Here is a 65,891-nt window from a genome sequence, read left to right as displayed (position 1 = left end):
GCTCCCTTTGTCAGCTCCAGTTCCCCATGCAGGGACATGAGGGAAGCCTCCCCCAAGGATGGAAAAACATGAAAACACCTGGGCATCCCATGAGCAACGTCCTTGCAGACAGCCAATTCTCTCACACCAGAAGCGACTTGCAGTTTCTCAAGTCACTCCTGACACAAAAATAAAAATAAATAAATCTTTCCAGACTCTAGACTGCCCTTTTTCTTGCCAAAAATGAGGAACCCTTCATCTTCTCTTTAAAACCATTTTTTTCTCTCAAAATTGGAAGTTGTGGGGTTTTTCTTTCTCCAGCACTCAAGGTCAATACCCACCAAACCCTTTCAGTATTTTCCGTTGGTCATGAGAATTCTGTGTGCCAAGTTTGGTTCAAATCTATCGTTGGTGGAGTTCACAATACTCTTTGATTGTGGGTGAACTATAAATCCCAGTAACCAAAACTCCCAAATGTCAAGGCCTATTTTCCCCAAACTCCACCAGTGTTCACATTTGGACATATTGAGTATTTGTGCCAAGTTTGGTCCAGATCCATCATTGTTTGCATCCATAGTGCTCTCTGGATGTAGATGAACTACAACTTCAAAACTCAAGGTCAATGCCCACCAGACCCTTCCAGTATTTTCTGTTGGTCGTGGGAGTTCTGTGTGCCATGTTTGGTTCAATTCTATCGGTTGGTGGAGTTCAGAATGCTCTTTGATTGTAGCTGAACTATAAATCCCAGCTACTACAACTCCCAATTGACAAAATCAATCCCCCACCGTAACCCCACCAGTATTCAAATTTGGGTATTTGTGCCAAATTTGGTCCAGTGAATGAAAATACATCCTGCTTATGAGATATTTACATTACGATTCATAACAGTAGCACAATAACATTTATGAAGTAGCAACAAAAATATTTTTATGGTTGGAGGTCACCACATGAGGAACTCTATTAAGGTGTCATGGCATTAGGAAGGTTGAGAACCACTGCTCTGAAATGAACACAACAGCCCCTGATTTTCATTGAGTCTCCCATCCAAGTACTAACCAGAGCAACAGAGTTTATCTTCCAAAATCAGATGGGATCTTGGGTCTTGATACAGCTTAAGAAGTGAAATTGACACAGATATGCACATAGCTAAAAGCATGCAGAAAAATGTTGGCAAACTTTAATTAATATAAGGGATTAAAACATTAAAATATACCCATTAAATAAAACTGGAGGCAAATAAGATATTGCACACTATTAAGATTCCTTTCCATAAATCTATTGGACTCTCTCTCGCCACGATCTGGCATAAATTCTATGCAACCTGAATTCTGCACATGAAGCATTTCCTACCATAGCAGGAATGTTTTGGACTTCAACTCCCACAATTCCTAACAGCCTCAGGTGCCTTCCTTTTCACCCTCAGTTGCTTAAGCGGCTGAGAGGGGAAAGGAAAGGGCCTGAGGCTATTAGGAATTGTGGGAGTTGAAGTCCAAAACACCTGGAGGGCAAAAGTTGGCCCATGCCTGTACTGTAGAGATGCTCATGAGACCAAACTGGAGGGCTAAAGTTGGCCCATGCTCATGAGGCAAAGCATACCCCTCAATCAGTTGATGACATGAAGGTTGCCCCATGTTATGGGCACCTCCATCAAGCAAGAATACAAATCAAGGTGAATAGTTTATTGGGCAACTTTACTCAGACACAGTTGGATTGCAACACCTATCAGGTTTGGCCAGCACAGCCAATTGAGGAGAATAATCTGATAATCTGTAATCTGATAATATCTGAAACAGATTCATTGTCATAAATGATGTTTTATGCACAAATGTATCATCTAAATAGCACCATCTTAGTCTCTAGAGATACTTTCATACTACCGTCCCATACTTATGTAACCTTTACCTTTACCTATGCTATCCAAAGCTTGTGCAGATAGACAGACAGATAGGAGTTCCCGGTGGCACAGCAGGTTAAACCTCGGAGCTGCTGAACTTGTCAACGAAAAGGTTGGCGGTTCAAATCCAGGGAGCGGGGTGAGCTCCTGCTGTGAGGCCCAGCTTCTGCCAATCTAGCACTTTGAAAACATGCAAGTGTGAGTAGATCAATACGTACCTCTCTGGCAGGAAGGTAATGGTGCTCCATGCAGCCCTGCTGGCCACATGACCTTGGAGGTGTCTACGGACAACGCCGGCTCTTCGGCTTAGAAATGAGCACTACCCCCTAGAGTTGGACATGAGTAGACTTAATGTCAGGGGAAAACTTTCCCAGTGGCGCAGCAGGTTAAACCTCTGAGCTGCTGAACTTGCTGATCAAAAGGTCGGTGGTTCAAATCTAGAGAGTGGGGTGAGCTCCTGCTGTGAAGCCCAGCTTCTGCCAATCTAGCACTTTGAAAACATGCAAGTGTGAGTAGATCAATACGTACCTCTCTGGCAGGAAGGTAATGGTGCTCCATGCAGCCCTGCTGGCCACATGATCTTGGAGGTGTCTACGGACAACGCCGGCTCTTCGGCTTAGAAATGAGCACTACCCCCTAGAGTTGGACATGAGTAGACTTAATGTCAGGGGAAAACTTTCCCAGTGGCGCAGCAGGTTAAACCTCTGAGCTGCTGAACTTGCCAATCAAAAGGTTGGCTGTTCAAATCCAGGGAGCGGGGTGAGCTCCCACTGTGAGACCCAGCTTCTGCCAACCTAGCAGTTTGAAAACATGCAAGCATGAGTAGATCAATACGTACCTTTCTGGCAGGAAGGTAACGGTGCTCCATGCAGCCATGCTGGCCACATGACCTTGGAGGTGTCTACGGACATCACCGGTTCTTCAGCTTAGAAATGAGCACCACCCCTAGAGTCGGACACGACTAGACTTAATGCCAGAAGAAACCTTTACCTATTCACAAATGTTTTACATCTGTGCCATCTTGAAGACAACTGGCCTCTTCTCAGAGTCAATGAAGTCAAAAGGAAGACGAGATCCATTTTTAACACTGGTTTGGCTGTTAGAGAGTTAATGCATGTGTTAACTTTATGATGGACACAATAACTGTTAATCTTTTACCATCTTAGGAGGAAGCAACTAGCAACCTGTTGCAGAGCAAATATACTTAGGGCTGCCAGCTGCCTCTCCAGTGGATATTGTGTTGAATTAATTAGATATTTTGAATTAAACAGCGTGAATCGGGTGTGGGAACGGTCTATGCATCCCGACCTGTCAAGCATCGGCCCCTTGGCTATGTCAATTTTCACAAGAGATGTTGCTGCCTGAGGTGAAGAACAAAATGCCCATCCCAATCCATAAAAAAACACTAGACTGTTAACTAGACTGGTATTTGAATAGTCAACAAAGGGAATTGCCTCGCTATGCCTAGCTGTGCTTATAATATACTTAATGCACCTGTATCTGCTGTAGTTTCAATGAAAGAGACCAACTCACATTGTCAGTGGTTCTTGGAAGCAGCTGCTCCAAGTTTAAAGTTTGAAGAAACAAAAGAGCTCCGAAGACTCATAAGTTTGCCATTTCCCAGTTCATGACTGGTCAAAATATTTTTAATAATAATAATAATAATAATAATAATACATAGTAGGTGGGGCAAAGTACTTCGATACACCTGCTGCCATCAAATATGCCTTGCCACACCTTTAGTTTTGGTGTATTGAACATTGACCTTCAGTTGTCTCTATCAGATATGAATTATCAAGGCATCTTAAAGATCAAATAATGCAAACTGCAATAAGATCAACAATATCACGTGTCAGTTAAAAGATTGATTAGTATCACATTTATTAACCAGCAGGAGCCTGGCAAATCCAAAAAGAAGTATTGACACTTAATTACAGTTAACTAGATTTACTCAGTCATAGTTGTTCTGTATTTGCAACCACTACTTAGTCATTAGGCTTGTGCAATCCGGGTAAACTTGACCCGTTTCATTAAATGCTAATCAGTGTTGTTTTTGATGTGTTGTTGGGCTTGGCTGCTCCGAGTCCCTTGGGGAGATGGTTTGTTGTTGTTGTTCATTCGTTCAGTCGTCTCCGACTCTTCGTGACCTCATGGACCAGCCCACGCCAGAGCTCCCTGTCGGCCGTCACCACCCCCAGCTCCTTCAAGGTCAGTCCAGTCACTTCAAGGATGCCATCCATCCATCTTGCCCTTGGTCGGCCCCTCTTCCTTTTACCTTCCACTTTCCCCAGCATAATTGTCTTCTCTAGGCTTTCCTGTCTCCTCATGATGTGGCCAAAGTACTTCAACTTTGTCTCTAGTATCCTTCCCTCCAATGAGCAGTCGGGCTTTATTTCCTGGAGGATGGACTGGTTGGATCTTCTCGCAGTCCAAGGCACTCTCAGAACTTTCCTCCAACACCACAGTTCAAAAGCATCGATCTTCCTTCGCTCGGCCTTCCCTAAGGTCCAACTCTCACATCCGTAGGTTACTACATGGCTTTGACTATGCGGATCTTTGTTGCCAGTGTAATGTCTCTACTCTTTACTATTTATCGAGATTGGACATTGCTCTCCTCCCAAGAAGTAATCGCCTTCTGATCTCCTGGCCACAGTCTGCATCTGCAGTCATCTTTGCACCTAGAAATACAAAGTCTGTCACGGCCTCCACATTTTCTCCCTCTATTTTCCAGTTGTCAATCATTCTTGTTGCCATGATATTGGTTTTTTTGACGTTTAGCTGCAACCCGGCTTTTGCGCTTTCTTCTTTCACCTTGATTAGAAGGCTCCTCAGCTCCTCCTCACTTTTGGCCATCAGAGTGGTGTCATCTGCATATCTGAGGTTGTTAATGTTTCTTCCAGCAATTTTCACCCCAGCTTTGCATTCATCCAGCCCCGCACATCGCATGATGTGTTCTGCATACAAGTTAAAAAGGTTGGGTGAGAGTATGCAGCCTTGCCTTACGCCTTTCCCAATCTTGAACCAGTCTGTTGTTCCGTGGTCAGTTCTGACTGTGGCTACTTGGTCCTTGTACAGATTCCTCAGGAGAGAGGGAAGGTGGCTTGGTATGCCCATCCCACCAAGAACTTGCCACAATTTATTATGATCCACACAGTCAAAGGCTTTAGAATAGTCAATGAAGCAGAAGTAGATGTTTTTCTGAAACTCCCTGCCTTTCTCCATTATCCAGCGGATATTGGCAATCTGGTCTCTCGTTCCTCTGCCTTTTCTAAACCCAGCTTGAACATCTGGCAACTCTCGCTCCATGTATTGCTGGAGTCTTCCTTGCAGGATCTGAGCATTACCTTACTGGCATGAGAAATAAGGGCCACTGTACGGAAGTTTGAGCAGTCTTTCGCATTTCCCTTTTTTGGTATGGGGATATAAGTTGATTTTTTTCCAGTCTGATGGCCATTCTTGTGTTTTCCATATTTGCTGGCATATGGCATGCATCACCTTGACAGGGGAGATGGTGGCGGGGTATAAATAAAGTTTTGTTGTTGTTGTTGTTGTTGTTGTTATCAAGGTGGCCAATTGTAACATTCACACCTACCTCAAACAGACAAGGTTTCTTTCTCCTGCCCTAGGCATTGCACAGATATGTAAACTCAATTTTCCTAGTCTCCAACAGACCTCACAACCTTTGAGGATGCCTGCCATAGATGCAGGCAAAACGTAAGGAGAGAATGCTTCTGGAACATGGCCATACAGCCCAGAAAACTCACAACAATCCCAACTCACTTTCCCTGTTCCATAAGAAAACCTATGAAGTCTATAAGGTGGCTTTGAAGGCATGCAACATAAAGGAGTGCTAGCTGTAAGAAAAATACCAAATGTTCATGTTTGTTATGGCAACGGAAGATCACAAAACAGCATGCCACCCCGAGGCTTATTCTTCCTCTTTGAACCACATGGTGGCATCAAAGGCCATTCTTTCCCAGCGCCACATTCCTGCAACTTTGGAGAGAGGCGAAAAAATGCCCATCATTTTTTGGCACAATAGTTGCACTCAAGTTGCCGACTACCCCAACCCTCCCCGTCCCTTCCCAAATAATTTATGTTAATGTATTCTGCTCCCTGCCTCTTGGCAGCCACTCATCCTGACAGCCAAGGTCTCTCCCTGGGAGGAATCCTCTTCAGATGCTCTTTGGGATCCCAGAAGCAGGGAGGGGGTGGAAATTAACAATTTCCACAAACCAACAAGAGGGATTTTCCATCTGAAACTGGCATCTCTCTGTGTGTGTCTTTGTGTCTTTCCCCCTACGCTGCCTTGGCCAGGACTGCACTGTGCGGTGCAGGCTTTCTGCCTCTTCTCATAGCCTTTGGAAGGAGATAGTGACGTCTTTTCTTCAAGGACAGAAGAAACTCAGTGATTCCCAACCTACTTTCTTGGAAACCCACTGGATAAAGTTAATTCTCTGCTTCCAAGACCAGGATTTTGGCAAATAAGCACATTCTGAGACTATCACCAGACGATCCTGCGCTTTCTGTTGAAAGGAATCTCTCTGCTAAGCTTTTGACTTCTTTAAGTGTGTGGACCAACCCACCCAAGGCAAGCCTCTTTGACATAGAAGATCTGCAAAGGCACCACCCAAAGGATCTGCTGTTTAAGTTTATTTTGGGTCCTGAACGGGTTGGAGAGACCCACAAACTCTTTGGATATTCTTTCAACACTCCAATTTGGGTCACTTTTTTTGGACCCTATCAAGGTTTTTAGTTTTGGTCTTTCCAGATCTACTTCTTGGTCAACTTTTAAGTCCAGGCTCATTTCCTCTCTTGTTCTGTTTTCACCACTGATATCTGATTTGAATCTTCATTCCCAGGGAGTTGTCATTGTGCCGTTTTTCTCAGCACAGCCAAGATGTTCAGCTGGATGAAGAAGAACGAGAAGAAGACGCCCGAGGTGATCCGCACGGTCACCGAAGGCCTCAAAGACCTCTACAAGAGGAAGCTGCTCCCAGTGGAGGAATTCTACCGCTTCCATGATTTCCATTCACCAGCCCTGGAAGATGCCGACTTTGACAACAAACCTATGGTGCTGGTGGTGGGCCAGTACTCCACCGGGAAGACCACCTTCATCAAATACCTGCTGGAGCAGGACATCCCTGGGAGTCGCATTGGGCCCGAACCCACCACGGACTCTTTCATCGCTGTGATGCACGGGGAAACGGAGGGGATCATACCAGGCAATGCTCTCATTGTCGACCCCAAGAAGCCTTTCAGAAAACTCAACCCCTTTGGAAACACCTTTCTTAACAGGTAAGCACCCACATTTGGGATATTATTTATTTATTTCCTTCCTTACTTAATGTATTTGTAATTCCCGTCCTTCTCACCTTGCATGGAACTCAGGGTGACTTACAAAAAAGGCACAATTTAATACCACTTTTACATACATAAGATAGAATTATGAGATCTTGTGGCTCATCCAGTCCTACCCCATTCTGCCAAGAAGCAGGAAAATCTCATTCAAAGCACCCCTGACAGATGGCCATCCAGCCTCTGTTTAAAAGCCTCCAAAGAAGGAGCCTCCACCACACTCCAGGGCAGAGAGTTCCACTGCTGAACAGCTCTCACAGTCAGGAAGTTCTTCCTAATGTTCAGAAGGAATCTCCTTTCCTGTAGTTTGAGGACACTGTTCCATGTCCTCAGGCCTGTAGTGATGGGGGGGGGGGGGGGGGTTAGGGATTCAACCCTCTGTCGAAATGTTTCAGATTTTTTTAAAAAAACTGGTTTACTTATGAATTTTAACTGGTTAACCCAATCCCCATGCTAAGTCTATGAGATGCAAAAGATTAAGAGTCCCTCCAGAACTGCAAGGACTATCTCAAGCAAATATTGACAATTTATTCACACTGTCATTACTTGCAGCAATAGCTGATGTAGCGAAGCAACCAAGTTTGGGGGGGGGGTGTTGAATGCTCTCATTAAGGAGGCCAGACTTGGTGGAGGTGGTTGATAGGGACGGAGCTGCAGGCTATTGAAGGCTGCTCTGCCCCCTGCTGTGCTCTTTGCTTCAGTGTGAGCTAGGAGGCAGATTTCAACCCTCCCCTCCCATGAAATTTTCAACCCTCCCCCCCAAATTTCAACCACTCCCGAATTTTTTTTCTGGCTACGGCCCTGCATGTCCTAGACTCCAGGGCAGCAGAAAACAAGCCTGCTCCCTCCTTCTTATTACTCCCCCTCACATCTTGATCCAAGGCCCTCATTATATCTCCTCTCAGCCTTCTCTTCTGCAGGCTAAACACGCCCAGCTCTTTAAGTCGCTCCTCATAGGGCTTGTTCTCCAGAATCTTGATCATTTTAGTTGCCCTCCTCTGTACACATTCCAGCTTGTCAACATCTCTTTTCAATTGTGGTTCCCAGAATTGGACACAGTGTGATTCCAGATGTGGTCTGACCAAGGCAGAATAGAGGGGGAGCATGACTTCCCTGGATCTAGGCACTAGACTCCTATTGAGGCAGGCCAAAATCCTATTGGCTTTTTTAGCTGTCGCATGACATTGTTGGCTCATGTTCACCTTCCTCCCCACGAGGACTCCAAGATCTTTTCCACACATCCTGCTCTCGAGCCAGGCATCGTCCCCCATTCTGTATCTTTGCATTTCATTTTTTCTGCCTAAGTGGAGTATCTTACATTTGTCCCTGTTGAACTTCATTTTGTTAGTTTTGGGCCATCTCTCTAATCTGTTAGAGATTAATATCAATAATTAAAATACATAATCTTAAAAACCAGTTACATTAAAAACCACGTCGTCCAAAGGCATATTCCAGGAACTGTTCCATAAATTGCACTATCCCATAGCCACTTATTGTATTGCAGATCACTTATTTCATTGCAGATCACTGTCCAAAGGCTTGGTCCCACAACCATGTCTTCACTTTCTTTCTGAAGGACAGGAGGGAGGGAACTGGTTTAATTTCACTGGGGAGGGAGTTCCATAGCTGAGGGGCCACCGCTGAGGAGGTCCTGTCTCTCATCCCCACCAACTACATTTGCAAAGGAAGTGGGACCAAGAGCAGGGCCTCCCCAAACGATCTTAATCTCTGAGGTGGATCATAGAAGGAGATGCGTTTGGACAGGTATGCTGGGCGGGACCGTTTAGGTCAGTGTTTCTCAACCTTCCTAATGCCGTGACCCCTTAATACAATTCCTCCTGTTGTGGTGACCCTCAACCATAAAATTATTTTCGTTGCTACTTCAGAACTTCAGAATTTTTGCTACTGCTATGAATCATAATGTATCTGATATGAAGTATTTATTTTCATTCACTGGACCGTCCTCGTCTCCAGGGCAGCAGAAAACAAGCTTTCTCCCTGCTCCCTCACGTATTTATACATGGCCTTCATCATGTCTCCTCTCAGCCTTCTCTCCTGCAGGCTAAACATGCCCAGCTCCTCAAGCCGCTCCTCATAGGGTTTGTTCTCCAGACCTTTGATCCTTTGAGTCACCCTCTTCTGGGCGCATTCCAGCTTGAAGTCAACATCTCCCTTCAATTGTGGTGCCCAGAATTGAACACAATATTCCAGGTGTGGTCAAATAGGGAGGCAGCATGCCTTCCCTGGATCTAGGCACTAGACTCCTATTGATGCAGGCCAACATCCCATTGGCTTTTTAAGCTGCTGCATGACATTGCTGGCTTATGTTCACCTTCCTGTCCACAAAGACTCCAAGATCTTTTTCACACGTACTGCTATCGAGCCAGGCATTGTCCCCCATTCTGTCTCTTTGTATTTCATTTTTTCTGCCTAAGTGGAGTATCTTGCATTTGTCCCTGTTGAACTTCATGTCTGGATAGGGATTTCAAGCCTGTTGTAATCCCTTTCCAGTGTTGATCCAGTGTTGACACCAAATTGGTGTCGAGAGCAGTACGTGTGAAAAAGATCTTGAGTCCTCTCTGCACTTGCATAGCTCAAGCCTGAACAAAAATGTAACCGTATCCAAAAGCCCCAGGCTTGACTATCTCCCTGAGCAATGCCCGACTAATCAGCTTTATGCATCATATTTTACAGTTGACACAGACACATTAACTGATTCCTTGCATGCTCCAACAGTGACCACATGCTTGTGGATTTTAATGGCTTCTCCATGTAGTCTGACATGGTGGTTGTTAGAAATTATGGGAGTTGAAGTCCAAAACAGCAGGTTGGCTCAAGGTGGCTCATGGCAACATTCACACTTGCCTGAAGCGGACAAGAGTTCTTTCTCCCATCCTGGACATTGTTTCACAGATACATGAACCTCACTTGCCTAGTTTCCAACAGACTTCACAACCTCTGAGGGTGTGTGAAACATCAGGAGAGAATAGTTCTGGAACATGGCCATACAGCCCAGAAAACTCACAACAACACAGTGATTCTGGCCATGAAAACCTTTAACAATACTTTGAAAGGAATGTATATAGCAGAAAAGCTATTCATGAGCATGGTTGTGACACCAAGTGTACTTTTTCCTTATGCACACTGTCCAACTGTCTTGATTTGGTAGTGACAATCCCGGTTGGTCTTGGGCCTCCTTCTTTTTGAGTTGCATTGGAAAAGTTCTGGGGGACGCCTGGCTCGAGAGCAGTACATGTGAAAAAGATATTGGAGTCCTCATGGATAGCAATGTGATGTGGCGGCAAAAAAAGCCAATGGGATTTTGGCCTGCATCAATAGGAGCATAGTGTCTAGATTTAGGAAAGTCATGCTCCCCATGCTCTATTCCGCCTTGGTTAGACCACACCTGGAGTATTGTGTCCAGTTCTGGGGACCACAATTGAAGAGAGATATTGACAAGCTGGAATGTGTCCCGAGGAGGGTGACTCAAATGATCAAGGGTCTGGAGAACAAGCCCTATGAGGAGTGGCTTAAAGAGCTGGTAATGTTTAGCCTGAAGAAGAGAAGGCTGAGAGGAGGCATGATAGCCATGTATAAATATGTGAGAGGAAGTCACAGGGAGGAGGGAGCAAGCTTGTTTTCTGCTTCCCTGGAGACTAGGACGCGGAACAATGGCTTCAAAATTCAAGAAACGAGATTCCATCTGAACATGAGTGTAGAGAAATGTTTATTATAGAGTGTTTATTATACTGTATTTAAACTGTATTTATGTACTACATTTATTGCCATGGCCTAGCTGTGAGGGATAGGTTGCCATGGTGACAAGACAAAGCCTCAGAGGAGGTGGGCGGAGCTTAAGGAGGAAAAGGTTTGAAAGTGGCAGTTAAGCTCCAGTCCGGTGGAAGAGACCCGGGGAAGAGGATAGCCAGTTAGGGCTCTGTTGTGAAGCTGTGAGAATTCAGTAGTTCCTAGAATTTGTGAATATTTCTTCAGCAAGAAAGCTGAAAGTGTTACCTTGTTAGATTGCTTAGGTTAAAGGAATCTAACAGAGGGGGTTTTCAGGATTGCCAGTAAGGAAAGACTGGTGATCAGTGGTTTGTTCCGAGTATAGGGCAAACCGTGTGGATATTCACAATAGGGAACTCTGAAGTAGTATAAGCACTTCACTAAAGAAGAAGTTTGTAGAATTGTATCATCAGAAACATGTATCTCAAACCAGCCATTTTGTAGCATCAAGCCTTGTGTCAAGTTCAAATTCTCAAAACTGCAACAATTACGTTCTGTTAACAATAAAACTTGTTCTCTTTATATTTCAAACCTGCCTCCTCGATTACTTTCATGCTTGGTGAATTCCACACTACCAAAGTCACCTCACAACACAACTAAAGATAAACAGAGACCTAAACCAGCGTCTCTAAACATATTGGTGGCAGCTTAATTGATATTTAAAGGAAGGTTCCTCACAGAATATTGGTAGCATTAAAGAAGATTAATACTTCCTCACATAATTTTTGGTGGCATTCTAGTGAGATTAGCGCTGCTTCTTTACATTTCTGTTGACAAGCGGTGGGATTAACGCTTCTTCACATAATTTGGTGGCAGACGACGGGATTCGAGTAACAACTGATCGAGTGCCTTAAGTTTGATTTTAAAATAAGTTGTGAGGTAAAAGTTGCTGAAAAATGGCTACCAGGCGGCAGAGAAAGCTGGCTGAAGAAAGAGAGGGAGACATAGGGGAAAGTTCGGGCTCTGAGGCAGAGACAGAGCCAGTGCCTATGTCAGAAATGGCTTATAAATACAAACTGGAGATGGAGGAAAAACGATTAGAGATGAGACGATTAGAACTAGAGATGGAGGAAAAACAAAGAGAGAGAGAACAGGAGTTAGAATTAAAGAGAATGGAGTTTGAGCTAGAAAAACAAAGATTGACTTTGTCTCAAACATCCAGTGTTGTCCAGGAAGGGAGATCTGGAGTGGATACCCCAGATTTGACAAAGAAATTCCCAAAATTTACCAAAGGAGATGACCCAGAGAAATTCCTTATATCTTTTGAGAGATGTTGTCGAGATTTTGGGTTGGCTAAAGACAAATGGATGATATACCTAAGGCCTCAGATAAAGGAGAAGCTTTTACAGATTTATGGACAGATGCCGGAGGAGTCTTGTAGAGACTATGATCTGTTTAAGAAGCAGGTTCAACAGGAATATAGATTGACTCCTGAATATTATAGATTTAAGTTCAGGACATTGAAGAAAGATAAAACACAAAGTTTTGCTCAGGTGGCCTCTAGATTGTCTCAACTGTTCGATAGTTGGATAAAGACGTCTGAGGTAGAAGATTATCATCAGCTGAGGGAACTTTTGAAATTGGAACAATTTTTCCAATTAGTTCCTTATGAAATTCGTTGGGTGATTCAAGATCGCAAGCCATCCACGATTGTAGAGGCAGCGGGTATGGCAGATCAAATAACAACCTTGAAAGAAGGATTTAAAAGGGAAGATCTGCCAGGGGACAAAAGAACGAACAGGCAGCCATTTTATTCACAACAAAAGCGCCCACAGCAAGAAAAGGGTGCTGACTTAGAAGACACCACCTATAGGAGGCAGAGTGTAATAAGACCAACTGCTCCTGAGGTAAAACGTCGGTGCTATCAATGTGGAAAATTGGATCATATAAAATATCAATGTCCTCTGTTAAGGAATGAGAAAACAACCCTCTTTGTAAATAAAATGAAAGAAACACCAAAGGCAGAACCGGTTACTGTTGCAAAGGAGAGTTCAAGCTCAGAGCCTGGAGAGAAACAATGTTTGTTCATCCTGTCAGGCAGCCCATCTAAGGACTATTTAGAAACCATTTCTATTGATCACAAAGACAGGAAAGGACTCAGAGATACAGGTTCCGAAATATGCATAGTGCATCCCGAAATAATACCTCAGAGATTTCAGCAGCCAACCTCTGAAGTAAGATTAAAAGGCTTAGGTCCTGCGATTCCGACAGCGGTCGTGACTTTGCCAATACAATATGAAGGATGGAAGGGTGTGTGGGATTTTGCAGTCAGTCCTGACATACCATACCAATGTTTAATTGGAAATGATTTGGCTGAGGAGATTAAATACTGTAAGATGGCGTGTGGGGAGAAAAAATGTATCAACAAAAGCCCTGAACAGAAAGCCCTGTGTTTTGCCATCCGACAAGATGGGGATGAGAGCCCAGAAGCCAGTGCTACAGTTGCTAAGGTTGTTGAGAAGACAGGAGGAGTTGAGGAAATTCAACAGGAACAAAGAGCAGAAGAACAACCCTATAGATTTATTGCTGGAGATGGTGTTCCAAATATAAAGTCAGAAGTGTACAGCCAAGAGAGACCATGCAAACGAGGAACAAGCCCTGCAGCAGAGCCGATTCCAGTGGCTGATTATTTGAGAACCAGTGAAGAGAGTATAGAAACAATAGGTCTGGAAAGACAAGTGATAAACTCTGAGGAGAAAGAGGAATCCTTGACCTTAAAAGATGTATTTCCTTCAGCTCCACATAAAGAAATTACCTCAGCCGAACTTTTCGACAAAAACAATAAAATAAAAGTAAAAGAGAAAGCTAAAGGAAAACAAACTCTGGATGTGACAGTAGGAGCTGATGCGAGTTCAGAATATCCAGGGGTCTTCTGTGAAACAAAGATCCATACATCTGAAGAGAAAGTGAACAGAAAAAGAAGATTTGGCCATGTGTCGGAAGAAAGATCTCCTTTATCCTTGAACGGAGAGGAAGGAGAGAGTGGAGGCCGAGCTGATGGACTGTCAGGAGAGCTGATGTACGCAGACTGTAATGGTGGTGATAAAAAGAAAAAGCTGCAATTTCTAGCTTTAGAAGTTTGTCCAGATAGCAGTGATGAGCTTGCCATGAAGAAGGACAATATTCGTGTTCGTTCTTCTAATGACAGTGAATTCTCTTCAGTGCCAAGAAAAGATGCTAGAGGAATTCCAGATTATTCACTACAACCTGATGCTTCATGGAAGCAAGCCATTGTTCAAGCCCTGAAAATCGATGGAAACAGAACTGTTCCTGATAATTGGAAGGTCAGATTAAAAGAAGATACCCCAGCAACAAAAAAGAGAGGAGAAAAGACTTGCAGACATCGTGTGAGGAAGAAAACCATATCTCCAGGTAATCGAAAAGACATCAAGAGACAAAAGAAGAAACCTAAAAAGAAGAAACGAAGAAGTGGAAAAAAGAAGCTAAAAGATCATCATAAAGAGACATTGCTGTAGACAGTTGGTCCAATACAACTGAGGTTGTGTTTGAACCATGGGACATTGGACACTAAGACATCTATGTCAATGATCAAATGTGGGAGTTTAACTATGGTGTGGGCTATTAACAAATTGAGACCATATGTATGGAGAAAAGTTGTGGTATGATATATAGATAAATGTCTTATAAATTAACCAGACTAGGTATAAGGTCAATTATATATGTTAATGAGATAGAAACACATTTGGACAAGGATATCTGATGTTGATATGGAGAATAGATAGAAGATGATCACAGATAGATCTGAATTATATAAAGGTAATGTATATATAATATAGTATAATATAGTATAGTATAATATTAAAAAAATGGTATCCTGTTTTATTATAGACTTATAAAATATAGGATGTTATTACAGTGGTGAACTGTATATGTTTCATACCATAGATATAAGATATAATCCCATTATAATAAAGTGTGGTAGGTATATACGTTTTGCAATAGGCAATAAATATTTACAACTATATATATAAATATAGACATGTTTAGATATATTGTTTATGTATAAATATAAAAATGTGAGACTTGGATACCACATCCATAGATGATATTAGAATTTCGTAGGTTAAAGGTTTGTATATATGTGTAATTGAAATGTATTTAACCCTAATATGTTTTCCTTTCAGAATTGGTGTATATGTATTTATTGTTAAATGATATGTGGGATTATTTTTGCTATTCTAGGATTAAGAAATATGCAAAAATATTTTTCTGGGGGGGAAGGTGTAGAGAAATGTTTATTATAGAGTGTTTATTATACTGTATTTAAACTGTATTTATGTACTACATTTATTGCCATGGCCTAGCTGTGAGGGATAGGTTGCCATGGTGACAAGACAAAGCCTCAGAGGAGGTGGGCGGAGCTTAAGGAGGAAAAGGTTTGAAAGTGGCAGTTAAGCTCCAGTCCGGTGGAAGAGACCCGGGGAAGAGGATAGCCAGTTAGGGCTCTGTTGTGAAGCTGTGAGAATTCAGTAGTTCCTAGAATTTGTGAATATTTCTTCAGCAAGAAAGCTGAAAGTGTTACCTTGTTAGATTGCTTAGGTTAAAGGAATCTAACAGAGGGGGTTTTCAGGATTGCCAGTAAGGAAAGACTGGTGATCAGTGGTTTGTTCCGAGTATAGGGCAAACCGTGTGGATATTCACAATAGGGAACTCTGAAGTAGTATAAGCACTTCACTAAAGAAGAAGTTTGTAGAATTGTATCATCAGAAACATGTATCTCAAACCAGCCATTTTGTAGCATCAAGCCTTGTGTCAAGTTCAAATTCTCAAAACTGCAACAATTACGTTCTGTTAACAATAAAACTTGTTCTCTTTATATTTCAAACCTGCCTCCTCGATTACTTTCATGCTTGGTGAATTCCACACTACCAAAGTCACCTCACAACACAACTAAAGATAAACAGAGACCTAAACCAGCGTCTCTAAACATATTGGTGGCAGCTTAATTGATATTTAAAGGAAGGTTCCTCACAGAATATTGGTAGCATTAAAGAAGATTAATACTTCCTCACATAATTTTTGGTGGCATTCTAGTGAGATTAGCGCTGCTTCTTTACATTTCTGTTGACAAGCGGTGGGATTAACGCATCTTTACAATGAGGAAGAACTTTCTGACTGTGAGAGCCGTTCAGCAGTGGAACTCTCTGCCCCGGAGTGTGGTGGAAGCTCCGTCTTTGGAAGCTTTTAAACAGAGGCTGGATGGCCATCTGTCAGGGGTGCTTTGAATGCAATATTCCTGCTTCTTGGCAGGGGGTTGGACTGGATGGCCCATGAAGTCTCCTCCAACTCTATGATTCTATGAAATGGAGTATCTTGCATTCGTCCCTGTTGAACTTCATGGCTGGATAGGGATTTCAAGCCTGTGTCTTTCCAGTGTTGATTTGACACTCAAGCCACACTTTTTCTGGTGTCTTTGACAGCTCATTTGGAGGTATTTTAGCCAGAAGCAGAAGACGCCAACTGCCTCGATCTGTAGCAAGCTGAGCTTATCTTGCAAGTGGGAGAAAAGCTGCACCAGCTAAAAATTCCCCCGAGTCCCATTTCGATGCACCATAAAAGGAATAGGAAGCCTTGGCTTCATTTCCATCTGGAATTTTCTCCCTGTGTCTGTCTTTCTCCATCTCTTAAAACAACCACCACGAATAGATTCAGAAGAAAATGGTGGCTGTTCTAAGAATCATGCATGCTACCATTTCAAGGCCAATCAAACATAGTCGAAGTACCAAGAACTTAATGCCAGCAGAGATTTGACCCCTGAGGATGTAGATTGAAATTGCATTTTGTCTTTGCTTTGGAGCCTCAAGTGCACAGTGGGTTAAAGCGCTGAGCTGCTGAACTTGCTGACCGAAAGGTTGGCGGCTCGAATCCGGGGAGCGGAGTGAGCTCCCGCTGTTAGCCCCAGCTTCTGCCAACCTAGCAGTTTGAAAACATGCAAATGTGAGTAGATCAATAGGTACGGCTCTGGCGGGAAGGTAACGGCATTCCATGCAGTCATGCCAGGCACATGGCCTTGGAGGTGTCTATAGACAATGCTGGCTCTTCGGCTTAGAAATGAAAATGAGCACCACACCCCAGAGTCGGACACGACTGGACTTAATGTCAGGGGGAAACCTTTACCTTTTTACTTTTACCCTAAAATCGGGACAGTAAATAAAGACGAACACTCAGAAAAGTAGGGGAATTCCAGACAAGAAACAATCAGGGCCAGCTTACACCTCCCAACAAAGGATTCCCCCAGACAGGAAGCAGCCAGGCTTTGAAACTACAAGGCCATTCAATGCTAAACAAGATGGCCAATTGTAATATTCACACTTGCCTCCAACAGGCAAGAGTTCTTTCTCCCACCCTGGACATTATTCCACAGATATATCAACCCCACTAGTTTCCAACAGACCTCACAACCTCTGAGGATGCCTGCCAATAAACAATCAGGGCCAGCTTACACCTCCCAACAAAGGATTCCCCCAGACAGGAAGCAGCCAGGCTTTGAATCTAGAAGGCCATTCAATGCTAAACAAGGTGGTCAGTTGCAACATTCACACTTGCCTCCCAACAGACAAGAGTTCTTTCTCTCACCCTGGACATTATTCCACAGATATATCAACCCCACTAATTTCCAACAGACCTCACAACCTCTGCCATAGATGTGGGCGAAATGTCAGGAGAGAATGCTTCTGGAAAATGTCCAGACTGCCTGGAAAACTCACAGCAATCCAGAAAGGCAAAGTCTTTCTGAATTAACCCTGCAAGAAAGACACAGGATAGGCTTCCAATTTGAAGGCACACAACAACGCTCAATTAGCCAGGTATAAGTAACCATATTTAATTACGAACATGGCACTTGGTGGGGAAAATAGGCTTGAGCATACTAGACGCCATTCCTGTTGTGGGGTCCCACAAAATGCACCTGTTCCCACCCTCCCCGTTCTTTGAGGAGGGGAGAGATGCAGGAGAATGGGGGAGAATGTAAGCCCAGCTCTCTGGAATGCAGCAGGGATTTCCGTGCCAGGATGTCCTGGTAACACCCCATAGCCATCTCCTAGCAGTTGGGAAAGGAATTAGCTTTCCAGATGTGTTGGTTGTTGGAGCCAGGAGGGAGCTGTTCCCACAAGACTGGGGGGAAATGGGGAGGGAAGCTTGAGCTTTGTAAGGGAAGGAATGCACAGAGGAGGGTTGCCAAATGCATTACAGGACTAAGCTCTTGCACCCGTAACACAGCACAATGAAGAAAGAGAAGACGAGAAGGGGAAAAGCTCTCATTGTTGACTTGTGGCAACCCCAAGGGAGTCCTATCACAGGGTCTTTTGGGGCTGAGAGTGTGTGACTTGCTCAGAGTAACCCAGAGGGTCTTCATAACAGAGCGGAGCTTTGGACCCTGGTCTCCAGAGACATAATCCAGTGCACATCTATTTAAAACAGAAATGGAAAATTTACTGGGTTGCTTTGAGTTTTCCAGGCTGTCTGACCATGTTACAGAAGCATTCTCTCCTGAAGTTTTGCCCACATCTATGGCAGGCATTCTCAGAGGTTATGAGGTCTGTTGGAAACTAGGCAAGTGAGGTTTATATAACTATGAAATTATGCCCAGGGTGGGAGAAAGAACTCTTTGCTTGAGGCAAGTGTGAATGTTGCAATTGGCCACCTTGATTAGCATTGAATGGCCTTACAACTTCAAAGCCTTATTTGGGCTTGGCCTCATGTAAGCCGCTCTGAGTCCCCATTGGGGAGATGGTGGCGGGGTAATAAATAAAGATTATTATTATTATTATTATTATTATTATTATTATTATTATTATTAAAACCTGGCTGCTTCCTGCCTGGGGGAATCCTTTGTTGGGAGGTGATTATTTGGCACTGATTGTTTCCTGACTTATATACCTGTGAAATGATGTCCACGGTGGGAGAAAGAACTCTTTGCTTGAGGCAAGTGCAAATGTTGCAACTGGCGACCTTGATTAGCACTGAATAGCCATGCAACTTCAAAGCCTGGCTGCTTCCTGCCTGAGGAAATCCTTTGTTGGGAGGTGATTAGTTGACACTGATTGTTTCCTGGCTTATATACCTGTGAAATGATGTCCAGGGTGAGAGAAAAAACTCTTTGCTTGAGGCAAGTGCGAATGTTGCAATTGGCCACCTGATTAGCACTAAATAGCCTTGCAGCTTCAAAGCCCGGCTGCTTCCTGCCTGGAGGAATCCTTTGTTGGCGGGTGATTATTTGGCACTGATTGTTTCCTGGCTTATATACCTGTGAAATGATGTCCAGGGTGAGAGAAAAAACTCTTTGCTTGAGACAAGTGCGAATGTTGCAATTGGCCACCTGATTAGCACTAAATAGCCTTGCAGCTTCAAAGCCCGGCTGCTTCCTGCCTGGAGGAATCCTTTGTTGGCGGGTGATTATTTGGCACTGATTGTTTCCTGGCTTATATACCTGTGAAATGATGTCCAGGGTGAGAGAAAAAACTCTTTGCTTGAGACAAGTGCGAATGTTGCAATTGGCCACCTGATTAGCACTAAATAGCCTTGCAGCTTCAAAGCCCGGCTGCTTCCTGCCTGGAGGAATCCTTTGTTGGCGGGTGATTATTTGGCACTGATTGTTTCCTGGCTTATATACCTGTGAAATGATGTCCAGGGTGGGAGAAAGAACTCTTTGCTTGAGACAAGTGCAAATGTTTCAATTGGCCACCTTGATTAGCACTAAATAGCCTTGCAGCTTCAAAGCCTGGCTGATTCCTGCCTGGGGGAATCCTTTGTTGGGAGGTGATTAGTTGGCACTGATTGTTTCCTGGCTTATATGACTGTGAAATGATGTCCAGAGTGGGAGAAAGAACTCTTTGTTTGAGGCAAGTGCGAATGTTGTAATTGGCCACCTTGATTAGCACTAAGCTTTACAGCTACAAAGCCTGGCTGATTCCTGCCTGGGGGAATCCTTTGTTGGGAGGTGATTAGTTGGCACTGATTGTTTCCTGGCTTATATGACTGTGAAATGATGTCCAGGGTGGAAGAAAGAACTCTTTGTTTGAGGCAAGTGCGAATGTTGTAATTGGCCACCTTGATTAGCACTAAGCTTTACAGCTACAAAGCCTGGCTGATTCCTGCCTGGGGGAATCCTTTGTTGGGAGGTGATTAGTTGGCACTGATTGTTTCCTGGCTTATATGACTGTGAAATGATGTCCAGAGTGGGAGAAAGAACTCTTTGTTTGAGGCAAGTGCGAATGTTGTAATTGGCCACCTTGATTAGCACTAAGCTTTACAGCTACAAAGCCTGGCTGATTCCTGCCTGGGGGAATCCTTTGTTGGGAGGTGATTAGTTGGCACTGATTGTTTCCTGGCTTATATGACTGTGAAATGATGTCCAGAGTGGGAGAAAGAACTCTTTGTTTGAGGCAAGTGCGAATGTTGTAATTGGCCACCTTGATTAGCACTAAGCTTTACAGCTACAAAGCCTGGCTGCTTCCTGCCTGGGGGAATCCTTTGTTGGCAGGTGATTAGTTGGCACTGATTGTTTCCTGGCTTATATACCCGTGAAATGATGTCCAGAGTGGGAGAAAGAATGCTTTGTTTGAGGCAAGTGCGAATGTTGCAACTGGCCATCTTGATTAGCATTGAATGGCCTTGCAACTTCAAAGCCTGGCTGTTTCCTGCCTGGGTGAACCCTTTGTAAGTCCAAGCATGTGGACAATTTCAACAGAAAGGAGGAAACCATGAAAAGGAACAAAATCTGGCTACCAGTATTAAAAAAACTCTAAAATCAGGATAGTAAATAAAAAGAAACACTCAAAAAACAGTGGAATGCCAGCCAGGAAACAATCAGGGCCAGCTAACACCTCCCAACAAAGAATTTCACCAGTCAGGAAGCAGGCAGGCTTTGAAGAATTTTTGGGTTGTATGCCCATGTTCCAGAATCATGAGTCGCCTTCGGGCTGAGAAAGGCGGTATATAAATATGGTAAATAAATCAATAAATTATCTCCTGACGTTTCACCCACATCTATGGCAGGCATCCCCAGAGGTTGGGAGGTCTGTTGGAAACTAGGCAAGTGGAGTTTATATATCTGTGGAATATCAGGAAAGAATCAGGGCCAGCTAACACCTCCCAACAAAGGATCCCCCAAGCAGTAACCAACCAGGTTTTGAAGCTGCAAGGCTATTCAATGCTAATTAAGGTGGTCAATTGCAACATTCATACTTGCCTCCAACAGATAAGAGTTCTTTCTCCCACGCTGGACATTCCACAGATATATAAACCCCACTTGCCTAGTTTCCAACAGATCCCACAACCTCTGAGGTTTCCAGCCAAAGATGTGGGTGAAATGTCAGGAGAGAATGCTTCTGGAACATCACCATACAACAACCCAGTGATTCCGGCCATGAAAGCCTTCGAGAACACAGAAAACACACTGTTTTTTTCCCAGGCTGCAGCTCCCCGCTTAACCTGGAGATCTTTATACATCTCAGGCCTCTTTGTTGAAAGATGCCGTTACCATCCTTCCAAACTGGGGCAGACGCCTTTAAAGCAACTGTTGGCTGCCTTTTGGCCCAGGACAGTGGGAAACTTTTGGAGTTGGATGTCCTTGGGTATTTTCCGGCAAGCTCTACTTTTAGCATCCTTGTTTATACTGGATGATGCCTGCGCCTTCCTCCATCAAAGGGTTTGTAAACATCAACCCCACCCTGGGAGCAGAGCACAACCCTTGCTTTGGCTCTTTGTTTGCCCCACCTGGCTTCCCTCCAGGGGTCTTTGTTCGGACCCCATAATCTGACCCACATGAATTGGGAGATACCGATAACCTAATTAGCTACATGCAAAAGAATACTCTGGAAATCAGAAAATGACTCCATTAGGTTCTGCTCTGTCTTGGCACACAAAAGTGGGATGTGATGGCAAAGTTGTCCTTCACTCAGAGCAGGAAAAACGGTGGAGCCAGCCTTGGCCGAAGCGGAGAATTGAAGAACAATCTCGCTTATTTTGGGAAGGCAGGAGCGGATCTGTTTCCTGTTTAAAATAAGTAATCCGTTGTTTGAAAACACCTTTTGATTTTAAAGGCATTTTAATTTTAAGGCATTTTCGAGAATACATTACAAGCCAAACAAGTATTGAATAGAGGATCTGGAGGACCGGTATCTGTGCCGTCACATGCAGACACTATAACGTTAAAACTAAGATGTGCTTGGTTGTTGTAGGTTTTTTCGGGCTGTATGCCCATGGTCTAGAGGCATTCTCTCCTGCATCTATGGCAAGCATCCTCAGAGGTAGTGAGGTCTGTTGGAACTAGGAAAAAAGGGTTTATATATCTGTGGAATGACCAGGGTGAGACAAAGGACTCTTGTCTGCTGGAGCTAGGTGTGAATGTTTCAACTGACCACCTTGATTAGCATACAATGGGCTGACTGTGCCTGGAGCAAACTTTTGTTGAGAGGTGATTAGATGTCCTTGTTCCAACAGACCTCACTACCTCTGAGGATGCTTGCCATAGATGCAGGCGAAACGTCAGGAGAGAATGCCTCTAGACCATGGCCATACAGCCCGAAAAAACCTAGAACAACCCAGTGATTCCGGCCATGAAAGCCTTCGACAATAAGATGTGCTTCTCTCTCTTTATCTGGGTGAACTGCTATGGGGGTCTTTCTTTGGAGCAATAACTTTCTTCAATACTTTCAATACTCAATACTTTCAGCAACTGATGCCAGTCAAGATATGAACATCAATAAAATATTTATTTCCAAAAGTCCTTGGCAGACTTGGCACAGCTTGATTAAGTTACAATGCAAACAGTCAATTTGGGAAACCATAGAGATGTTCTTTCTTTCCCTTTTCTTCAATTACTGAGGTAACCTTTCTCCAAATGGTAGAAAAAATCCTGGGATCTTTTCACCCTAACCCTGAGCTGCTATGGTTAGAAAGAACAGGTCTTCCCCTATCTAAGCTCAAGGTTAGCTTTGGAGATGAAGTAATGCTCAATAGTATTCAATAGGGCTGTCCAAACACGGAAAAATTTGTTTCTAAACTCGATTCGTTTTTTAGGGGTTTTTTGCGTTTCGTTATTTAAAAGAATTCCGAAATTTTCCTTAAAAAAAGTTCGATATTTACGAAATTTCGGAAATCATAAAACAATTATGAAACAATTACGAATCGATTACGAATCGATTCGTTAATGGCGGCCGCGATCGCGCAATACGCTAAAAAAACTTCTGAAGCTTCCTTCTCCCTCTGTTGTTGACTGTTGGTGTGATAATTATATATTTTTTCACTGAGAAAACAAACAGCAACCCTAAAACTTGCACCAGACATGCGGAAATAATAACGAAACATTTACGAATCAATAACGAATCAATAACGAATCAATTCCGAAACAATTACGAAACGAATTGGAAAAATTCGTTTCATTTTTTAGTTGCTCCTGAATGGTTCAATATCGCTTCGTTATCAAAAAAAATAACAAATTTTTAACGAATTACGAAATTACGAAACGAAACCGCCCAGCCCTAGTATTCAATAGCTATTTCTCTATAGGTCCATGCCTTAGTCAAGGGTGGTCCATGCCTTAGTCATCTCCAGATTGGACTACTGTAACACACTCTACATGGGGCTGCCCTTGAAAATGGCCCGGAAATTTCAATTGGTCCAGCGGGCGGCGGCCAGGTTGTTAACTGGTGCTCCTTACAGGGAGAGGTCAATCCTCCTGTTTAAGGAGCTCCATTGGCTGCCGTTCATTTTCCGGTTCCAATTCAAGGTGCAGGTTCTTACCTACAAAACCCTAAACGGTTTGGGACCCGCCTACCTGCGTGCCTGCATCTCTGTATACGAACCCACACGATCTCTTCGATCATCTGGAGAGGCCCTGCTTGCGATCCCACCTGCATTGCAAGCGTCAATTCGTCCAGTGGTTTTTGAGTTATGTTAAGCCCACAAACGAACATTACATTTTTATTTATATAGATAATAATCTAATAAATAAATAAATAACTACTCTAGGACTTCCGAATTCAGACTGACAAAGTTTGGAGCACAAGACTTTTGACCTCACAATCATGGAAGAAGAAGAAAACAAGTATGGATTGCTGATGTTGCAATCCCAGGCGACAGCGGGATTGACAAGCAACTGGAAAAGCTTACACAATATGAGGATTTAAAAATAGAACTGCAAAGACTCTGGCACAAGCCAGAAAAGGTAGTGCCAGTAGTGATCGGCACACTAGGTACAGTGCCTAAAGAACTTGGCCTGCACTTAAAAACAATCGACACTGACAAAATTATCATCTGTCAGCTGCAAAATGCCATCCTACTGAGATCTACATGCATTATTCACCGATACATCACACAGTCCTAGACACTTGGGAAGTGTCCGATGTGTGATCCAATACAACAATGGTTCTCAATCTTCCTAATGCTGCGACCCCTTAATACAGTTCCTCATGTTGTGGTGACCCCCAACCATAAAATTATTTTCATTGTTACTTCATAATTGTAATGTTGCTCCTGTTGTGAATTGTAATGTCAATATCTGATATGCAGGTTGTATTTTCATTCATTGAACCGAATTTGGCACAAATGCCCGATACTCCCAAATTTGAATACTGGTGGGGTTGCGGGGGGGGGGGGGGGGGGATTTTGTCATTTGGGAGTTGTAGCTGGTGGGATTTATAGTTCACCTACAATCAAAGAGCATTCTGAACTCCACTAATGATGAAATTGAACTAAACTTGGCATACAGAACTCCCATTACTAATAGAAAATACTGGAAGGATTTGATGGGCATTGAGTTTTGGAGTTGTAGTTCACCTACATCCAAGGACCCCTTGGGGCGGAGCCAATGGAGGCAGCCTCGCAACCCCTCCAAAATGGCCAGGCAACCCCCCCGAGGGTTGCAACCCCCAGGTTGAGAACCACTGCAATACAACAACCAGCATTGTGATATTGTTTGCTGTGTACTAATCTTGTTGTGTTTCTAATAATAATAATAATAATAATAATAATAATAATAATAATAATAATAAGTTCTAGATGCTTGGGAAGTGTTCGACTTGTGATTTTGTGATACGAAATTGAGCATATATATTTTGTTTGTTGTGACATACTGTGGTTTTGTGTCAGTAAAATAACAACAACAACAAAAACAATAATAATAATTCTTACCCACCTCCCCTCATGGCGGTTTCATGTATTCATGTAAAGCTTAGGAATGGATCCCCCATGGACATAAGAGTTGTTGTGCTATTGTGTCCAAAGGTGGGATATGACACAAACATAATCAATAAAGAATAGACAAAGGCCCCTTCTACACTGCCATATAAAACCCAGATTATCTGCTTTGAACTGGATTATATGGCAGTGTAGATTTATATAATCCAGTTCAAAGCAGATCTGGATTATCTGATAGGATCTGGGTTATATGGCCATATAGAAGGGGCTTAAGACATTCTGGCATGTAATACCTGTGTTCAAAAGTTCAGGACAGGACTGCTCAACTTTGGCCTTCACATGTTTAACCTTAATGCCCACTAGCTCTAGGCAACATAGCCATCGACGAGGCCCTATGGGAACTCGTCACCTAGCCCTAGTTTAGATGGGGACTATATATTGTCGTAAGGCAACTATGCAAGACACAACCCATTTCATTGCTCTTTTCTCTGACTCTGGCCTTTTCTCCCTGCCCAGGTTCCTGTGTGCTCACTTGCCCAACCAAGTCCTGGAGAGCATCAGCCTTATAGACACTCCAGGGATCCTGTCAGGTGCAAAGCAACGCGTGAGTCGAGGTAAGGTGACGTTGCGTGGAATGGGAATTGGCGTCGGCCTGGATCCATTTTCCCTTGTCTGACCCATATCCTTTTCCCATCAACATTCCATTTTCCGTCCTAAACATGTAACTGTTGTCAAAACTCCCAGGCTCAGCTAGTCTCTCAGACGTGGCCCAACCAATCAGCTTAGTGCTTTGAATTTTTCAATTAACACATTGAATTTTTCAATTACATGCTCCAACGGCACTGATACATTGGTCTGACCCATATCCTTTTGACGTTGTTATTTCCAGAGTTTGGAAGAGTTACTCTTTTGGATGACACCTCGCAGTCCACCATGCTGGGAGTTGTCCCAAAGCTCTGCTCCTTTCGTGTCAGCACCTGTACCAAAAGGCCGGTTCTTCTTCCCTTTGCATAGGGTGTTCTCTGGCCCTCGGCCAGGCCTCAGTATATCAGGACCCATTGTGTTCCTGCAGGCCAAGGTCTGGGCCGGTAAATATTGATTCAGTCTCTCGGAGGCTGATTTCAAAGGAAACAAAGAGTGCGGAGATTCATTTCAAAACAAAGGAAGCAGCTGAAGGGGGGAGCGCAGGACAATGAGGAGACCGAATGACAGGGAGGGCAGCAGAGCCATGGATTAAGGTTACCAGTTTCCCCCTTGATGCTGCTCCTGTGCCCTTAGTAGCCATTTGATATGCAAAATGCAATCTAATTGAGTTTCCTGATAAAGCTGTTAACCTTCCAACTGTCTCAATTTGTCAAGGAAAGTCCCAGTTTATGCTCTGTTATCCTACTTTTTAAACAGTGTTTAAAATGCTCCAGTTTGTTGTTTGGATCTATTTCAGTTGTTGCAAACTAAAGTTCAATTTCAACAGAAAGGAAGAAACCATGAAAATGAGCAAAATTTGGCTACCAGTATTTTAAAACTCTAAAACCAGGATAGTAAACAAAGAGCAATGCTCAAACAACATGGGAGTTCTTGATAGGAAACAATCAGGGCCAGCTAATCACCTCCCAGGAGCCCCCGGTGGCGCAGTGTGTTAAACCCCTGTGCCGGCAGGACTGAAGACTGAAGACCGAGACTTAAGTGGCTGAGGGGGAAAAAGAAAAGGCCTGAAGCTGTTAGGAATTGTGGGAGTTGAAGTCCAAAACATCTGGAGAGCCCAAGTTTGCCCATGCCTGTGATAGAGCTTGCAACTATTTTCGTTTTGGTAACAGTCAGCATGGTGGGGGATTTTGGGAGCTATGATCCCAAAATATAATTTTCCCAGGTTGTATAAAAGCCACACACACACACACAAATGCACAACATGCAAGCAAAGCTTCAACTCAAGTAGGAATAAATAGTTACAAAGGCAACAACTGAGTGGGATCAAAATGGACTTGAAGGAGACAGCCAAAGATCAAGCAGTTTTGAGATGAGATGTCCACATTCCTCGATTTGTGAAGAGCAGCTCTTGAGCTTCGACATAAGTGCTCTTCCTGAGATAAGTGCCAAGGAATTCCAAACATGTTTTGGTGGCATGGGCACAAAACTAAACAATCCCATTTGCTCATGAAGTCAACACATTTGGGATCTCAGAACAGCCACAGTGAGAGTTTGCCCACATATTATGCTTATACTAACAACCCTATATGAAGCAGGGTTGGCCCTTGACTAAAGTCCTCTGAGTCCATTGTATGGCTTAGTAGGAATTTGGTATGAGTTGTACTCTTGTCGGCTGATACCATACCCACTAGCTCAACCACAGTGGTTCTCAACCTTCCTAATGCCGTGACCCCTTAATACAGTTCCTCATGTTGTGGTGACCCCCAACCATAACATTATTTTCGTTGCTACTCCATAACAGTAATTTTGCTACTGTTATGAATCATAATGTAAATATCTGATAATGCAGCATGCATTTTCATTCACTGGACCACATTTGGCACAAATACCCGATATGCCCAAATTTGAATATTGATGGGGTTGGAAGAGGGGATTTATTTTGTCATTTTGGGAGTTGTAATTGCTGGGATATATAGTTCACCTACAATCAAAGAGCATTCTGAACTCCACCAACGATGGAATTGAACCAAACTTGGCACACAGAACTCCCACAAAGAAAAGAAAAATCTGGAAGGGTTTGGTGGGCATTGACCTTGAGTTTGGGAGTTGTAGTTCACCTACATCCAGAGAGCATGATGATGGATCTGGACCAAACTTGGAACCAATACTCCATATGCCCAAATGTGAATCCTGGAGGAGTTTCGGGAAAATAGACCTTGACATTTGGGAGTTATAGTTGCTGGGATTTGTTGTTCACCTACAATCAAAGAGCATTCTGAACTCCACCAACAATGGGATTGGGCCAGACTTGGCACACAGAACTTCGTTGACTAACAGAAAATACTGGAAGGGTTTGGTGGGCATTGACCTTGAGTTTTGGAGTTGTAGTTCACCTATATCCAGAGAGCACTGTGGACTCAAACAATGATGGATCTGGACCAAACTTTGTACGAATACTCAATATACCCAAACGTGAACACTGGTGGAATTTGGGGGAAATAGACCTTGACATTTGGGAGTTGCAGTTGCTGGGATTTATAGTTCATCTACAATCAACCCCACCAACAGTAGAATTGGGCTTATTTATTTATTTATTTATCGTGTCAGTATCAACCAGACAATTGTATTACATTTTTAACAAATTTTTAACAAACAGACAAAACAGAGTCGCATGTCGTGGATTCCACTTTGTAGCCCCATTTTTTGAGGTTGGCTCTGCACTTCGTGGTGCCAGAGTGCAGTCTGTTCAGTGCCTTCCAAGTCGCCCAGTTTTCTGTGTGCCCAGGAGGGAGTCGCTCATTTGATATCAGCCATGGATTGAGGTTCTGGGTTTGGGCCAAACTTCCCACACAGAACCCCCAGGACTAACAGAAAATACTGTGTTTTCTGATGGTCTTTGGCAACCAGGGGCGGCTCAACCCATTACGCAAAGTAAGCATTTGCAGTATAGTTGATTTTGCCCAGGGGCGCTCTTGAGGCGCTCTTGGGGGAAAATAGACCTTGACATATGTGAGTTGTAGTTACTGGGATGTATAGTTCACCTACAATCAAAGAGCATGCTGAACTCCACCAATGATGGAATTGAACCAAATATGGCACACAGAACTCCCACGACGAACAGAAAATATATATATCAGTGATTGGTTGGGGGGGGGGGGGCAAAATACTGTTTGCTTACCATTGAAAATTACCTAGGGCCGCCTCTGTTGGCAACCCTTCTGACACCCCCTCACAACCCCCTCCAGGGGTCCCAACCCCCAGGTTGAGAAATGCTGCTTAACCACCATTTAGGAAAAAGTACACTTCATGTCACAGCCATGCGCAGGAGCATGCAAGCTTTTGAGCAGTACAGAAATTCCTCTCAACCTGAATTTTGAAAGGAATGTTTATAGCAGAGAAAGTATTCATGTGACACCAAGTGTACATTTTTTTCTTTTGCATACCGTCCAACTGTCTCGATTTGGTTGGGACAGTCCCGATTGTTCTTGGTTCTCCTGGTTTTTCAGTTGCTTTGGAAAAGTTCTGGTTATCTCTTTCACTTTTGTGGTTTTATTTCGTGTCAAAAGTATTGCATAAATAAATAAGTATAAAACTGATAAAATAGAGGGAACAGAAGTGGCTAAATAATTTTAGACCAAAAATGGGCAACAGCAACCACATTGTCTGTAACTTTAAACAGTTCTTCACTGTGCATGAGGCAGGGCATTGTGTGCAAGCATACAGATGCGGAGTTGTTTGTCCTGCTCCACAGTCGCACAAGGTGAAGGATTCTTTTAGACAGTGCCATTTTGCCAGGTTGTCTTTTGATCTGCCCACTCCACTTCCGAGTCTGTTCAGGGACTTCCAAGTTGCCCATTCTTGGTTTGCCCCTGGAGGAAGACCCTCGTGGTGATGGGTGACATGCTGCCACATCGACCAAAGAAGCAACCTTTCCAAGCACTGAGATAACCTTATGCTTTTGGGCAGAGGGGAAAATGCTCCCAGTTAGGAAACACTCTCGGCAGCCGTGGGCAAACTCCTTCATAGAGGATAAGGTATGGGTGGAGTAAAAAGAGAAAGCTATGATAATAATTTTGCTGGAAAATGCTGTGGAAATGCCCTGTGGAGTTTCTAGGGAGGGATGGGGCATCAATGCACTCTTTTCCTGGACAGTGGGAGTTAACACGTTCCACCCGAAGTGCCTTTGTGCAAGGACAGGGTGAGGCCAGGGCAGCCCTTTCTCGGGCTCTCCCTCTGACATGGACATTCCTCTCCTCTTGGAACTGCTGGTTTCCACTGTGTGGGATGTGTTGAATATTAATGGCTTTCCATTCCAGCTGCTTTTGGGGAGTGCAGCTCCTGCTTTCCCTTGGTCAACATGCTGGAATGTTAGTTCCCCAAAATAACTTCTCCAGGGTTGCCAGGTCAGGTTCCTCCCAGGCCCAAAACAAAGGACGGTGATTTCATACCTTCCAACTTATCCCGATTTGGCAGGGACAGGTCTGATTAATACTCTGCTATCCTGCTATTTCAGTTGCTTTTAAAACGTTTTTCAACCTGGGGGTCGGGACCTCTAGGGGGTTGTGAGGGGGCATCAAAGGGGTAACCAAAGACCATCAGAAAACACAGTATTTTCTGTTAGTCATGGGCGTTCTCTGTGGGGAGTTTGACCCAATTCCATCTTTGGTGGGGTTCAGAATGCTCTTTGATTGTAGGTGAACTATAAATCCCAGCAACTACAACTCCCAAATATCAAGGTCAATTTTCCCAAACTCCACCAGTGTTCACAATTGGGCATATTCAGAATCTGTGCCGAGTTTGGTCCAGATCCATCATTGAGTTCACAGTGCTCTCTGGATGTAGGTGAACTACAACTCCAAAACTCAAGGTCAATGCCCATCGGACACTTCTAGTATTTTCTGTAGGTCATGGTAGTTCTGTGTGCCAAGTTTGGCTCAATTCCATTGTAGGTGGAGTTTGGAATGCTCTTTGATTGTAGGTGAACTATAAATCCCAGCAACTACATCTGCCAAATGACAAAATCAATTCCTCCAACCAGTATTCAGATTTGGGCGTATCAAATATTTGTGCCAAATTTGGTCCAGTGAATGAAAATACATCCTGCACATCAGATATTTATGTTACGATTCATAACAGTAGCAAAATTACAGTTATGAAGTAGCAACAAAAATAATGTTATGGTTGGGGGTCCCCACCACATGAGGAACTGTATTAAGGGAACGTGGCATTCAGAAGGTTGAGAAAGAGAAATGTCCCAATTTCTCTTTCCTTCTATTTTTGCCTTTCCAGTAGACTTGGGCAAAAGCAAACTGCTGTAGCATGTCCTAGCAAGTCTGTTCTTTCTCATTAATAACTTTGAGGACACTGATGTTGCTTAGCCACACACACCCATTTTCCTCTGTGAAATGTCCATGCCTGATGTCATGACAGTAGAGTCTGGTGACTAAGCAGGATGTTTTAAGCATTAACCATAGTGTCTCACAATTCGTCATTCGAAATAGACAGAACATCTTTCCCTGGTTGCAAACAAAGTGTATTTACAACTCAAAGCATTTGATATTTGAATTCAGTTTTGCACCTCAGGATGAAATCATGAAGACTGAAGAGTTTGAACCTGTGACCTGGGGTAACAGACCTTTGACTAGAATCTGGCCACGTGGAGTGTCTCTGGTGCTGCTGTAAGAAGGTCCTCCATTGTGCATGTGGCAAGGCTCAGGCTGCATTGTAATAGGTGGTCAGTCGTTTGCTCTTCTCCACACTCATATGTCATGGACTCCACTTTGTGGCCCCATTTCTGAAGGTTGGCTCTGCATCTTGTGGTGCCAAAGCGCAGTATGTTCAGCACCTTCCAAGTTGCCCAGTCTTCTGTGTGCCCAGGAGGGAGTCTCTCATTTGGCATCAGCCATGGCTTGAGATTCTGGGTTTTAGCCTGCCACTTTTGGACTCTTGCTTGCTGAGGTATTTCTGTGAGTATCTCTGTAGATCTTAGAAAACTATTTCTTGATTTAAGGTGTTGGCGTGCTGGCTGATATCCAAACGGGATGGGCAGAGATGTCACAGCCTTAGTCCTTCCATTACTGGCTACTACTTCCCAGTGAATATTGGGTAGTGCAATACCGGCTAAACAGTATAATATCTCCAGTGGTGCGGGGTGTAGACGTCTTGTGATAAAGTGGCATGTCTCATTAAGAGCTACATCCACTGTTTTAACGTGGTGTGATGTGTTCCACAGTGTGGGCATGCATACTCAGCAGCAGGGTAGCAAAGCGCAAGGGCAGATGTCTTCACTGTATCTCAGTGGTTCTCAACTTGGGGTCCCCAGATGTTTTTGGCATTCAACTCCCAGAAATCTTAACAGCTGGTAAACTGGCTGGGATTTCTGGGAGTTGTAGACCAAAAACATCTGGGTACCCCAGGTTGAAAACCACTGCTGTATCTGGTTGTGACCCCCAGGTTAAGCAGGAGCTTAAGATCAGGTAACTCTAAATGTATCTGAACTGGGGTGGAGAGGAGGCCCCATTTTTCTCCACCTCTGTCCATGATTTCTGACTTGGTGCCCTTGGAGACTAATTGGAGACACAGAGATGCACAAGTTTCCAGCTTTATCTCTGTGCTTTAGATGGAAGTATGTGGAGAATCTTGATGTGCCCCACCTCGGTGAACAGGGCGAAGTGGAGCTAAGAGAAAAGTGGCGCCTTGCAACGAATATGGTCTTGTTTACTGCGGCGGCATGCCAGGAATCTGCCTCCTCTTGGACAAGCTGTCCTTCTGGGCTTGTGAGAAGATGTGTGCTGTTGAGTTCGGGTCTTTAACATCACTACATTCCTCTGAATTCTTTTGGTTGTGTAATATTTTATATTTCATTCCAAGATAGATTTTTCTTAGGTGAGTGTGCTGAACAAAAAACCTACCTTCCAGATGGTACAATATAGAGATAGAGAAATGCAGAGTTTAGGAAAGTTACTTTTTGGGACTATAATCTCTCAGGATTCCCATTCAGATATGATATCCTATACTCCGCCAACATTGTACAGATGAAAACTGGAATCCATGTGCCAAGCAAAATCAGCTATGAACAGAAAGATGGAGTAGCTATGGGGAGCCCTCTTAGCCCAGTCATAGCAAATTTCTACATGGAACACTTTGAAAAACAAGCCCTGGAAATAGCAACAAAGAAGCCCACTATATGGTTCAGATATGTTGGTGACACCATTTGGAGGCATGGAGAAGAAGAACTAAACAAGCTCCTGGATCATCTTAACAACATCCACCCAAACATCCAATTCACCATGGAAAAAGAAAATGAAGGAAAACTGCAATTTCTAGATGTTCTGGTCATCTAGATCAACAATTGGGTCACACAGTTTACAGAAAACCTACACACATGGATAGATACCAAAATAAAAACTCTAAACATCACCCAAGTCAAAAAAGAAGCACCATTAAAGCCCTGGCAGACGGTGCAAAAAGAATCTGAAGCCCACCTCCTCCAAGATGAACTGAACTACCTCAACTGAGCTCTACAGGCCAATGGAGACTCCACCTCAGACATCAGAAGAGCTGCAAGACCGAGAACAGGCCACAACAGTAAAGACAAAGATCCACCCAGAGGAAAAGTGTTCTTGCCAGACATCAAGGGGACCACTGACCGCAGAAGGAAGCTGATGAGGAAACACAACCTACAAACTATCTACAGACCCATTGATTCTATGATTCTATGAAGTCACACCTTGAAAACTGCTAGGCCATTAAATCCTAATCACGATGGGCAATTGAAGCATTCACACCTAACTGCAACAGGTAAGAGTTCTTTCTCCCACCCTGGACATTATTCCACAGATATATAAACCCCATTTTCCTAGTTTCCAACAGACCTTACAACCTCTGAGGATGCCTGCCATAGATGCGGGCAAAATGTCATGAGATAATGCTTTTGGAACATGGCCAGACAGCCCAAAAAACTCACAGCAACCCAGTAAAGTTTCTCTTTGAACATTGTTCTTAGAAAATGGAAATGCTGGCTGCAGGGTTGGGGAAGTTATATCTTCAAAAAGATCAATTTCAGAGGGAGAGATGGCTTTCTGCATCCTGAAGGAAACTGCTTCACTTTGGAGGGCCGTTGCTTCACTTTGTAGGGCTAAGGCCAGACAGGGCTGGTCTGGAATCATATATTGCCTGGAAGAGACTTGGAGAGAAGATTAAATTTGGAGTTAAATGGAAGAAGGTGAGAAGCCACAGTCCGGGCTGAATCTCTGTGGGGGGAAAAGCACCCCTTGTGCCATGGCAACCGAATGCACAATGATTCATTTGCAAAATGCTGAGGAATGTCTCTCCGAGTGCCAAGGACGGAGGAGGGGGAGGAAGGGATCCTTTCCAGGGCAGGACGTGGAACATTCACATGTCTGTATGTAAAGGTGGTAGCTAGGAAACTGCCTGGGTTAAGCAAGGGTTAGCATTGGCCTCTGCAGAGCTCAAAACAACAACAACAAGCGGGTGGTCCTTCGCTTGACTGCTACCCGCCTGCCTTCATCTCCGGCCTATGCAGATGGAGATTAGAAAGGGTACCTTTGGAATGAGAACTCTCACAATCCCAACCAGCTGGACATTCTGGGAGTTGTGGTCCACAAAATGAATGTCTCCTAGGACCTGTTGTGTGTCTTCGAGTCTTTTCCAACCTATGGTAACTCCAACACCTTCTGGATTAGAAAATATATCTCCCGGCAGGGATGATGCTGTATTACCTCTTAGAAAATCAATACTGGGTATGGTGTCTGGAGGATTCTGGGGGCTGTAGTCCCCTGTTGTCATTTTTCATCGCTCTGAATGACCTAGCAAGTGTGTATCTTGGGGATCTTTTCAATGCTCAATAAACCTCCTATGTTTGCCTTAAAGCAGTGGTTCTTAACCTGTGGGCCGAGGACCACCAGTGGGCCGTGAGGACGGAAATCTGGTTTGCAAGCCTCCTTCCTGTTTATTTAGTTATTTTATTTCCACTCATTTTGCGTTGCCTGCCACTCTTTCCCTGATGCTGACCATTGCGTGTGTTCAATATCGGAAACTAGAGCTGATGTGGTCTATCCAAGACAATTTTCTAAATCAGTACTCCAAACCGAATCTAAAGTTGACCAAACACTAATTTGTAACCCTTTTGGTACTAATGTTGGAGAGTGGTCTCTGGTCAAGTAGTCCCTGGTCACGTGGTCCCTAGTCATGTGGTCCCTGATCATGTGGTCCTTGGTCAAAGTGGACCCTGGTCCAAGTGGTCCTTGGTCAAAGTGGCCCCTGGTCCAAGTGGTCCGTAGTCAAAGTGGTTCCTGGTGAAGTGGTCCTTGATCAAAGTGGTTCCTGGTCAAGTGGTCCCTGGTCAAGTGGTTTCTGGTCAAATGGTCCTTGGTCAAGTGGTCCCTGGTCAAGTGGTCCTTTGTCAAAGTGGTCCCTGGTCAAGTGGTCCCTGGTCAAGTGGTCCCTGCTCAAAGTGGTCCTTGGTCAAGTGGTCCCTGGTCACATGGTCCCTGGTCATGTGGTCCTTGGTCCAAGTGGTCCTCGTCAAAGTGGTCCTTGGTCAAAGTGGTTCCTGGTTGAAGCGGTCCCTGGTCCCAGTGGTCCCTGGTCCAAGTGGTCCCTGCTCAAATAGTCCCTGCTCATGTGGTCCCTGCTCAAGTGATCCCTGGTCAAAGTGGTCCCTGGTCAAACTGGTCCCTGGTCAAAGTGATCCCTGGTCAAGTGGTCCCTGCTCAAAGTGGTCCTTGGTCAAGTGGTCCCTGGTCAAATGGTCCCTGTTCAAATGGTCCCTGGTCACATGGTCCCTAGTCATGTGGTCCTTGGTCCAAGTGGTCCTGGTCAAAGTGGTCCTTGGTCAAAGTGGTTCCTGGTTGAAGTGGTCCCTGGTCCAAGTGGTCCCTGCTCAAATAGTCCCTGCTCATGTGGTCCCTGCTCAAGTGATCCCTGGTCAAAGTGGTCCCTGATAAAAGTGGTCAAAGTGGTCCCTAGTCAAGTGATCCCTGGTCAAGTGGCCCCTGGTCAAAGTGGTCCCTAGTCAAGTGATCCCTGGTCAAGTGGCCCCTGGTCAAAGTGGTCCCTGGTCATATGGTCCCTGGTCAAAGTGGTTCCTTGTCAGAATGGTCCCTGGTTGAGTGATCCCTGGTCAAAGTGGTTCCTGGACAAGTGTTTCAAAATTCAGCCATCCAATGCTGCTTCATGGTTCTCAGATCTCTTTCAGCCAAATATTACAACCACAGTGAAAAGCACAGACTTCATCCTTCTGACTTCATCCTACCCTATGCACAGTGGCTGACCTTCTTATAGCAACACTAGAGGCACTCCAAGTGGCCAGCTACTGGTCAAAGGACAGTTAGTATAATATATAAAGTTTTTTAAATACAGTACAATTGTACCCTTGGTTCACTTCTCATACGATAAATAAAAACCCTTCTGACTTTCACCTCCTATTTTAAAATGATTTCCCACCCCTACCCCCATGCCTTGGGAATTGTGGTGGCTGGTTCTATGGACCAGGATGGACTCCTTCCCACTCACATTCTGCCCCTGCTGTTCCACCCACAGAGAGCTTTCTCCTTCCACCCTCTCTGTGTCAATGACTGGCCCTTCTTCTGCCAGGCCAGGCTGGGCCTGTCTGCTGGAGCCTGCCGATTGTTGGCTCCCTTCCCTGTGTGCAGCCATGGAGCTGCGGGGCTCCAAAGCGGAGAGGAAATTCCTGCAGCTTGTCGGCACACGTGGGAGCCAAGCGGCCTGCCCATCACTGTGAAGGGTTGTCTCTTCATTGGAAAGAGGAGGAAGAGAAGGATAAGGCAGTTCACTATGAAACACCCAACTCTGGAGAGATTTTCCACACTTGGGGGGGGGGGGGATGTCAGAATATGGGATCCTATACCTTTTCCATAATTTCCAACATTTCACAGATGAAAAACATTACATATATGACCAAGCAATACTGGAATGTGGTCAGATTGGGAGAAGCAATGAGTAAAGAATACCTAAAAGCTAGGAGATCCCACAGCTGTTTGCTTTCGCGTGGGCTGACTGGGAAGGGAAAGATTCTGCCTTGGGTTGTTGTAGGTTTTTCAGGCTATATGGCCATGTTCTAGAAGCATTCTCTCCTGGCATTTCACCTTCATCTGTGGCAGGCATCCTCAGAGATTGTGAGGTCTGTCGGAAACTAGGAAAATTGGGTTTATATATCTGTAGGAAGTCTAGGATGGGAGAAAGAACTCTTGTCTGTTGGAGCTAGGCGTGAATGCTTCAATTGGCCACCTTGGTTAGCATTTGATGGCCTGCCAGTTTTTAGGTGTGGCTTGTTCCTGCCTGGGGGAGTCTTTTGTTGAGAGGTGATTAGTTGTTCCTGATTATTTCTTGTCTGGAGTTCCACTGTGCTTGAGTTTTGTTCTTTATTTACTGTTATAATTTTAGAGTTTTAAATACTGGTAGTCAAATTTTGTTGATTTTCATGGTTTCCTCCTTTCTGTTGAAATTGTCCACATGCTTTTGGATTTCAATGGCTTCTCTGTGTAGCCTGACACGGTGGTTGTGAGAGTGGTCCAGCATTTCTGTCTTCTCAAATAATGTGCTGTGTCCAGGTTGGTTCATCAGCTGCTCTGCTATGGCTGACTTCTCTGGCTGAAGTAGTCTGCAGTGCTTTTCTGCCTTCACCTCTCCTCCACTGAGTAAATGGAGTCCAACTATTTCTGCACTTTGGACTCAATTTGCCAAGGACAAAGAAAGTGGGAGGAGAGGAACTGGGACATTTTGAAAGCATCTGATAGAAGTGAAATAATAGAGCAGTGGTTCTCAACCTACCTAATGCCACAACCCCTTAATACAGTTCCTCATGTTGTGGTGACCCCCAACCATAAAATTATTTTCGCTGCTATTTCATAACTGTCATTTTGCTAGTGTTATGAATTGTCATGTAGATATCTGAAATGCAGGATGTACTTTCAGTCACTGGACCAAATTTGGCACAAATACCCGGTACACCCAAATTTGAGTACTGGTAGGGTTGCAGGGGGGGATTGATTTTATCATTTGGGAGTTGTAGTTGCTGGGATTTATAGTTCACCTGCAACCAAAGAGCATTTCGAGCTCCACCAAGGATGGAATTGAGCCAAACTTGGCACACACAACTCCCCTGACCAACAGAAAATAGTGGAAGGGTTGGTGGACATTGACCTTGAATTTTGGAGTTGTAGTTCACCTCCATCCAGAGAGCACTGTGGACTTGAACAATGATGGATCTGGGCCAAATTTGGCACAAATACTCAATATGCCCAACTGTGAACACTGCTGGAGTTTGGGGAAAATAGTTCACTTACATGCAGAGAGCACTGTGGACTCAAACAATGATGGATCTGGACCAAACTTGGCACGGATACTCATTATGCCCAACTGTAAACACTGGTGGAGTTTGGAGAAAATAGACCTTGGCATTTGGGAGTTGTAGTTGCTGGAATTTATAGTTCACCTACAATCAAATAGCATTCTGAACCAATGATAGAATTGGGCCAAGCTTCCCACACAGAACCTCCATGACCATCAGAAAATACTGTGTTTTCCAGTGGTTTTGGTAACTCCTCTGACCCCCCCTCGTGACCCCCCCCCCCCCCAGGGGTCCCAACTCCTAGGTTGAGGTGCACTGTAATAGAGGATTGATCAGGACTGTCCTTGCCAAATAACTACAGTTGGGCAAGATTTCACAGCTGATGGACACACAGAAGCCCAATGCCTCTGGAGTTTTGTCCCCAAACATATTGGAGACACTGGTTTGGAGAAGGTGACTGTGTAGGTCTCCCTTTCGTTATCTCTGCTTGCTGATGATTCATTGTGGATGTCAGTTATGTTTAACAGGAAGAGCTTATAAACACATGCTTTGCACTTTCTCTCCCCCATCCGCCTCCTTTTTCCTTTTTTTTAAACAAACACAAGAAACTGATGGAAAATCTTTCCCAGGCACACAGTCCTCCGCAGCAAGTCTCTGCTTTCCTGAGCCAAACCAACCCTTCCAGTGAGCACTCTGTTCTTGAACTTTTATTTGTTGTACTAGCCGTCCCCTGCCATGCGTTCCTGTGGCCAACATGGGGGTTCTGTGTGGGAGGTTTGGCCCAATTCTATCGTTGGTGAGACTCAGAATGCTCTGTGATTGTAGGTGAACTGTAACTCCCAGCAACAACAACTCCCAAGTGTCAAGGTTATTTTCCCCAAACTCCACCAGTGTTCACATTTGGGCATACTGAGTATTTGTGCCAAGTTTGGTCCAGATCCATCCTTGTTGGAGTCCACAGTGATCTCTGGATGTAGGTGAACTACAACTCCAAAACCAAAGAACACTGCCCACCAAATCCTTCCAGTATTTTCTGTTGATCATGGGAGTTCTGTGTGCCAAGTTTGGTGCAATTCCATCATTGGTGGGGTTCTGAATGCTCTTTGATTGTGGGTGAACTATAAATCCCAGCAACTACAACTCCCAAATGACAAAATCAATTTTTTTTAGTGAAGGACATACATTGGGTTGTTAGGTGTCTTGTGTCCAAATTGGTGTCAATTCATCTCGTGATTTTTGGGACTCTCATTTTTGTTTTATATTGAAAGGCATGGTTCCAAAGCAAGCCTAAGCCTGCCCTGTTACCTTTTCTGTGTAGAAGTTAACAATAGGGAATTAGGTGTGTTGACAGCAAATTACTTTTCCTTTCTAGTCAGTTGTTGCTTTCTTGGAGGATCTTACAAAAAGCCTCCCTTTGTGCAGACAAGAGGACAATTTAAAGAGAGGGAGAGGAGGAGGGAAAGAAAGAAAGAAAGAAAGAAAGAAAGAAAGAAAGAAAGACAGAAAGCCAGCCAGCCAGCCTTCAAAATGGCACAGTCTTATCCTCCCTTTGCTGGTTTATTCACCAGCAAAACTCAGCCTGTCGTAAGGGGACAATTTTCTAGTTTACCAGACTATGCCAGGGCCAGCCTTCCAAAGCTGATCATTGGCCTATCTGTCGATCTAGGGCAGCGTTTCTCAACCTGGGAGTTGGGACACCTGGGGGACGGTCATGAGGGGGTTTCGGAGGAATTGCCAAAGATCACCAGAAAACATACATTTCTGATGGTCTTAGGAACCCCTTTGGCAGAGAAAGCTGAGGATTTCTCCGCCTGACGTTCCCTTCCTTTTTGGAAGAGAATCCTCCCACCAAAAGCCCTCCTTCACTGTGATTGGCCAGCCTCTCAGCCAAGGGGAGGGCTGTTTCTAGACTCCAAGTGGGAGAGGGGAGAGCAGGCGTGCCCAGTGCATGGTAGCGTGGTGCGCATGTGCAGGCAAGGGAGAGTGTGTGAGGCTGGAGGGAGGCTTGCCCCAGCAAGTCCTTTCAAGGCGGTGGCGCAGTGGGTTAAACCCCTGTGCCGGCAGGACTGAAGACTGACAGGTCGCAGGTTCGAATCCGGGGAGAGGCGGATGAGCTCCCTCTATCAGCTCCAGCTCCTCATGCGGGGACATGAGAGAAGCCTCCCACAAGGATGATAAAACATCAAATCATCTGGGCGTTCCCTGGGCAACGTCCTTGCAGACAGCCAATTCTCTCACACCAGAAGCGACTTGCAGTTTCTCAGGTTGCTCCTGACACGACAAAAAAAATATGGCTGGAATCACTGGTTTGTTGTAGATTTTTTCAGGCTATATGGCCATGTTCTAGAGGCATTCTTTCCTGACGTTTCGCCTGCATCTATGGCAAGCATCCTCAGAGGTAGTGAAGTCTGTTGGAAATAGGAAAATGGGTTTATATATCTGTGGAATAACCAGGGTGGAACAAAGAACTCTTGTCTGCTGGAGCTAGGTGTGAATGTTTCAACTGACCACCTTGATTAGCATTTGATGGCCTGGCAGTGCCTGGGGCAATCTTTTGTTGAGAGGTGATTAGATGTCCTTGTTTGTTTCCTCTCTGTTGTTGTGCTATTGTAATTTTAGAGTTTTTTTTAATAGCGGTAGCCAGATTTTGTTCATTTTCATGGTTTCCTCCTTTCTGTTGAAATTATCCACCCAGCTCTAGCACTGTTTGAGTCCACAGCGCTCTCTGGATGTAGGTGAACTACAACTCCAAAATTCAAGGTCAATGGCCACCAAACCCTTCCAGTATATTCTGTTGGTCATAAGAGTTCTGTGTGCCAAGTTTGGTTCAATTCCATCGTTGGTGGAGTCCAGAATGCTCTTTGGTTGTAGGTGAACTATAAATCCAAGGAACTACAACTCCCAAATGACCAATCCCACCAGTATTCAAATTTGTGCCAAATTTGGTCCAGTGAATGAAAATACATCCTGCATATCAGATATTTACATGACGATTCATAACAAGAGCAAAATGACAGTTGTGAAATAGCAACAAAAATAATTTTATGGCTGGTGGTCACCACAACATGGTGAACTGTGTTAAAGGGTCGCGGCATTAGGAAGGTTGAGAAACACTGTGTTAGTGGAACTGTGAATCCATTACTCATTGTAGTCCACATTTAACCAGTTCAGCAGGTTGGATCACTCCTTTTAAATTTGGATTAGAGTATGGATCAGATTCATAGCCACAGAGACACTGAAGAGACTAGCCACTATTAAAAGGAGAAGGAAGAAAGTATGTCCTAGGGCAGTGCTTCTCAACCTTCCTAATGCCGTGACCCCGTCCTCATGTTGTGGTGACCCCCAACCATAACGTTATTTTCGTTGCTACTTCATAACTAATTTTGCTACTGTTATGAATTGTAATGTAAATATCTGATATGCAGGATGTATTTTCAGTCACTGGACCAAATTTGGCTAAATACTTAATATGCCCAAAATTTGAATACTGGTGGGGTTGGGGGTGATTGATTTTGTCATTTGGTAATGTTGGAGTTGCTGGGATTTATAGTTCACCTTAAATCAAAGAGCCATCTGAACTCCATCAATGATGGAATTGAATCAAGCATGGCACACAGAATTCCCATGACCAAGAGGAAATACTGGGACGGTCTGGTGGACATTGACCTTGAGTTTTTGGAGTTGTAGTTCACCTACATCCAGAGAACACTGTGGACTCAAGCAATGATGGATCTGGATCAACCATGGCACAAATACTCAATATGCCCAAATGTGAACACTGGTAGAGCTTGGAGAAAATAGACCTTGCCATTTGGGAGTTGTAGTTGTTGGGATTTATAGTTCACAAACAATCAAATAGCATTCTGAACCCCACCAACGATAGAATTGGACCAAACTTTCCACACAGAACCCCCATGACCAACAGAAAATACTATGTTTTCTGATGGTCTTTGGCGACCCCTCTGACACACCCTCACGACCCCTCCAGGGGTCCCGACCCCCAGGTTGAGAAATGCTGTCCTAGGGGGGAATGTTTCATTGTGGTTCCTCACTCCCACCAACCTACATGCTTTTTCCCTGAGCAAGGAAAGCAGTTTTTTCCTCTTGCTTTGGGTTCCCTTCGGCCCTCTCCTCTCCCTTCCCAACTCTCATCAAAACTAAACAAGTTTCCTCGCTCTCTTGGCTGTTGGACCCGAGCCATCCGCCCAGCCGCTCCTTTTCGCTGCCTCTTGGCAGCTGAGGTTCACAAGGGCCTGTTCCACAGCACCAAAAAAGGAAACCGAGTCGTTCCATAGGAAAGTCTGAGCAACAGGGCCTCATTGTTCTGTCAGACTAAAGAAAAATAATACAAGATGTGAGATCTAAATAAAAGAAGCAAGGGAATTGGCCGGGCAGCTCTTATCTCGGTGAACCAGGGGGCCTCCTTGGCTCACGCAGGGGGAAAAGAGGTTGCCAGAGGTCTCAATGGTGGCGCACGCTTTGCTTTTGCGGAAGAATCTGGACTACTCAAGGCTGGATTGGTGTCACAAGATAGAGATAGGGAAGGTCAGACAAAGGAACCATTCTATGATCCCAGTTTGCCCCAGGGCAGGCAAAAACAAAAACAGAACACAAGTCGCTTGCAAACATTGGGACTCTTCTTGGACTTCGGATGTCAGAAGCTCAGCGACTGTAGCAGCTGTTGCCCAAAACAGTCATGCTTTCAAGCTTCGGGAATGATTAGTCCAGGGCATGGGGCAACTTATAGTGTCTAGATCCAGAGAAGTCATGCTACCCCTCTATTCTGCCTTGGTTAGACCACACCTGGAATATTGTGTCCAACTCTGGGCACCACAATTTATTTATTTATTTATTATTTATTTGGGGTTCTTTTACCCCGGCCTTCTCACCCCGAAGGGGACCCAGGGCGGCTTACACAGTAAAGGCACGATTAGATGCCAGCATCACAACAATCATCACAACTTACAGTAAAATTCACAGTTACTAACAGCTTCATGCATTATTCCAGTAAAAAATCAATAAAATCAATACAAACCTAAATTCCTCCCTTACATTGTCAGTGTTTGCTGTCTCATAGATCCACTTTTAATACCATTTCGTCAATCCTGCTGGTCTTTAATTGCCTGGTTGCCCAAAGGCCTGGTCCCATAACCAAGTCTTCACCCTCCTCCTGAAGGAGAGGAGGGATGGTGATGCTCTGATTTCCCCGGGGAGTGAGTTCCACAGGCGAGGGGCCACCACTGAGAAAGCCCTGCTCCTCGTTCCCACCAGCCTCACTTGTGAGAGTGGTGGGGTCGAGAGCAGGGCCTCCCCAGATGATCTCAAGCTCTGAGGTGGGACGTAGCGGGAGATTCAAGAGAGATATTGACAAGCTGGAATGTGTCCAGAGGAGGGCAACTCAAATGATCAAGGGTCTGGAGAACAAGCCCTATGAGAAGCAGCTTAAAGAATTGGGCATGTTTAGCCTGAATAAGAGAAGGCTGAGAGTAGACATGATAGTCATAGGGAGGAGGGAGCAGGGATCTATTTTTATTTTGAATTTACCAGTAGCGGCTGCATTTCCCACCTTTGGCTTATACTCAATACATTTTCCCAGTTTTTTGTGGTAAAATTAGGTGCCTCGGCTTATATTCGGGTCGGCTTATACTTGAGTATATACGGTAAATATATACAGTATTGGAGCCCCCAGTGGCGCAGTGGGTTAAAGCACTGAGCTGCTGAGCTTGTTGATCGAAAGGTCGCAGGTTCGATTCCGGGGAGCGGCGTCAGCTTCCGCTGTCAGCCCTAGCTTCTGCCAACCTAGCAGTTCGAAAACATGCAAATGTGAGTAGATCAATAGGTACCGCTCCGGCGGGAAGGTAACGGTGCTCCGTGCAGTCATGCCGGCCACATGACCTTGGAGATGTCTACGGACAACGCTGGCTCTTTGGCTTAGAAATGGAGATGAGCACCACACCCCAGAGTCAGGCATGACTGGACTTAATGTACCTTTACCTTTACCTATACTGGGATTATTTTAACGCTTTGAGTATATACGGTATACTAGGATAATTTTAACGCTTTGTCTGAATGTTTAAAGTTTGTTTATGTCTTATGTTTAATGGTAGTAATCATTTTAAGTCATATTTACATGTAGTAATTAGTTATTATGATTTCTTTGTTTTACTGTGTGTTGGCATTAAATTTTTGCCATTAGTATGTAGTATGAGTCGCCCCAAGGGGTGAGAAAGGCAGTATATAAATACAATAAATAAATAAAGAATAAATAAATGAGGATATGGATAGTTAAGGAAGAAAAAGGCTAAGATGGCTAAACTTGTTAATGAGGAAGAAGAGACAAATTATCCGAGCCGATGTCAGTCTTCTCCTCTCTTGCTACAGAGCCTTGCAGTTTGATCTTATTTTGAAGCAACTGAAGTAATTTGAGGAGCAAAGGGGAAAGTGGGAGAAGGAGAGAGAAACCGGGACATTTCAAAATCAATTGAAATGTGGTATGGCAGAGGATTAATTGGAACTTCATCTTCCAAATCAGGACAGCTGGAGGATTACACCCTTACAGAGAAAATTAACACATGGCACACAGTGACATTCATAGAATCATAGAATCAAAGAGTTGGAAGAGACCTCATGAGCCATCCAGTCCAACCCCCTGCCAAGAAGCAGGAATATTGCATTCAAATCACCCCTGACAGATGGCCATCCAGCCTCTGTTTAAAAGCTTCCAAAGAAGGAGCCTCCACCACACTCTGGGGCAGAGAGTTCCACTGCTGAACGGCTCTCACAGTCAGGAAGTTCTTCCTCATGTTCAGTTGGAATCTCCTCTCTTGCAGTTTGAAGCCATTGTTCTGCGTCCTAGTCTCCAAGGAAGCAGAAAACATTATTTGTTGCAACTGATGTTTTTATAAGAGTAATAGAAAAGCACTTTGTTGGGCCTTCAAAAGTATGTGCAGATTAACCCCTTGTTCCGCGGTGCTTTCCTTTGCAGGCTATGACTTCCCAGCAGTGCTGCAGTGGTTTGCTGAGCGCGTGGATCTCATCATCCTCCTCTTCGATGCCCATAAGCTGGAGATCTCAGACGAGTTCTCAGAGGCCATCCGGGCCCTCAAGGGCAACGAGGACAAGATCCGGGTGGTCCTGAACAAGGCCGACATGGTGGAGACGCAGCAGCTGATGCGGGTCTACGGCGCCCTTATGTGGTCGCTGGGCAAAGTGTTCAACACGCCCGAGGTGCTGCGTGTCTACATCGGGTCCTTCTGGTCGGAGCCACTCATGATCTCTGACAACCGACGGCTCTTTGAGCTCGAGGAGCAGGACTTGTTCACGGACATCCAGAACCTGCCCCGGAATTCTGCCCTGAGGAAGCTTAACGATTTGGTCAAGAGAGCCCGTCTGGTCCGGGTGAGTACCGGGGTACTAGTTGACTATGGTTAACTTCTGGCAGAAGTTAACCATAGAGTCACACTAGAGGACTTAGGGATTCCTAGACATCTGTGAAAAAAAAAATCAAATCTGTATAATTGAATTCCCAGATGTGGAGGTCCAAGAGTAGTCCCACATTTTCAGTTTGCTTTATTTCCTGATTTATCTCCCTTCCACTTTCTCCCTTTGTCCTCGTTTTACTTCAATCACTTTGGCTCTGGGTGTTTTTAACGACAATATTTATTTACTTATTTACCATATTTATATACTGCTTTTCTCAGCCCGAAGGTATCTCAAGGCAGTTTACAATTGGCATAATTCAATATTTATTTATCATGTCAGGAACAACCAAACAGTTGTATTACATTTTTAACAAAGCAAGCAAACAAACAGACAAAACACAAAGTTTTCAAGCTTGGTAGCTGATTAAATGTCCTTTGACCAGTATCTGGCCACTTGGAGTGCTTCTGGTGTTGCTGCAAGAAGGTCCTCCATTGTGCATGTGGCAGGGCTCAGGTTGCATTGCAGCAGGTGTTCTGTAGTTTGCTCTTCTCCGCACTCGCACGTCATGGATTCCACTTTGTGGCCCCATTTCTTGAGGTTGGCTCTGCATCTTGTGGTGCCAGAGTGCAGTCTGTTCAGCGCCTTCCAAGCTGCCCAGTTTTCTGTGTGCCCAGGAGGTAGTCTCTCATTTGGTATCAGCCATTGGTTGAGGTTCTGGGTTTGAGCCTGCCACTTTTGGACTCTTGCTTGCTGAGGTGTTCCTGCAAGTGTCTCTGTAGATCTTAGAAAACTATTTCTTGATTTAAGTCATTGACATGCTTGTTGATACCCAAACAGGGGATGAGCTGGAGATGTCACTGCCTTGGCCCTTTCACTATTGGCTGCTACTTCCCGGTGGATGTCAGGTGGTACAATACCGGCTAGATAGTGTAATTTCTCCTGTGGTTTAGGGCGCAGACATCCCGTGATAATGCGGCATGTCTCATTAAGAGCCACATCCACCGTTTTAGCGTGGTGAGATGTGTTCCACATTGGGCATGCATACTCAGCAGCAGAGTAGCATAGCGCAAGGGCAGATGTCTTCACTGTGTCTGGTTGTGATCCCCAGGTTGTGCCAGTCAGCTTTTGTATGATATTGTTTCTAGCGCCCACTTTTTGCTTGATGTTCAGGCAGTGCTACTTGTAGGTCAGAGCACAGTCCAGAGTGACTCCCAGGTATTTGGGTGCACTGCAATGCTCCAGTGGGATTCCTTCCTAGGTAATCCTCAGAGCTCAGGATGCTTAAGGTGAAAAGCACATGTCTGTGTTTTAGGTGGATTAGGGATCAGCTGGTTTTCCCTGCAATAGGCAGTAAGAGCACCTAGAGCTTCAGAGAGCTTCTGTTCAACCATCTCAAAGCCCCCAACAACATAAAATATAGTTAAAACATTAACACATAGTATAAACCATATAAAAACAATAAAAGAAATAAAAAACAATAAAACACAAATCCTCAGCATCTCATTACTAAAATCATTTTCCAGTCGCATCGTCCAATCGTTCCGTGGATCTAAATTAGCTTGTTACACTGCATCTGCGAATGCTTGCTCAAAGAGCCAGGTTTTAACTCTTTTTTGAAAAGTTAGGAGGGATGGAGCTTATATGATATCCCTAGGGAGGGCGTTCCATAGCTGAGGGGCCACTGATGAGAAGACTGTGTCTCTTGTTCCTGCCAGTCGCATCTGCAAAGGAGGTGGAACCAAGAGCAGGGCTTCTCCAGACGATCTTAGAGACCTAGATGGTTCATAGGAAGAGATGCATTTGGACAGGTAAGCCGGGCCAGAACCGTCACCCATCATCCCCCAGTCATAGCCCTTGGTGGCGCAATGGGATAAACACTTGTGCCGGCAGGAATGAAGACTAACAGGTTGGAGGTTTGAATTTGGGGGGAGCATGGATGAGCTCCCTATGCCAGCTCCAGCTCCCCATAAGGCTCCCAGAAGGATGGTAAAACATCAAAACATCCGGGCGTCTCCTGGGCAACATCCTTGCAGACGGCCAATTCTCTCACCAGAAGCGACTTGCAGTTTCTCAAGTTGTTCCTGATATGAAAAAACACCCAGCTGGGGATGGGAATTATAGTCCAGTGCACATATGGAGGTAGTAGTCTGTCTTAACGTCTCAAGTAATTGGACCAGATAGAGGACCACTTCTTTGATGGAGCAGTTCTACCATCTCCACCTCACGGACCGCTCCCTTTTCTCCATTGCTGTTTCTTTCAATGTCCATTTTGTAAACGGTTGCTTTTCCTGTTCTCCTTAGCAGTAGGAAAGGGACTTCAACCCACCCACTCTCCAACTAAAACAATGGCTACGTCCCCATAGAGGAAGTCAGTGCATTGTGCTGGAGGGTACAATCAGCTTGGCCACCCCCTTCCTACATCCCTGTACCCCTGCCTCCCCCCATGTGTTTGGCTCTGGTTTTCTCATTAAGCCTTTCCAGTGAGGTAGAGCATCTTCCCAACTCCTGATGGAATGAATCATTCTGTTGCACTCCAGACCAGGAAAAGCCCTCTGACTTTAAACACTACACAGTTGAGCAATCTGTTTATTGAAGATAATTAAAAAGCCTGACAGCAGTTTAGATGAGGAATTGGATAGGAATTGGAATTGGCTATATGGATTGATGATTATGTTTTAACGTGTTTTAATATATTTTAACTTAATGTTCTATTCATTGTTTTAAACTGTTGTTATTTTGTTTATATTTGTATTATCTTGTGGCATTGAATTGTTGGCGGTGTAAGCCGCCCTGAGTCCCCAGCCCCTCCCCCCGGGAGTTGAGAAAGGCAGGATAAAAATGATGGAAAATAAAATAAAATAAATGTTTTCATTTGCCTGAATCTGCCAGGAATGTCCCCCCATCTCACTTCTCCCTCGAGCTGAGCGAATTATACGCAAACTACTTCTGCACTTTGAACACAGTTGCAGCATCTGAAGTAAACTGAGGACAAAGGGAAAAAAGTAGACCGAGGAGAGAGAAACTGGGAAATATTGAAAGCAATTGAAAAAAAATGGGTCAATTGAGAATTAATCGGGCATGTCCCTGCCAAATTGGAAGGCATGCATCTTTTCATTCCCATCCAAGAGCCGTTTTGCGGTCCTTTGCTAACTTCTGCCATGGCTTCGATCCAATTCCAACGTGCGGCAGTGCAACATGCGGCCCTATTCTTCGTGGACGTGTGTCTCATGAAGGTGCCTTACAGTAACCTCATTATGGCAAGACTTGAGGGCAGCCGTCTAGGACCCCAGTACACAGACTGAGCCAGGAGGGCAGAAAGCTCTAACGTGGAGTTTCCTTTGGAAAACATCACTGCATGCAGAATGCTGAGCCACTCTGTTCAAACAGGAAAGGAGAGATTATCCCTTCTCCTGGCTCCTTCACCAGACTCTCCTTTGTGAACAGAAACTATTGTTTACGTGATTCATATGAGTTTCCTAGAAAGGGAACATGTTCCCCAAAAGTTCAGGAAGTTTTGGAGGTGTTTCTTCTACAGGCTTATCTCTTCCTGTCACTTGTGAAGGTGGATTGGCATTAGGAGAGACCTTCCAGTTGCAATTTCCTCCAGTCTCTTAGGAGGTGGGAACTCCTGGATGGGGAGCATGACGAGAGATAGACCTCAAGAGTGGTATAATCTCTGGCATTACGGGCAACATGACTGGAGTCAAAAGGAAGAGAGATATTGGGGTAGTGAGGATCCTGTGACCACAGCCTCCTTGTGGGTTGGAAACTGGTAAAGGGATCCAGAACAGCTACGGAAAGCCACTCTTTAGACGACAACTGCCCAGTTTAGGACCACAGTTCTGCGAATTCTTTGGGGGCATTGTGGACTCTCAGGGCAGTGGGTTGTTATTATTATTATTATTATTATTATTATTAAACTTTATTTGTACCTTGCTAGCATCTCCCACAGAACTCGATGAGGCTTACAAAGGCCAAGGCCTCAACAACAATACAACAATACAACCTAGGCAAATTAAAACAATTAAAGCAATCTAAAACAACAAGCAATGAACAATCCACTAATACACAATAAAACTGGGCTGGGCCAGAGTAACGGTACAAGGGTTAAAAGTGCTGATGTGACAGGTGGAATATGAGGCTTATGGACAAGTGCAGTGTGCAGTGTGCGGCGGTCTTGGCTTTAATAAAGTGCTTGTGGGACTTGGTAATGGAGGTTTCCTATTCGGGAAAGGCACATCGGAACAGCCAAGTCTTCAAGTTCTTTCTGAAGACTGCCAATGTAGGGGCCTGTCTGAGATCTTTGGGGAGGGTGTTCCAGAGTCGGGGGGGCCACCACGGAAAAGGCCCTGTCTCGAGTCCCCACCAAACGTGCTTGCGACGCAGGTGGGATCACGAGCAGGGCCTCTCCAGATGACCGAAGAGAGCGTGTGGGTTCGTAGATGGAGATGCGATCACGCAGGTAGGCTGGACCCAAACCCTTCAGGGCTTTGTAGGTAAGCACCTGCACCTTAAATTGGGCTAAACTGCTGAGCTGCTGAACTTGCTGACTGAAAGGTCAGCAGTTTGAATCCAGGGAGCAGGGTGAGCTCCTGCTGTTAGCCCCGGCTTCTGCCAACCTAGCAGTTTGAAAACATGCAAACGTGAATAGATCAATAGGTACCGCTTCTGCAGGAAGGTAATGACACTTTGTGAAGTCATGCTGGCCACACAACCTTGGAGGTGTCTACGGACAATGCCAGCTCTTGGGCTTAGAAATGGAGATGAGCACTATCCCTCAGAGTCGGACATGATTAGATTTAATGTCAGGGGTTTTATATGGACTCTCAAGCGAGGGGATGCTGTAGCACTTTGCTTTTGCCTGAGCCTACTGGGAATGGGCAAGATTCTGCCTCTTCTCCTTTCCTTTTTGCTGACTTGAGTGCAACCTACTTTTTCACATTGAACTCAGGTTGCACTCATTAAAGTATGCTGAGGACAAAAAAGAAAGAGTGGGAGGTGGAAACTGGGGCATCTTAAAAACAGCTATAAAGGTGGGACAAAAAAAAGGTTTTATTGTAAGTGTCGCTGTCAAATCAAAACAACTATATGACACAGGTTTAGTAATTATGACATTGGCTCTTTTTTGTGGGTACCTGCAAGGAAGGGCAACAGAATGTTTTAGAATGTCTGACAATCTATTGGAAAGTTAGGTAAAGGTAAAGGTTTTCCCCTGACATTAAGTCCAGTCATGTCCAACTGGGGGTTGATGCTCATCTCAATTTCTAAGCCAAAGAGCCAGCGTTGTCCGTGGACACCTCCAAGGTCATGTGGCTAACATGACTGCAAAGAATGTCGTTACCTTCCTGCCAGAGCGGTATCTATTGATCTGCTCATATTTGCATGTTTTCGAACTGCTAGGTTGGCAGAAGCTGGGGCTAACAGTGGGAGCTCACTCCACTTCCCAAATTCGAACCCGCAACCTTTCGATCAGCAAATTCAGCAGCTCAGTGCACCACCGGGGGCTCCAATTGGAAAGTTTAGGAGCCTCCAAATTATGGTCTCATGGGGAGCCCCAAAGGAACTTCTGAAGTATCAGTGTCAGCCCCAGAGCCCAAGTTTCCCACTTCTGACTTGATTCGAAGCCCCACATTCCCACTCAGCTCAGCCATTCCCCTACATAAACAGAGATACAGGCAAGATTTACAACCTGGCATCTTTCTCTGATCTTTATGGATATGTCCTCTGCTTGTCTCCTGCTGCATCCTGTCTTACTGAGGTCTCAAGCCTCTTTCTCACGCTCCAGGCGCCTACGGTACTCACTTAGCTGTCACCTCAAGAGGTACTGTCTGTGCCCGGTTGACTTTGTGGAGATCTCTCTGCTTCTCTAGACAATAGGCAGTGTCGCTGAGTGCAGGAAGTGCTGGGACATAAATCCGCCTAAGATTTTGGAGGGAGAAGTAGCATTCTGGAAGCAGAGGCTGCAGCTTTTCCTCTTGGAAGCCAGGTTTCTGTGCTAGAACCTTCTGCAAAATACTGGTGCTTCATTAGTCGCATCTTGACTAACCACTAAAAGAAATATTTTAGTTTTTTTCCCTCCTAGGCAGTTTCACTGGAAGACTGAAACATCACTGGGCTGCTTGTGAGATTTGAAAACTTATTCCTCCTTCATCTTCCTTGTCCTTTTTGGTTCTCTACATCTTTCCTGTGAAAACTAAAAATAACTAGCATAGTCTGAGCTTATAAATGTAACTTTTTTGGCTGCACCTTTTCAAGCTCTGGTTTGATTTTTTTTTTTGCATTTATTTCCTTTCCAAGCAACACACAAGTCTTTTTTCAGTCACCATAGCTTTGGATTGTCTCATTCGTTTTGGTTAGCACAGTGGTTCTCAACCTTCCTAATGCTGTGACCCCTTAATACAGTTTCTTATGTTGTGATGATCCTCAACCATAACATTATTTTCATTGCTACTTCACAACTATAATTTTGCTCCTGTTATGAATCATCTTGTAAATATCTGGTATGCAGGATGTATTTTCATTCATTTGGCACAAATACTCAATATGTCCAAATTTGAATACTGGTGGGATTGAGGGGAGGATTGATTTTGTCATTTGGGAGTTGTAGTTGCTGGGATTTATAGTTCACTTACAATATCAAAGAGCATTCTTAACTTCACCAATGATGGAATTGAACTAAACTTTGGACACAGAGCTCCCATGACCAACCGAAAATACTAGAAGTATTTGGTGGGCATTGACCTTGGGTTTTGGAGTTGTAGTTTACGCACATCCAGAGAACGCCGATGCATCTGGACCAAGCTTGGCATGAATACTCAATATGCCCAAATGTCGACACTGGTGCGGTTTGGGGAAGATAGACCTTGACATTTGGGAGTTGTAGTGGCTGGGATTTATAGTTCACCTATAATCAAAGAGCATTCTGAACTCCACTAATGATAGAATTGGGCAAAACTTCCCACATGGAACCCCCATGACCAACAGAAAATACTGTGTTTTCTAATTGTCTTTGGCAACCCCTCTGACATGCCCTCGTGACCTCCCCCCCCCCCCCAGGGGTCCCGACCCCTAGGTTGAGAAACACTGGGTTAGCATTTGAGCTTTTGGGTGCTCTGGTTGCTAGGCTTCACTTCCGCTCTCCTTGCCCTTCTGCTCTCCTTCACCAACTAATGCTCTGCAAGAACCTACCAGTTTGTCATTATCTTTTCTCTACCTCTTCCTCTTCCCAAATAACTTTTAAAAACCCATGGACATTCTATGAGATCACAACATTTCCACTAATGGTTAAAAAGTGCTAATTCTTCAACATTTGGGGTTCAACCTCTTTGGTTGTGCTCCATCTCTAAAAATGTAACACTTCTAACGTAAGGGGATGGGACACCAGCATTTAATGTGTTCCTTCTGTTTGTTTGTTTGTTTATTTTTTGGACCTCCAGGTCCATGCCCACATCATCAGCCATCTGAAGAGGGAGATGCCCTCCGTCTTTGGAAAAGAAAACAAAAAGAAGCAGCTCATCAACAAGCTGCCCGTCATCTTTGCCAAGATCCAACTTGAGCATCACATCTCACCTGGTGATTTTCCCGACTGCAACAAGATGCAGGTAAGGACTGAAAAGGTCATTCATCCAGTGCTTCAGGGGGGTGGTGAGGTCTCCTTCTTTGGAGGTCCTTCAATAGAGTTTGATGGACATCCTTGGGGAGAGCTTTGTTTATTCTGGCATGAGAGAGAATTGGATTGTTTGGATCTTGTGGTCCCTTCCAGCTCTGCAATTCTATGCAAACAGAGCTATCAACTGTGACTTGATAGACGATCTGAATATTTATTATATACTAATGGTTCTGGCCCAACTTACCTGGCCAAACGCATCATCCCTTATGAACCTGCTAGGACTTTAAGATCATCTGGGGAGGCCCTACTCTTGATCCCGCCTGCGTCACAAACATGTTTGGTGGGGACGAGAGACAGGGCCTTCTCAATGGTGGCCCCTCGGCTATGGAACGCCCTTCCTGGGGACGCTAGATCGGCCCCCTCCCTCTAGATCGGCCCCCTCCCTCTTAACATTTTGGAAAAAAGTCAAGACTTGGTTTTTTGAACAAGTGTTTGAAAATACAAGGTAAATGACATAGGAATTGGAACGACTGGACGACAAGATTGGACAACGTTTTTATTAGGAGACGTAATCGATGTATTTTTTAATACTATTGTTATGGTTTTATATTACGTGTTTGTGCTTTTAAATGTTTTACAGTGTATTGGGCATCGAATCGTTGCCTCTGTAAACCGCCCTGAGTCAACCGAGGGCTGAGAAAGGCGGTATACAAATACAGTAAATATATAAATAAATAAATATTTACTTGATTCCAGGCACAACTTCACTTTTATTTAATGCAGTGATTTTAAAACATGAGGCTCCAGAAGTTTTAGACTTCAGCTGTCAGAAGCACCTGCCACGTGGCTTACAATCAGGGATTATTATTATTATTATTATTATTATTATTATTAAACTTTATTTATACCCCGCCACCCTCTCCCCTCAGGGATTTGGGATGGCTAATATGAGGCCAAGCCTGACGAATACAATAAATTAAATACATATAGAAAAATAATAGTTGGAATTAAAATTAAAATTAAATTAAAATAATATACCACAATAAAAACAATAACATAAAAACAATAAAGGAGAGTTAACACAGTGGGATATAACATCAGGTATGAAGTGAAAAAACAATTACGGACAAGGAGTAAATCAGGATGGGCTAGGCTAGATGCGCAGATAAAAACAGGGGGCATAGGGTGGGATAGGAAACTGGAGCAATTTATCTGGTGGGAGGTACAGGAGGGACAAGCTATGGGGCTGAATTACCCGCTAGGAATAAGAAGTGCATCAAGAGGATGAGTATATGCTGGGATGGACATGGTATGGGGATTGTTGTTCATTCATCAAAAGCAAGGTGGAACATCTGGTTTTCAAGCTTTTCCTAAAAGCTGACAAGGTGGGAGATTGCCTAACCTCCCCAGGTAATGAGTTCCAAAGCCGGAGGCCACCACCGAGAAGGCCCTCTCCCTCATCCCCACAAGCTGTGCTTGCGACTGAGGTGGGAGTGAGAGGAGGGCCTCCCTGGAAGATCGAAGGGGACACGTAGGTTCATAGAAGGAAATGTGGTCGCAAAGGTAGATGGGCCCCAAACCTTTCAGGGCTTTGTAGATGATCACCTCACCTTGAATTGGGACCAGAAAATGAAAGGTAGCCAGTGGAGTTCCTAAAACAGGAGAGTAGATCAGGGCCGTAGCCAGAAAAAAAATTTGGGAGGGGTTGAAATTTTTTTGGGGGGGGGGGTTGAAAATTTCGTGGGGTGTGTGTGTTGAAACCTGCCTCCTAGCTCACGCTGAAGCAAAGAGCATAGCAGGCGGCAGAGCAGTCTTCAATAGCCTGCAGCTCCGCCCCTGTCAACCACCTCCACCAAGTCTGGCCTCCTTAATGAGAGCATTCAACACACACACACACAACTTGGTTGCTTCACTACATCGGCTATTGCTGCAAGTAATGACAGTGTGAATAAATTTGCTTGAGATAGTGCTTACAATTCTGGAGGGACTCTTAATTTTTGCATCTCATAGACTTAGCATGGGGATTTGATTAACCTGTTAAAATTCATGAGTAAACCAGTTTTTTTAAAAAAAAATCTGAAACATTTCGGGGGATGGGTTGAACCCCTAACCCCCCCCCCCCCACTACAGGCCTGGAGTAGATTGCTCCCTGTAATTCGCTTCAGTTAGTAATCTGGCTGCTGAGCATTGAACCAACTGAAGTTTCCGGGCCGTCTTCAAGGGCAGCCCCACATAGAGTGCATTGCAGTAGTTCAATCTAGAGATAACTAATGCATGGACCACCGTGACCAAATCAGACTTCACAAGGTATGGTCATAGCTGGTGCACTAGTTTTAGTTGTGCAAAGTCCCTCCCAGCCACCGCCGACACCTGAGATTCTGGCAGCAGAAAACATCTGGAAAAGCAAAGATTAAATCTGTATATTTGCCACAGCAGAAGCACTGATGATAGGAGGCAGGGCCATTCTTCTGGGCTGTGTCATCATGGTTGTTTTTTCCTCCAGGAAATGCTGATGGTGCATGACTTCACCAAATTCCATGGACTGAAGCCACGCATGGTGGATGCTTTGGATGAGCTCCTGACTCTAGATATTGCCAAGCTGATGCCTCTTTTGCGCCAGGAGGAGACAGAAGTCCCAGAGCAGATTGTGCATGGCGGCGCCTTTGATGGCACCAGGAACGGTCCCTTCATCGAAGGAGCAACCGAGGGGGCCTATGAGGGGATGGATGATGATGAGTGGGTGGTGACCAAGGACAAGCCCAAATACGATGAGATCTTCTACAACCTATCACCCATGGATGGCAAGCTGAGTGGCACAAAGGCCAAGAACTGGATGGTCACCACCAAACTGCCCAACTCAGTCCTTGGCAAGATCTGGAAGCTCAGTGATGTAGACCGTGATGGCATGCTGGACGATGAGGAGTTTGCTCTTGCCAGCCACTTGATTGAAGTCAAGCTGGATGGCCATGGCCTACCATCTGATCTGCCCCGTCATCTTGTGCCACCTTCGAAGCGTCGGCAGAAGGGGTCAGCTGAGTAAAAAGCCTCCTCAAGAGCTTGCCACCAATCCTTATGCCAGGTTTGAACTGCTCCAGTAGGCTCTGGTTCTCCTTCACCTTTTATTTCCACCCTCTTCAGGCTTTAAAAAGTCTAAATTCCTTATGAACGCCTCATTCCTGCTTAGCAGTTATGCATTGGATTGCATCAGAAGATGTTTCCTTCCTGCTCCATTCTTCAAACTTAGCTTCAGCTCTACCTTCTTGCTTCTCATGTCCCTTCCAGACTCAAGAAGGCTTCGATCTACCACAAGCTTCGGTTCTCTCTTGGCTTTGTTCATTTGGGCCTAGTTAGAACTACATTTGGTCTTCCATTCAATTCTCCACTTCCAGACCTGCATTCTAGTTGCACCAATGACTAAATGTCCACCTGGACTGGACTTTTCTAAGATGCTTTCCTTCCATAGAAACCAGACTCAAAGGGCTCCATGCTTCAGAAGTTTATGGCCTAAGAACACTGCTTCTCCCACACCAAGGTCCAACTCTTCCAGGAGGTTGTAGTCTGGTCAACATCAGTTTAAGAGAGGACCGACTTCAATTTCCAAACTATGTCAACCTTGATCTTCTTTAATAGACCTCAGTCCTGCTATCATGTGTAGATGCTGCCCCTCACATCCATCGAGGTATCTTCATCCATTAGAAATAGAAATGCTCGTGGAACTCCTTGCAGCTATCAATAGCTGTGTGTTGTTGCAATGTCATCTGTGTTTTGCCAACTCCTTCCATCAAAATGAGGGTGAAACAAGATGAAGTAGGAGTGTGAAGAATGTTAGGGAAGACAAGGCTAGAAAAGTTGTTGTCTACAGACGAACTTAAATAGCAAGGAAGCATTCCTTACCTTCTTTGGCCTAATTTTTTGACAAGTTAGGAGCGTTCCATCCTCTCACAGCTCTTTCATTTGCCCAGAGTTGTAGTAGGAGAGAGGGCACAAAGGGCCTCCAAGGTGATTCAGTGGTAATTTCCAGTGAGTTCATTTCAACCCTCCTCAAGTTTAGATATTTTAAAATTCTGTTACAGCACAAAAACAAAAAAATGAATAGGAAGAATGGGTCCTCCAGGTGTTTCTTGATCACCACTTTCACGCCTATTGCAAAGGAGTCCCCAGTGACCCAGTGGGTTAAACCCTTGTGCCGGCAGAACTGAAGACCGACAGGTTCAAATCTGAGCTCCCTCTGTCAGCTCCGGCTCCCCATGTTGGGACTTGAGAGAAGCCTCTCACAAGGATGGTAAAAATACCAAAGCATCCTGGTGTCCCCTGGGTAACATCCTTGCAGATGGCCTATTCTCTCACACCAGAAGTGACTTGCAGTTTCTCAAGTCACTCCTGACATGAAAAAAAAAACCCTACTGCCAGATACACAAGTGTTAGGGAATGATGGAAGTTGCTTTTCAACATCTGGAGGTACATACATTACCCATCTGTGAAGTAAAGGTTCAGATATCCTGGTAATGAAAGAGTGATTATTCTTGGCCTAAACATTGTCTGTAACTCATTTATGATCCTCTTGAGGTCATTGCTCGAGCTGCGGTGATGTCACAGAATGTAAATTATTAGTTTGTGTTCGCCTTGTGTTGACAGTCCAAGTAGTTTCTAAGAAGAACCAAAGCTGAAGAATAGTCCCAGATAGTTATAGGTGTCCTGGAAGAAATGTTGGACATTGGAACAAGCTTCAGAAGGAGATCTGGGGTTTACGTGGTGATTCAAAATAACTAAGGAAGTCTGAGGCTGCAAGTCTCTAGTAATGTATGTTTGTATATTTTTGCTATTTAGTCTTGCACACATTTCTTGCTCCTGTATTTGGATATTATTCCTTTTTTTATTTCAAAGGGATGACAAAGAGGAACAATAGAAATGGAGATATCTCCAGCTATTTCTCAGTCATGAGATCTAGCAACTTGCTATTTTTGTTATAAAGCAGATGTTCCCGGGATATCTGTCTTCTAGCCGGACACATGGTTTTGCTCTGGCGTCACAAGCGTAGGATGATATCCAACACAGACAACATTCCATCCACTGATTATATTGTTTGGATAGCCAACAACTATCAGTAGCAGTCTCCAAAGTGACTGCTTATTTTGCTCCAACTGTGTTCACAGTCTCTGAAGACCAATCCAGAACAAGTTCATTTTCCTGTGAATACTTATGCCAGGAAGAAAGACATTTTTTATTCCATCCATGACTTCATGTTAAATAGTTTCATCTGATTTAATTTTATTTCTTTCACTGTAGCTAAGCCTTATCCTTGAGCTAGCTACTTCCTTATCACCATTCACTGTCAAGTATGTTATTATGACGTTGCAAAACATCACGCGCATATTCTCATTTGATATGTAACTGCAGCTTTTATCCGCCCGTCTTGCTTGGAGTTTGCCTCAGGGGCGACTTTATGTTGTAGATTAGAGGATTTGGGGAGATTTTTGGAACAGGCAAGAACAAGGTGTCAAACTGACAAGGAAACACGGAAGGCTTGTATGAAAATTTTGCCAATGAGATGTGTGTGGCCAAGCAATATCAGAATGAGGTCAAGATGGCAAAGAGAATGGACAAGCTAATAGTGCCTGCCACAGTTTGGTTTTGCTTGTGTCCACAGGGAAGACATGATTTCACCCTTTCTTCTTTCCATACAGCTATTGAGCCCAGGCATCCCCCATTCTGTATCTTTGCATTTTCATTTTTTCTGCCCAAGATACTCAACTTAGGCAGAAAAAAATGAAATACAAAGATGTAGAATGGAGATATCTGGCTCAATAGCAGTACGTGTGAAAAAGGTATTGGAATCTTCATGGACAGGAAGTTAAACATGAGCCAACAATGTCATGTGGCAGCTAAGAAAGCCAAAGGGATTTTGGCCTGCATAATTAGTCTAGTGTCTAGATCCAGGGACGTCATGCTACCCCTCTATTCTGCCTTGGTCAGACCACACCTGGAATCACACTGTGTCCAATTCTGGGCACCTCAATTGAAGGGAGATGTTGACAAGCTGGAATGTGTCCAGAGGAAGTGGGTCTGGAGAACAAGCCTTATGAGGAGCGGCCGAAAGAGCTAGGCATGTTTTGCCTGAAGAAGAGAAGGCTGAAAGGAGACATGGTGGCCATGTATAAATATGTGAAGGGAAGTCATAGGGAGGAGGGAGCAACCTTGTTCTGCCCTGGAGACTAGGATGCAGAACAATGGATTCAAACTACAGGAAAGGAGATTCCACCTGAACATTAGGAAGAACTTCCTAACTGTGAGAGCAGTTCAGCAGTGGAACTCTCTTCCCTGGACTGTGGTGGAGACTCCTTCTTTGCAGGCTTTTAAACATAGGCTGGCTGACCATGTGTCGGGTGTGCTTTGAATGCAATTTTCCTGCTTCTTGGCAAAATGGGGTTGGATTGGATGGCCCACTATTTCTCTTTCAACTCTATGGTTCCCACTCCACTGAGTTCAGGGTGCAAACTACTTTTGCACTTTCAACTCAGTCTGCAGTATTAGAAGTAAGCTGAAGACAAAGACAGCCACTGTGGTGTAGCAAGTATGACTAGAAACAGGGTTTGGATCCTTGTTCGGCCATGGAAACCCACTGGGTGACCTTGTGCAAGTCATAATTTTTCAGTTTCAGAGGTAGACTCCCTCTAAACAAATCTTGCTGAGAAAAACTTAGGATGGCAATTAATGGGAACTGATGTGCAGGTACAATAATGAAAGTAAATATGGGAGGAGAGAGACTGTAATGTTTGAAAGAGCTAGGACACCCATGTTTCCTTCTTGTCACCTCCCCAAACCCCACCATTGTACTTTGTTCCCTTCCAAGCCTTTTCAAAAGCCAACACAGAATCCAGAAGTGACACAACATCAGTGCTGGGTTGCTGACATGGTGAAAATGACTCCTGAGTCCTGCCACAGTTGCCCTTCCCTGACTTAGAGAGTGTCTCTTTCCAATGCTTGCACTATGATTTGATCCATAGTCTATGGACCAGTACCACTTGGAGCCATTGGCTAGCAGTTGGCAGAGTGCTTTTTTTCCAGGAAAGGAACAGTTATAGCCAATAGGCACAAGTATGTTACTGGGTCCTGGCCCATGAGAAATAATGTCTGGTCCCGTACAGCCTGAAAAGACCAAGTGTATCCTCTGCTGCCTCTTACTAAACTGTTCTAGGATAGGCTTTATCCTGTAGTCAGGACCCACAGCTGTATTCCATCACAGTAATTCAAATGGCAACATCTGCAACCCAAACTCCTGAACTCTACAGTCAGAGCAAATGACACAAATTATCTATAGAAGGAAAAAAAACTATGAATATCTATGTTTACATTTGCTTCATTTTAGCCTAATTCATTCTGCTGCAAAAATATACCCATAGCTCCTGCATCAGCAAGGTTATCCTCAGTCACTTTTACTGTAGGGTAGGTGGGGGTCATTAGCGACCCCTCCACTCCCCATTTTTAAGCACCAACAGAGCTGCCCCATCTAGGAGGGTGCTATGGCGAGAAGACACGTGTGGCAGCACTCCTTCCGACCTCAGGATCAAGGCAAGAGATTTTGCTTCAACTTCAGGAGGTCTAAGGACTCTTGCTGACCAACATTTCCTGTGGTCCATCTGCCGGTCTTCTTGCAGGGATCCAGAGGTGCAGTCTGAACTTGAGGAGGGCCTTGTTGCTTTTGTGATATGACTCTAACAGCATTTCCGATGGAATAAAACATTTATTTACCAGCCTGAGTCTCCTCTGTTCATTCACTTTATACTTTGATTGGGGGGGGGGGGGTCATTGCCACATTATGGATAATAATGGACAATAATGGACAATACACTGCTACACAGGTAAGGAATCTCAGGAGAAGGAACTTATTAAGGTGCTGATAGGTAGATATAGGGTGTGGCATTTACACTGTCTACCAGTCCTATATGTGGAGAATGATTTTTCCGTAGCTCCAGAAATTTCCACTGTTTTTAGATTGAATGTGTTGCTCTGAAGAAGGGCAATCAGGAATATAAAGTCTGAAACATGTTGGGCTTTATATATATATATATATATATATATATATATATATATATATATAAAACATGTTTAAAATATAACATGCAACTATCAATATGCAAATAAATACCTGTTTCTTGTTTTGCCTGGAGATCCTATATGACAGTGGTTCCCAAATTCCGTTTGGACTTCAACTCCCAGAAGCCTAAAATATCTGGAGGACCGAAGTTTGGGAACCGCAAACATGGGAGCATTGCAATATCGGTCTGTGATAATCTCACAAACACACATGGAGATATGTGGTTAGATGTCCCATCCCAAATTATATGGGGTTCATAATGGCACTACTACAAAACTTACTAAAACTTCCAGGATCCCAGAGTCAATTGGCATTTGGGGCACTGCAAGCCAAATAACAACAACAACTTGGGAATAACAATAACAACAACAACTTGGGAATAACAATAACAACAACAACTTAGGAATAATAATAATATTAACAACGACAACAACAATTTAGGAACAATAATAACAGCAACAACAATGACAACAACTTGGGAATAATAACAACAACAATTTGGGAATAATAATCTATATAAATAAAAATGTAATGTTCGTTTGTGGGATTAATATAACTCAAAAACCACTGGACAAATTGTGTCCAGTTTTGGACACAATACATGTATCAGGCCAACGAGTGACCATCACTCATAAAAACGCTGAAAAACACAGCAGAACAGACATTTAAAAGCCAAAAAATAAAAATTACATTACAACACATGTGCAAAACCACATGTATACACATACACACACACACACAACACATATAGACAGACTAGACCACAGCAATGTGTGGCAGGGGATGGCTAGTAATCTATATGGGATGGGACTTAAAAAGCCAAATATATATATATATACATCACAGCACATGCACATAGCCTCATAAATACACATATACACAAATATATACACACATATATGCACATAAAACACATATACACAGACTAGGCCACAACAGCATGTGGCAGGGGATGGCTAGTCTTATATAAATAACGATGTAATGTTAGTTTGTGGGATTAACATAGCTCAAAAACCAATGGACGAATTGGCACCAAATTTGGACATAATACACTTCTCAGGCCAACGAGTGACCATCACTCATAAAACACTGAAAAAACACAGCAGAAGAGACTTTAAAAGCAAAAAAACCCCAATTACAATGCATGCACAAAACCACACATATATACGCAAACACACATATAGACACATATACACACACAAAACACATATACACAGACTGGGCCATAGCAATGCATGGCAGGGGAAAGCTAGTAATAACAATAATAACTTGGGAAGTATCTGACATGTGATTGACTACAAAAGCCAGCATAGTGATCTTGTTTGCTGTGTACTAATCTTGTTGTGTATCTGATAATGATGGTGATGGCGGGAAGCTCTGTACATATGCCATTAAATGATCAGAGCTTTAGAGGTTGGAGACCAGTTCAGGAGTTCCACACAGCATTTCTGTTCGGAAAGGCAGGGCCAGTGTTCCCAGTTCTGTGTGAGTCACTGGCTGGGCCACCGCCAGAACACTCCCAGCCCAGCCAAAGGAAACTTTCAAATTCCTTCCTCTGGCCAAAAAGAACAGGCGGTACCAAGCTGCTCCGAACAAGCGATCCCACAGTGGGGCTGGTATGGGGGCAAACTCCCATGGAGCCCAACCTGCCCTGTGCCCTCCCCGGATTGAAACCACCATATCCATCAGGGATGTCAAAATGGATAAATGGGAAACAATTTTGAACTGGGAGAGGGAGCATGATTCACACCAAGGCTGCTGGTAGAAAGACAAGATTTTAAATGCTAGGAAAAAAAAAATAACAACCACCCTAGTGTATAGCAATAACTTTAGTATATTATTTTTAAATGCAGCCCTGCAAAAAAATAAAATAAAAAAATCTCCCAAAAGTAAACAGCTTTCGTGATTTTTTCCCCTGCATCTGCTCAACATTATTAATATTTTTTTGGCTGACTATGCCTCTCCTTCCCTCACCCCAGCTCAGAAACCACCAACTTTTGAAATGCTTTCCTGGAGCAAACTTTAGTCACCACAGTTGATGAGGCAAAGGGAGATTCATAAGCCCCCAAATAGCATGGATTTAAGTCTCTGTGTGACTAATGAGCATGGAATGAAATAACGGAGCAGGAGGGTTTGCATCCACCCGCCTGGTGGCTATTTATTCTTTCCATTCGTATTTATACACTGGTCTATAAACTTCCCCACAATACCAGTTTCTTAATGCAACTCACAAAGTTTTTTTTCTGTGTCAGGAGAGACTTGAGAAACTGCAAGTCGCTTCTGGTGTGAGAGAATTGGCTGTCTGCAAGGATGTTGCCCAGGGGATGCCCGGATGTTTTACCATCCTGTGGGAGGCTTCTCTCATGTTCCTGCATGGGAAGCTGGAGCTGACAGACAGGAGCTCACCCCGCTCCCCAAATTCGAACCACCGACCTTTCGGTCAGCAGTCCTGCTGGCACAAGGGTTTAACCCATTGCGCCACTGGGGGCTCCGACTCGGAAACTCTAACATACCCTCCTGTCCCAATTTATCAGGGACAGTTCTGATTAATACTCTGTCAACCCACTTTTTTGGTTGCTTTTAAAATGTCCCAGTTTCTCTCCTCTCTTCCCGCTTCCCTCCCTTGTCCTTGTTCTACTGTTGCAAACTGAGTTCAACATATAAAGAAATCATGTTCTTCCCACTATAATCAAATAAAAGCAAACTGCTGCAGCCCCCTTTTTTTGTTCCCCCCCCCCCCCATCTTGGTCACACTCTGATATTACTTGGCCATACATCTCCTTGTTTCCGTCTGTGAAATATTGGAGGACATGTGGCAACACATTTCTTCCAACATTTTAAAAATCCAGAGCAAGCAAAGGTTAGGATTTTTTTTTAAAGAAGCAACTCAAAACATACTTTCAGCCGACCCAAGTTAATTCCCAAAGGCTTTGAGGATTTTTAAATCCAAAAAAAGGAGAAACTTAAAGTCAAGGGAAAGAATTCCATAGCTCTGAAACTCACCCTCCTCCCATTTTTCCCCTCAACTGGGTGACTTCCAGCTGTGTTGGACTACAGCTCCTAGTATCCTCAGACAAGGGATGATGGGGTGTGTACCCAACACAACTCCAGTTTCTAGTTTCTGCATGTGGCTGCTTTTCTTCTCTCTCTCTCTCTCTCTCTCTCTCTGTGTGTATATATGTTGTTGTTCATTCGTTCAGTCGTTTCTGACCTCGTGGACCAGCCAACGCCAGAGCTCCCTGTTGGCTGTCACCATCCCCAGCTCCTTCAAGGTCAAGCCAGTCACTTCAAGGATGCCATCCATCCATCTTGCCCTTGGTCGGCCCCTCTTCCTTTTTCCTTCTGTTTTCCCCAGCATCATTGTCTTCTCTAAGCTTTCCTTTCTTCTCATTATGTGGCTAAAGTACTTCATCTTTGCCTCTAATATCCTTCCCCCCAATGGGCTTTGTTTCCTGGAGTATGGACTGTTTGGATCTTCTGGCGGTCCAAGGCTTTCAGAACTTTTCAGAACTTTCCTCCAGCACCACAGTTCAAAAGCATCTCTCTTCCTTTGCTCAGCCTTCCTTATGGTCCAGCTCTCACATCCGTAGGTGACTATGGGGAATACCATTGCTTTAACGATTTGGATCTTCCTTGCTAGTGTGATGCTTCTACTCTTCACTATTTTATCAAGATTGGTCCTTGCTCTCCTCCCAAGAAGCGTCTCCTGATTTTCTGGCTGCAGTCTGCGTCTGCAGTCATTTTTGCACCTAGAAATACAAAATCTGTCACAGCCTCCGCATTGTCTCCCTCTATTTCCCAGTTGTCAATCATTCTTGTTGCCATAATCTTGGTTTTTTTGATGTTTAGCTGCAACCCAGATTTTGCGCTTTCTTCTTTCACCTTGATGAGAAGGCGCCTCAGCCCCTCCTCGCTTTTGGCCATCAACGTGGCGTCATCTGCATATCGAAGGTTGTTAATGTTTCTTCCAGCAATTTTAACTCCAGCCTTATATAGTTTTAACTCACTCCCACCCTTTACCCCTCCCCCTGGACATACAATTTATACAATACACTACAGAAATTACATTTGAAATATCAGTCTTAATCTCAGTTTTTCCACTCCACATCTTGATACATTCTCTAAATACTTCCAAACTGGATCCCACGTGCTCTTAATTATTATAACATTTTCTTTTTTGTCTATATTGTTCCATTTAAAAGTGTTTTTTTCCACATTTAACATATTTCCATATAATTTGTCAGAGTCCACTTTGTTTTATCTTTCCAACCCCTCACTAAAATAATTTGCGCACATGCTATTAATTCGTCAACCTCCCTTTCCTTTTGCACATTATACACACCTGGTATTCTTGCATGTAATACATTTCCATTGGCTATTATTATTTGAAGATTTAAGATTCTATTAATTTATCCTTCAATCAATCTTTCTCCAGTACGCTTGTACTCTGTCACATCCCCATATCATGTGTTAAACACACCTCTTTATTTACAACCATGTCAACATCTGTCCTTTACACCAGGTAAAAAATGTGAAAATTGTGCAGGAGTCCTGTACCATTTTTGTAACATTTTCCTTCTTGCTTCCTTTAGTACATTACATTTTTCTG

General features: G+C 44.2%; 1 protein-coding gene across 1 annotated transcript; it reads left to right on the top strand.

Annotated features, from left to right (window-relative positions):
- The first annotated feature begins 5,929 nt into the window (after positions 1–5,929).
- Positions 5,930–60,938, top strand: LOC137095702 (EH domain-containing protein 2-like). The gene is made up of 5 exons (XM_067462502.1): positions 5,930–7,171; positions 25,694–25,791; positions 45,142–45,554; positions 53,015–53,179; positions 55,691–60,938. Exons 1-5 carry the CDS (start codon positions 6,774–6,776, stop codon positions 56,225–56,227), a joined length of 1,611 nt encoding a protein of 536 aa, XP_067318603.1. The 5' UTR covers positions 5,930–6,773; the 3' UTR covers positions 56,228–60,938.
- Positions 60,939–65,891: the final 4,953 nt, after the last annotated feature.

Source organism: Anolis sagrei, chromosome Y (assembly GCF_037176765.1).
Source record: "Anolis sagrei isolate rAnoSag1 chromosome Y, rAnoSag1.mat, whole genome shotgun sequence".
Taxonomy (NCBI): domain Eukaryota; kingdom Metazoa; phylum Chordata; class Lepidosauria; order Squamata; family Dactyloidae; genus Anolis; species Anolis sagrei.
The sequence above is the reverse complement of the archived record's forward strand: the minus strand, read 5'-3'. Positions and strand labels throughout refer to the sequence as shown.

What these genes read in the sequence shown, in the direction of transcription:
- LOC137095702 (XM_067462502.1), top strand. Translation starts at nt 6,774, where the DNA reads ATGTTCAGCTGGATGAAGAAGAACGAGAAGAAGACGCCCGAGGTGATC. An exon ending in GGAAACACCTTTCTTAACAG is followed by an intron (nt 7,172 to 25,693) that starts GTAAGCACCCAC and finishes CTCCCTGCCCAG; the next exon opens with GTTCCTGTGTGCTCACTTGC. An exon ending in CCGACTGCAACAAGATGCAG is followed by an intron (nt 53,180 to 55,690) that starts GTAAGGACTGAA and finishes TTTTTCCTCCAG; the next exon opens with GAAATGCTGATGGTGCATGA.